The sequence below is a fragment of the Ictalurus furcatus genome, chromosome 18 (assembly GCF_023375685.1).
Source record: "Ictalurus furcatus strain D&B chromosome 18, Billie_1.0, whole genome shotgun sequence".
Classification (NCBI taxonomy): domain Eukaryota; kingdom Metazoa; phylum Chordata; class Actinopteri; order Siluriformes; family Ictaluridae; genus Ictalurus; species Ictalurus furcatus.
In genome coordinates, this window is record NC_071272.1 from 24545560 (window position 1) to 24617344 (window position 71785).

The 71785-nt window shown below is 40.3% G+C and overlaps 4 protein-coding genes across 4 annotated transcripts; 3 read left to right on the forward strand and 1 right to left on the reverse strand.

Moving 5' to 3' along the window:
* Positions 1-4082: 4082 nt before the first annotated feature.
* On the reverse strand, positions 4083-19269 carry rnf121 (ring finger protein 121). Its single transcript, XM_053649066.1, has 9 exons — positions 19141-19269; positions 16631-16668; positions 15582-15723; positions 13377-13531; positions 12947-13054; positions 11964-12084; positions 10562-10695; positions 6887-6988; positions 4083-5080 (listed from the first exon to the last, which is right to left on the reverse strand). The coding sequence occupies exons 1-9, from the start codon at positions 19222-19224 to the stop codon at positions 4960-4962; spliced, it is 1005 nt and encodes a 334-aa protein (XP_053505041.1). The 5' UTR covers positions 19225-19269; the 3' UTR covers positions 4083-4959.
* Positions 19270-22574: 3305 nt separating this feature from the next.
* On the forward strand, positions 22575-43805 carry lars1b (leucyl-tRNA synthetase 1b). The gene is made up of 32 exons (XM_053648827.1): positions 22575-22668; positions 23391-23506; positions 24091-24178; positions 24274-24354; positions 25114-25254; positions 25916-26077; positions 26959-27071; positions 27164-27227; positions 27332-27399; positions 27843-28068; positions 28929-29016; positions 30156-30232; positions 30346-30399; positions 30951-31091; positions 31193-31270; positions 32630-32715; positions 33074-33139; positions 33964-34046; positions 35096-35234; positions 35397-35609; positions 35917-35974; positions 36817-36880; positions 37558-37741; positions 37892-37982; positions 38403-38543; positions 39160-39300; positions 39565-39675; positions 39865-39975; positions 40872-40976; positions 41197-41292; positions 42281-42413; positions 42947-43805. The coding sequence occupies exons 1-32, from the start codon at positions 22663-22665 to the stop codon at positions 43150-43152; spliced, it is 3531 nt and encodes a 1176-aa protein (XP_053504802.1). The 5' UTR covers positions 22575-22662; the 3' UTR covers positions 43153-43805.
* An 898-nt stretch (positions 43806-44703) lies between these two features.
* plac8l1 (PLAC8 like 1) lies at positions 44704-49987 on the forward strand. Its single transcript, XM_053648829.1, has 3 exons — positions 44704-45043; positions 47465-47601; positions 48920-49987. Exons 1-3 carry the CDS (start codon positions 44809-44811, stop codon positions 49049-49051), a joined length of 504 nt encoding a protein of 167 aa, XP_053504804.1. The 5' UTR covers positions 44704-44808; the 3' UTR covers positions 49052-49987.
* Positions 49988-55029: 5042 nt separating this feature from the next.
* On the forward strand, positions 55030-59891 carry LOC128622886 (glutaredoxin domain-containing cysteine-rich protein 2). Its single transcript, XM_053649677.1, has 3 exons — positions 55030-56233; positions 57002-57214; positions 58853-59891. Exons 1-3 carry the CDS (start codon positions 55904-55906, stop codon positions 59021-59023), a joined length of 714 nt encoding a protein of 237 aa, XP_053505652.1. The 5' UTR covers positions 55030-55903; the 3' UTR covers positions 59024-59891.
* The last annotated feature ends 11894 nt before the right edge of the window (positions 59892-71785 follow it).

The window sequence follows — 71785 nt, forward strand, 5'->3', positions numbered from 1 at the left end:
GTCCCGTCATCTAACCTGCAGATATAACAGCATCATGTTCAGTTAGACATAAAGTTGTATTCATTTGTGAAGAGCTGTTACGTGAAAATAACCTACGCCGGGATGGCGTGATACGGTCTGACCCGAACTGGATTATTTTCCTAGAACATCATGACAGTCTGCAGTGTTTTATTCCTCTTATACGACAACGATGACAATTTCGCATTGATTAACGAATGACACCATGCTTTTTAACCATTTATAGCTACATTGAACAACGTGGAAAGTCCACGAGACGAGTCAGTTCCTGTTCTCATTTACGTTATAGCAGCTATAAACAGCTGCTTCCTCACCAGCTCTCTCTCTCTCTCTCTCTCTCTCAAGTGAATTAGAAAAAGAAATGACGCAGCTTGTCATGTTACCGAGAAACCGCAAAGAAGCGTAAACTCCTCTGTGGAAAATCTGAAGATGTTGGAAAACTTACTGGGACTGGAGACTCCTTCAATAAAATGTTACATAAGTCAGTCCGAACAGGAGTTCATAGAGGTTTTTGCGATCAGTGCGGCTTTTTCCAAAATTCGTAGCGTAAACTTGGAGTTGTTTTTTTTTTGAGGAAAACTACTGGAATTGGCAGGAAATAGTTCTGCGCGCGCGATCTCAGCGATGTTTGTCAGTAAACGAGACCTTTTAGCTGAACTCATGTTTGTAACACGTGAACCGAAGACGGATTCGGCTGAACGCACGTCCTGATGATGCCACACGGAGTGTCTCGGCCCAAATCTGCGGAAAGTTTGTAAAAACTTCACGCTCCTCCGAACGTTGTTGAGTTTCCTTGATTTTACGTTCATTTCTGCCATCGCGAAACCTTACAGAAAATTTCACCACGTACATTTTTACTTTATTAAAACAACAACAACAACATGTTTATTATTAGGGGTTGACGATGTGGAGCATTTGATGTACACGTCCCTGTGAACGAGCCGTTACTATAGAAACGATAACGCATTAGAACGAGCGCGTTAATATAAACAAAACTGTGATTTGTGTCACAGCCGGAACTGCTGTCGAGCTGCTGTTATAGAAAATGAATCAACACCTTCTGACTCACTGTGGTGTAGTAATAATAATAATAATAATAATAATAATAATAATAATAATAATAATAATACATTTGTTCTAAAGCTCAGCATGCAGGAAGAGTTCTTACCTTTTCTCTTTTTTTGTCACACGGATGTTTTTATGGACCGTCTCTAAAAAGTCTCCGTTGGCCAGCCAGTACACCATGGTCTCGTCTTTGAGTCCTCCAGGGTTCACTCTGCAGGTGAGCTTGTAGCGAATGCCTAAGAAGTAGTTCATCACAGACATGTTGCTTAGGAATATAATTTAGTGCCTTCTTGCCTACTGTAAATAATCAGAAATGACGCTGAACCAAAGAATGCACAGAGTCTGAATGTTATTAGGTTGATCTTGTCTGAAATTGAAGAACAGGACCTAAACACATCTTACCTAAAGACTTCTGCGCCATGTGGATAATCGTCGGCGCTTTCACTTCGGTATCTGCACAATAAAATTGCAGCATGTTAAAACATTTAGAACAATTGTTGATGAGTTATAAGAATAACCGAGTGCAATGGTTATAAAGGCATAATACGTAAAGAGAAAGGGAGAGACGGCTCTCGGGGGATTAAAACGATAACGAAAGGATTTATCAAGCATTTGGTTTTAGGACGCAGGTTTGGAAATGAACTCGAAGTGTACTGGAACGTACTGGAATGAGCTGCTGTGGGAGAACTCTGGAGCAGCATGACAGCACTGATACACACACACAGGGATCCTAAAAACACACAGAGAACACGGAACAGTTTACACACAGGTATCACAACTATACATAAACCTAACACCGAAAATATTACGATTTTAAATGTTCTTAACAGCAAATCTCTGGCCAGAAATGATCAGGTGATGTAGTTACACATTAACTCCGAAGTGTGAGTGTGGACTTCACTGAAATTTCTGGCTCAAAAACCCCCCAAACACTCGCACTAACATTTAAAAAGTGAAAGTAAATGACTGTGATTCTCTCTTGTGGCCATCCAAATAAATAAAAATGTGAGACATGTTAGAGAAGAGTACTGAGAAGTTATTTTCACATCAACATCAGCGCAGTAAAAGTGTTTAAAACAAAAAGCGGTGAATAAAAAGAGGAGAATAGTTAAGTCTAGTCAAATACAGAAGTGAATTAATTACTCCTCTCCGAACAAGACTCTCCACAAAGATAAAAAAAAAAATCACAAAAGCAACACAACAGTGACTAATCATTATGAAACTAATCATGATACTCCATGAGTCGAGGTGTTCTTAAAACATTTTGCACAGATCTTCTTTCTGTATTTACAAACTTGTATTTGTACGTACAGCTCGTAATAAACACCATCTTTAATATTCATTTCTTAGACTTGAATTGGAACCTAAATAACTCAAAAACAAGTTGATAAATAATGTTAACTTGAATCAAATAATTTTTAATACATGATATGCATTCAAGAATAAAAAAAAGCTCTATGGCTTTAATATATAGTCAAAATGTTCACATGTAAATAAATAATCTGGAGTGAAAAAATGTGTGTATAATATAGGCTAGAAAAAAAATGTAGGGTGATGTTTAAAATGTCTACAAAGTTTGGGAAATGTCAAATTTTATATAACGTGTCCAATAGTTAGATTATGTTTATAAAATGTTTTAAAGTCTGTGGAATTTATTTTAGATTTAAGAGATTCGGCTGTAAAAAGAATAAAAGGTAGCGTTAGACTGGAATACTGTGTGAAATGACGCCATCTAGAGTGAAGTGATCAGAGTGACATCTAGCGGACACAGGCGAAACTGCAGATGGGCATCAATAAAAGCCAGAGAACCACTTATAAATAAATAAATAAATAAATAAATAAACAAACATACAAGCAAACAAACAAACAAACAAATAAATCAGGAATTACTTTCACACTTTATTTCCCGCCTCAGTATTTTAATAACCATCCTGAGCTACACACAGCTTTATTTTTGAAAGACTTCATAGCGAAGACACGTCATTTATTTTTAATAGATTTCCGCAACAAACGACAATCCTCTCTTCTTTAAATCTAAAACTGATCAGCGCGCGCGCTGTGAGTCAAACAATAAAACTCAGAGAAAGAAACCATGAATGAATGACCGCGGTTTACCTGTGATGGAGAGAGTCTGATCCATGGTTCAGGCTTCAGAGCATCTACACGGAGAGGCGCCGAGGGTTTTAAACTCACGCCTCACCGCGTCACTTCCGCTTATTACGTTCGTTTCCATGGAAACCGTTTTCAGTGTTAAACATAGCCTACGCTTATACATATAAATATATGTCTCAGCATAATTTAAACCATATTTAATATAAATGATATATTAATACATTTTAATGTTTTACGGTGGTGGTGGTGTGGGGGGGGGGGGCATAGAAACTTTATACATTACATCTAAATATTTATATTATATAAAGCAGTGGTTCTCAAAGTGTGCTACAAGGGTCCATGTGTTTGTTTATATATATATATATATATGAGTTAGTTCTTAGGCTTTTTGAATGGTTACTTGAATTGAACAGAACGAGTACAGTAAAGTTTAATAATAATAATAATAATAAAAATAGAAACTTCAATACTGTACGTTTAAATAACATTCACTATTGAACTGATATTAACGCTGATGTTTATTCTGCAGAACCATGGAACATGCAGCACATTGCTGGAAGTGAGGAAATGTGAAAAAGTGTGTTCAGGAATTATGACCTGATCAGGATCTCTGGCGTGTTATGATATAGCGCTTGTGTAATACTCCAAACAAATTCCACATTAACACCTCAATCTGCGCTGGATTCATTTTACCTGAGAAGGTTCTGGAACGGACATGATGATGATGATGATGATGATGATGATGATGATTGTAGCTTATATACTGTATACACATGCATCATGTCAATCTGTAGTAATGTAAACTAGGCAGGAAGTCTACCTCATCGAACATCTAAATACCATCTAATCCTCCTCTGGTAAAAATGAATCTTCTGCTAACTCAAATCTTTAATAAACATTCTCCTTTAATCACTTTATTTGCCTCAGCAGTCAAGCTTCGAATAAATCTTATAAAGTTTCCAAAAATTTACTAGACCTTTTTTTTTTTAAACAGAGAATACTTTCAACACTAATTCCATCATCCAAATCTTATGACATCCGATTCATCCTAAATGATGACAAAAATAAAGAAGACGCTTCAACAAGATTATTCAGACACGTAATGTAATGTAATGTACCGTCTTTCAAAATCCCTCAGCAGCCGTCCACGTGGATACGGTGTGAAAGAGAAACTTGAAATGCTTCAGCATCCAGGGATGTCCCGAATCCGAGTTCCAGGAACGCCGCCGACCCACAGACGAGCGCGTCCGCTCACAAAAACAAAACATTTCCCGTAGTTTTACAGATTCTGGTCAGTTCGACTCATTTGAATGAAGAAAAAAAGGGGGGGGGGAAGAAAAAAAAAAAAACCCAAGATAATTAAACCAGTAATGATGAGAAGTGAAAGAAGGTTTTTGCAAAAGATGGAACAGAGAATTTGACTGTAACTGGAAGAGAGTTCACAAAAAGAAAGAAACAAAAAAAAGAAGTCTGAGGTCGTAACCTATGGTTAAAATTATTAAGTTTCATTAATAGTTTCTTTAAAAAACAAACAAACAAACAAACAAATCAAATAAGGTACACATTTCAAAAACAAATCCAGACCTCTAGTAGATTTCTCTTCCCCCACCTCCTTTAAATACACATATGCACAGTGTGTGTGCCAATATACAGTACATTACACACTTTTGGTGATTAAAAGTTCCAGTCCCAGTGTCCTTTTTAAACCTCACACAGACTGCGTATAGTCTCTCTCCCTCTCTCTTTCTGGGATGGGTGCCGCTGTCACTCCAGACCCAGGATGTAGTTGATGCCCTGCACTAGTCCGATTATGACGGGTTGCCAGGCTACGAGATAGCGAAGCCAGTCCAGTAGCTGTCCGTACATGACGTGAGGCCTCTCCCACCTTTCGGTCGCCGGTTAAGGACACAAACTCGCCAGGAATGACTTCATGACGAATCGACTTCGCAAATTCGCTAATTTGTGCAAATAAATCAGCTGTTTATTTATTTTTTATTTTTTTAATGCAGTGCAGTTACAGGTCTTGAGCTCCAGTTAACGTTCACATCAAACATCAACGTGACCCGGCACGGGTTCTGGTATTGGTCTGATCTTCCGTTCTCCTTTCTGACAGGAGCGGAACCCGACGTGGTCCTGGTGTGGAGATGCTTTTCTGCTTCGCACAGTTTTACAGAGTGGCTACTTGACCTGCCGTAGCCTTACCGTCCAATCTTCAGCACATAAAACTGGAATTTTTTTTTTTTGGCCACCATACTGTATAAACTCTAGTGTTATGTGTGAAAACCACCAGAGATCAGCTTCCTGAAACTTGCACCCACAGCACGCTGGAAGTCACCGAGATGTTTCCTTCATACTGATGTCCGATGTGAACATTCAGGTCTGAAGCTCGTGACCTGTATGACTGGCTGATTGGATAACTGCGCAGGTGTTCCTATTAAAGTTGCCAGATTGAGCTTTTTTTTTTTTTTTTTTTTTAAAGCAACATTTTTAGTTTGTCATTTCTATATTTACATTACATTTATAATTTGTAATAAATGTTTCTCTCCGTTTCTCGATCCCAGTTTTTGTTACATGTAAAACAACAAACTGTCGAAATTGGTCACTTTCACATTTTCAGGTGACGGACCACACAAAACTGTGACGCCATCACGAACGAGACACAACCACCTATAAATTACAGTCATAAAATAAATCTAATGAAAGAAGAAGTAATCAGTTTCTTACTTTTTATAATCATGAGATTCTACGAAATGTTAGACGTAACTAATATTTCTGTTTCAGTTCGAGTCACTTTCTAATGAAACCGGGGGATGACTCGACTCGAAGGGTCAACTGGAAAACTCCAACCATGATAACTGGAGAGGAAGTTTTCCAAGTTGGTGATTAATGATGGTTACCAGCTCATGTGGAATTTCTTATCAGATGGCAACCTCTCCAAACCATTGTTAGGGGGAACAATAAGTATTTAGAAAGCATCGTAGCATTTCCTATAAAATCATCTACATCGCTATAAAACCTTCCGAACACACAGTGCTGTGTACAGGGAAGGGAAAGCCCAGGGTTTACCCTTACAAGCCTTTCCACAAATAGTAAGAGGGTCAGTCGGGGTCATGACACAGCAGTAATAAACAGGGAAGTCAGTGTCAGAGAGACCGAGAGTCAAAAATAAAATAATAATATCTGCGTATCACTTATATTACACGAGGTAATAATAATACTAATAAACATTTAAACTTAAGCCTACACTCCCTCCTCTAAAATATTAACTTCCACTTCATGTCGAATCAGGATTGGCTACATGAGTTAAAATAAACACACTTCCCCGAAGCACGCCTTTTGGTGGTTGTTTTTTGTTGATGAAATAATACGCTCGCGTTATTCTACCATACTAGCAGCGCTAATACTGCTGCATCTGCACCAACCAGCTGGTACACTGGAGAACGCAGGGTTCGAAAAGATGTTCGAGCTACAGATAGCTATGCGACTGAAGCCACGCCCACCCTCGAGAGGTTGCTACGTTTGTAGTAGACTACGCCAAATTAGGAATCAAGTTAAAACAGAAAGAAAGTCTCACTGAACTCAACAGCCAACTGATTTCATTCTAGCGTTCAAGTCTGATTATTACACCAGAGACCTGTGTAGCCAACCACACACACACACACACACACACACACACACACACAAAGGATACGGATTACTGAACATTCTCTTCAGGTCCACCTTTTCTTTGCAGTATGGGCATGTCTGTTTCTTACCCACAATGCACCACCCTCGTATGCAGAACTCGTGGAATCTGGGAGAAAAAGTCAAGGAAAGAATACTGCTATGCTTGAGACATGAGCACATAAATATTTAGATCTGTGAAATTGTACAGTGAGCGATCTGGATTTATGTACAGGTGAGCAAAGAAATCTAAACAATCCAATGGATTTAAAAGAAAAAAGAAAAAAAGAAAAAAAAGGGACTGAAATGGATATTTCTGATATTTTCAGGCCACGTCAGACATCAAGGAAAAAGACATGAACGTCCAGCGACTCTAGTACAATCAGGAGAAATGTTTTTACCTTTAGAAATAAAATAGTCGATGCAATGTAATGTTATTTAATTGCGAATCTGTTTTTAGAGGATTTAAACCGAACATGGTGAACAAATTATATTATAGAATTCAGGCAATTTTACTGGGGTTCTCTCACACAGTGTAGCAAGTAATAATCTGGAAAGACCTTTGTAATATCACAGTCTAAAACTACATTTAAAGACAAGCAAATTAGTAAATGAATCACATGAAAATGTATCACTTGAATATGAATCTCATGAATATGAATCACATGTAAATGAATCACACGTAAATGAATAAATAAATTAAAGAGAAATAAAATAGTCTTGGAGGTATTCTCTTTTCAATTTTAAGCTTCATCACATCTTTGGATAATTCATATATTTGCTCAAACCTTCACAATCGTCCAATTAAACGCTCCCTACAACCTTATCTGCCCCGCCTTCTGGAGGCGTGTCTTGCTCTACTCTAGCAGCTCGTTAGCAGTAAACATGGTTCGTTGGTGTGGATTTAGCGGAGCATCTTTTCACACACACGCGTCCCGTTTTCCACCATCGCTCAGTTTGAAATAAACACTGATTGGAGTCTGTACGAGGTGGCTATTACGCGAGACGCTTTTCAGAGGTGTTTTACCAACATGGTGTGAAAATTCTTTATTCAATTCAATTCAATTTTATTTGTATAGCGCTTTTTATTCTTCGAGTGTCAGGGATTCTCCATCAGTAACGGTCAGTAAAGGTTCTCGCTAAGCTCTTCACTGTTCTCCAGATTTAGCTAGCTCTCAGTCAGATTTGCTCAGATTAGCCGGGGGAATGAATTCACAGCTAAAGAAAAAAAACAAAAAAAAAAAACAACCCATAACCACTAGCCTTAAATTTATACAAAATGCAGTTTAAGGACGACTTCTCTGAGAATTATTTACTGCATGAGGTGACAATCCGTTGTGCTGCCCTTATTTATAGTGGGAAAAAAAATCAGTACTGCTTTTACTGCTTTTCAAGTACTGCAATACTTTGCTTCAGTGAACGATGACATCATCAACACCCAAATGAAGAACCGCAGACACCAAACAAAAGCTTCGCCCACGAGGTAACGAGGTGGAACAACCTTCAGTGGACAATGGGTGTGTGTGCAAATATTAAAAGGTCAGCTAACGTCCATTGTAAAAATAAAACAAAATGTAATAAAGAACCGAAACGTCACAGAATGTAGAAATGTGGAAGTGAGTTAAAAACAGAAAAGCGTGCGTCATGGTTTCAAGAACAACAGAAGCATGACCACGAGGCATTCCGCCGGTCTGGACGGATTACACGGTCTTCACAAAGACCATATGAACACCTATGGAAGAATTTGGACCGCTATGTTAGTAAGAGTTCTTCACCACCACAATCATCATCATCACCACCAAAACACCTACTGAGGCTAAATCCTTTGAAATGATGGTGCTCCAGGGGAGTTCCAAGAATCTGCAAGACTCTGTTCTGGTGATCAGACTGACCCAGTACTTACTTTACAGTAAACTGCCCTTTGTGGGAAGGTGCGTAAATACACGCCTGAGGCTCAAAAGAGTAACCCACACTTATTTCCGTGTTTCCTTCCGTGGTAGAAGAATAAAAAGGTCAGGCACAGGACCGACACACATGTTCAAACCACTAATCAGTCACTAATCAACTTGTGATGATGAGGAAGTGGGAGAAGTTCCGCTTTCTCTCCATTTCGTTTTCCCTCTCACGATCAATATAGCATAGTATGCGACGCTGGTTTGGTTTCCATGTCACATGTACAGACATGTCCACAGTTTGCAGACTGCTGTACCGCCCTGTTTGAACCAGAACACTGGGGTAGATGTATCAGGCGCTGCAGTACTGAGCTGGATGCTGATGATAATATCGGTCTACGACAAAAATATGTTAAACTGGGAGTTTAATTATAATCATTATGTAATGCTGAAATGTGTTGAGCAGAATGCCTGATGGATTTTTTATTTTTATCTTCAGATCGACACATGCTGGCGTCCTTAAGGTCCCTGGTAATAATAAGTAGATCAGTGAAACTGCTTTTAGTGTCCATACTCCCAGGATGTGGAACTCGCTCACTCCCTTCCGCAAATCCATCACTCAATATACAACCCCCATTCCAAAAAAGTTGGGACACTGTGTAAAATGTAAATAAATGCGCAAAAAAAAGAAAAGAAAAAAAAAAAAGAATGATTTGCAAATCTCAAACCCGTATGTTATTAAAAAGTTGGGACGGTGCGACAAAGCATTAATTAATAAAGTATTATTTTATCTTATCTTAACAAAAAGCTGGAAAAGTAAGTGTTAGTAAAAAGAAACAGCTGGAGGTTATTTGGGAACAGGTCAGTAAGATGATCGGGTATAAAAAGAGTGTCTTAGAGAGGCATCCAGCTCCACCGTCCAGCGGTTTCTTTTTTAGTAACCTTTCCAGCTTTTTGTTGCCTCGTCCCAACTTTTCTGAGACGTGTCGCAGCCGTCGATTTCAAATTGACCTTATCATTTCCTCAGTTTAAACATTTGAGATGTTTTCCATGTCCTATTCTGAATAACATACAGGTTTATGAGATTCATAAATCATCGCATTCTGTTTTTATTTATATTTTACACAGCGTCCCAACTTTTTTAGCATTGGGGTTGTAATTAAAAAGCATTTACTTACCTTGGCTTTTAATTTGTCTTCTACTTCCTTGTTGTTGCCGGGTTTTGTGTGTGGGTGGGGGTAAGGTCATTAGTCCTGGAGTATCTCATATGTTTGACATGACGATTTTCCCACATGACTGGAAAGACTACGCTCTTCCTTGTGAAGGAAACAAGGTGTAGAAATACCACCAGGGAATACGTGGTACATCTGAAATTACATACTGGCAAAGACTGAGTTACTGTATATACCGTGTGTGTGCGTGGGAAAGTAGTATTTTGGTTCTTCTTCAAAATACAGATATTCCAGTAAGCCCTCACGCATCTCAAACCAAAACCAACATGAAACCAAACCAGAGTTCAAAAATAAATAAATAAAATCTCAGAACAATAATAAAAAAACCGCTGTGCCAGAGAAACGACACACGTGAGGTTTTTTGGGCAAGTTACTGAGTTCCTATTTGAGTGCACAGGTACAGCGTACACACGTTACAGTCACGCAGTCACGAGATGTATGATGCGTACGCATGGGACTTCTATTTAACATGATGAGTAAGCGTTCTTCTCTCCGAGCTGGCACTAATCATCAGATCGGTTAATGTTATTTATGTCATTTAACGATTAATGTTAAATGGTGATTAGTGTGAAAGGATACACATGGTTGCAGGAGAGCCTGTAGGTGTTCTCCATGATTCCCTCTTCGTCCACGCTCACCAGGATGGGCTGACCGCACACGGCGCAGATGCTGTCCGAGAGGTGTTTAGTGGGCATTCCGGATGCACTGTAATACTGAGAACACCGTCACAAAGGTTTAAAAGTAACAAGATGACGCATTTAGCTTCCTCCGAGACACGTGAAGCCAGACAAGAACATCTTGGACGAAAGCGCCATCTACCGTCTTCCCCGTACACGACCACTAGGGAGGTCACGAGAACCGATACTTCGGTACCAACATTCTTAAAATGTGACGGTACGTGTTTTTCTGCAGTAGCGCAGGATTGTAATGGAGGTACCGAGGTTGCAATTCTTCCGGACCTGAAGGGGGCAGCAAATACGCGCAAGTGTTTTAGGCGGTCCACAAGTGGTGAAGAAGAACACCTATAAGCACACGGGAAAAACTACAGAAGATTAGCTCTGCCCCGACTCGTGGAGAGGAAATGTGGTATGGAATATGGAAACTCGAGGCGGATGACAGCAAACATATAACTGATGCTTTGAAGCCGGTGTGCAACCGATGCTATCGTTCATTTCAAACAAAGCGAGGAAACACCTGGAATTTGGCGAAGCACCTGAAAGACGGTCCTATATTATGTTTGTTTGAGGCAGCTGCATTGTGGCCGTGAAACCAGCTAACGTTATGCTCCATGTAATGTTAGTGATAGCCAGTTATTTGACACTAACGCATTGCAGTGTTATAAACTACCTCCGAATGTTCCACCGTGCATCGCCATTCAGCCCGTGTCCTGTCCGCTAAATGTAGCCTAATGTCAATAATAATTATTCACATGTTCATGCTTTTAATAAATCGTTTTGGCCTGCCACTATATCAGTGAATTTAAACTAATGCTTGCATTCAGAGTATAAGGTGTGTGTGTGTGTGTGTGTGTGCTCGCGTTTAGGAGTGCACCTCCACTGTAGCCGCCACTCATTGTCAGACAGTGTTTACTAACTAAAATATCCCTCTCTCCTTCTCTCTCTCTTTCTTTTCCCAGGATCAGCCAGAGGAGGATGTCCTCCAGGAGAGTTTTGAATTGAATATTTTTTTTTTATACCACACCGCGGTATCGACTTTGGTATCGAGTATCGTGTACTTTTGGTGGTATCGGTACCGACTACTAGATTTTTGGTATCGTGACACCCCTAACGACCACACAGACAATCACAATTGGCTAGTAACTGAAACTGGAGAAAAAGAGTACGCCCGTCTCATCCATCCACACATCAGAGCAGATTTTCACTCTCTAGAGCACTATAGAAATCGCTGCGTCTTCATCGGGAATCGAACTCGCGATCTCCCGACTTTCACATTCGATGAAGGACCTACAGGAAATACTCACCCCTACTGTAGAAGCCATGAAGTCTGCACACATCTCTGCAAAATCCCTGCCTAGGACGCCGTAATAGAGTCCGTAAAACAGCATGGAGACGCCAAAATCCATGGAATCTTCCGGCTTTATTCTGAGCAAGAAACGCGTTTCAATTCGAAAAAAAAACAAAAACAAACAAAACTATAAACACTTTAAATTTAAAATAAATAAATAAATCCAACACAGTGATCAATATTTTCTTGGTGACACCGATGCATTTTTTTTTCTCTTCATACATTTACGCCTAATGATCCAGTATAAAGCGCTAACTTAAATATAACAAACCAGACTGTATTAACGTAACACACAATTAAATTAATAATATTTTTAAAAAATCCCAGCACATATGACCTTGTTCTTATACGATACCTATAAAACCTGACTCACAGGAATTGTTCTTGGTCACGAGGTGCACCACTTGTGCCAAATTAGGTTATTTCCATCAAAAGTAGGTGACATGGGAGTATTTTGAATTTGGGGGTTAACCACGTGTACACAAGATGGCCGCCGCACGCACGCACGGTATCCTGCAGGCGTTTGGCGCATTACTCGTGCAGATCCTCACACATTAATGCTACACGCATACGAACATTAACCGGATCAGCTATTACTGATATCGTTTGAATTTTAAAAAACCTCTCACGTAGCATTCAAAGGTCCGTCTCTGTCTTGGTACCGTTCTTCCGGATGTTCTAGATCAGTAAATACTTCTGAACGTAAGGTTCACGACAACAATCACGACGACAGAGGAGAAGTTTTAAACGGGAACGGAGCTCGTCTGTGTGTTTGACATGTCACAGCTCGACTCGGAAACCCGACGGACCCGGGCATTTGGGCTCGGACCGGAGCGGCCGTCTGGAGTGGATTTAATCCTCCGGAAAATGTGTGAACAATATGGCTGCCTTACTTTTAAAGTGAAGAGCTGCATCGATGTCACCGAGTGTACAACTCACCTAAATATCAAATTGAGTCCAAACAGTGTGAACATGACTACACTGTATCCCACAATGCCTGTCGTGTAGCTGATCTTGTACAAGAGGAGAAACCATTTGTAAACCAATCTACAGAGAGAGAGAGAGAGATATGAGCACATGGATATTTACAGAAGGATGAAAGGCGGATTATCATTTACAGAAATGTCAACAAGTAGTGTTTACAAACAGCTGACTAACAGTAACTACGAACTTCTGAGTCATAAGTCACATGTCACCAAGTCACTAATATCACATCACAGTGACAGGGCAGTTCACAGGAATAAAACATACAAAAGGCAAAAATACTCCCATAATAATCTTTTTATATGCCCTTTTGGAAGCTCCGCCCCTTTCCTTCCTCTCCCCTCCCCCATCCCTGGCGTTCTGGACCAGACTCTTGATAAATTACCTCGGCGTCGTGCATTCCAGAGGTTTGCGAGTGGCACGGAACGTGATGAAAGCGGTGACGATAGAGAAGATGGACCACGTCACCAAGAATCTCCACCAGTGCAGCTTCGTGGTGAAGTAAAGAGGCACCACCCACATCTGGAACAGGGTCACCAACTGCAGAACAGCCAGAATGTTAGCGTCTTTCTAAATGCTAAACGTTCGTAAAGGTTTGGAATGAGAAGTAACGTAATAAACAACCTTAATAACCTTCTATTTTATTGCAATATAATAACGTCATACTCGGGATGAGTCACTCACTTGCACATCACCAAATAACGTAATCATTTTAAGTTTATTTTAAGACCTCGACTAGGTGTGATACTTCTCTATTTAAGAGAAACACACATAAATTACAGACTATCTTAGTGAGTGTTCCTAATATCCATACCTTAGTGTCTATTTTTCTTTCAAAACCTATCCGTAACTGGAGCATTTTTACCGTCACAACTGTTTAAGTTTGGTTTTATTATGGAATTCCAGACACCTTGGTGCTCTGAATATTTGTGAAACCAAAGTTTATCCTGTAGAACTGATAAGATTTGCTGTAATAAAAGTTGAGCAACTGATGTAACCATAGATCATAGGAGTTACACAACATCTGAGAATGACGCTATGTTAAGAGAGATCCATCAGAGACACACGAGCAGTCCAGTTTGCAAAGGTAATGTCTCCACCTAGTGGTAAAGCACAGTATACACTCATCAGCCGCAACATTGAAACCAGCGACAGGTGGATAACGTTGATTATCTCGTTACAGCGGCACCTGTCGAGGGGTGGGATATATTAGGGATATATTAGGGATATATTAAGTGAACAGTCGGGTCTGGAAGTTGATGTGTTGGAAGCAGGAAAAATGGGCAAGCGTAAGGATCTGAGTGCCTTTGACAAGGGCGGGCTTGTGATGTCTAGACGTCTGGGTCAGAGCGTCTCCAAAACAGCAGGTGTTGTGGGGTGTTCCCGGTATGCAGGGGTTAAAACCTACCAAAAGTGCTCCAAGGAAGGAGAACCGGTGACCCGGAGACAGGGTCATGGGCTCCCAGGTCTCAATGATACGCATGTGGAGCGAATGCTAACCCGTCTGGTCCGATCCCACAGAAGATCTACTGCAGCACAAACTGCTGAAAAAGTTCATGCTGGATCTGATGGAAAGGAGTCAGAACACACAGAGCATCACAGCTTGCTGCGTATGGAGCTGCGTAGCTGCAGAGCGGTCAGAGTGCTCATGCTGACCCCCTGTGCACCACCGAAATCTCCTACGACGGGACCATGAGCATCAGACCTGGACCATGGAGCAGTGACAGAAGGTCCAATGGCCTGGTCTGATGGATCACATTTTGTTTTATGGGAAGAAGGCAAGTATGACACTCTGGGCAATGTTCTGCTGGGAAACCTTGAGTCCTGGCATTCATGTGGATGTTATTTTGACACGTACCACCTACCTAAACACTGCTGCAGACCGAGTACACCCCTTTCTAGTAACGGTGTTCCCTAATGGTGGCTAATGGTCTCTTTCAGCAGGATAATGCTCCCTGACACATTACAAAGCCTGTTCAGGAACGCTTTGAGGAACATGACAAAGAGTTTAAGGTGTTGACTCGGCCTCCGAATTCCCCAGATCTCAATCCGATCGAGTGTCTGTAGGATGTGCCGGACAAACAAGTCTGATCCACAGAGGCCCCGCCTTGTAAATGACAGGACTTAAAGGATCTGCTGCTGACGTCTCGGTGCCAGAAACCACAGCACACCTTCAGAGGTCTTGTGGAGTCCGTGCCTCGACGGGTCCGAGCTGTTCTGGAGGCACAAGGAGAGAGGGACCTACACAATATTGGGCAGGTGGTTTTAATGTTTTGGCTGAGCGGGGTATGTCGGAGTCTGGCGTCATTTCTGTTCACACTTCACCAAACTCAGAGCCCGAGCGCTCACGAGGTTCCGGAAAAAAACCCACAAGTGTGAGAACGAGCTTATAAAACTCTCTGGTTTGTGTCAGGCTGAACTGCAAATCAGGTTACTGAGCTAAAATTGTCAAAAACGTTCTCAAAGACACTGATTGAATCCTTACGTGACAGGTTTGGTGGTGTTCCTAAGGCGAGGCGAGGCAAGAGAACGCCACGTGATGGACGTTTGTGCCCTGGGATCGTTATCAGACTGTGCAGCGCGTACTCACGTTGTAGGACTTGGCGTGCCGCTGTTTCCACTGCACCAGGACAAGCTGAGCTACGACGAGCGTGACGATGAGGATGAGCACCATCTCGGCGTGCATGGCTTCGTGCCCTTTGTGTTTGGCGTGCATTCTCGCATGTTCCAGTCTGTCGAACAAACACAAAAAGAGCCGTTCAGGACCCAACCTTGCCTTTACTACGTTCCAGAATCACAGAATTCGCCGATTTGACGTTCGTCGTCAAAACTTTAGCGATCATTTCAAGCTCTGAAGACAGGAACGGAGTTGATTCTTATTAAAATCGAGTCCAGATTAATCTTCATCACAGGCTGTGCTGTATCTGAACATCTACACATGTATGCACAGCTGCGGGAGCCGGAAAACCTACGAGTGCGTCTGCAGACGAGACGGAAATATCAAGACCAGAATTAATTCACAACGGCTTTGATAGAAATGAAGTTATCAAGCGGAGGAGAGAAACAGCAAATAAAATTATTGATGAATAATATTAGTGATGGATAAGGAGTTAGATCTGTTCTTTCAACCTAACGCTATTTGCTAAACAACATATTTGGTTCATAAAGCGTATACATGTACTGAAAAGCAAATATTTACCCAGCATTCCAGTTCTACATGTTTCCTAGCCCATGTTTACCATATGTAAACAAACGCATACGTAAATAACGAGTCACGCCGTAGTCCTGTGTATATTTTGGAATCAACAAGCCGCCATTTTAACCTGTGCACCTGCAAGATCCTCAAATATCGCTTTTTAAAAATTCCTAATCAAAAGTGACGTAAAATTCGGTGATGGATTATTATTAGCAGGTGTTATTATTATTATTATTATTATTATTATTAACAACAGGTGTTATAACTACACGATCGTAATCAGCATTAGTAACGTGCTCGCGATACAAAGCCGTGTCTGATCGGACTTTATAAGAGCATCAGATCGGATAAGAGACGGAATCATACGCCAAATTTGTCTATATTTATTAAGAAATTATTATATTTTATTACAAAAAAAAAAAGAAGAAAAGAAAAAAACAAACCTCCACTTCTCCTCCGCTGAAAGGTGCGAGAGGTCGACCTGGAGAAGGAAATTACATTCTGGTCAAGAAATAAAACAGAGAATTTACAGTCACGCATTTATGCAGTATTTATTTATTATTTATTTATAAATGTCCCATGTCGGAACAGTATTAGTGGTAACCTTCTTCGAAATTTTATTTAAATTTTTTTTTAAATAAATAAAAAAAAAGTGTTAAATTAAAAAAAATAAATAAATAAAATAACAGGAACTTACTTTATATAGCTCTGCTTTATTTAACTATGTCAAACGTTTTTCCCACATTCTTGCTTTTATTTTTTAAAAGCTGAGATATTCCATGGAACATCACATGACCACTCTTTAAACATAATTCACACAATTTTTACACCAACATCACCGTCTGAGCACGTGAAAAATCTTCAACTAATCTCATCAGTTAGTCAATATCTTGAACTCTAATTGTTTATTCGGAGCTCGGATTGAGTCAAAATCAGTAAATATAGTAGTTTAAGCACTTTTAAGTTTATGAAAGTGGGGTCTATAAGCCACTATCATCAGTCTGTATGTTTCTCCCATTTGTGTTGTCTTCTGTGGTGACGTGTGAACCTTTAGACGGAGAGAAAACACGCCTGTCTTCATGTCTGATAAATTTCCAGTGGCTGGGAATAATAAATATTTCAGGGGAAAAAAAAAAACCATGTGCCTCATCCCATATAACACATTTTTTAAATTACAAAACATTATATCTCTTCAGTGGAGTGAAAGAACAAAAACTGATGATGAGGCCAGAATTAAATTAGTTAAATTAACAAATAATTAAAATAAATGAACAAAATCTGCAGCAACAACGCTGCGTGATCCGACATGGAACAATCCAGCCGTGTTGGAATTACACTTCCAGTTATAAACGTGATATAAATATTCTATAATAAAATCATATGCCCGTAATCCCCAGAAAAACTTCCGGATCCTCCGTGCTGTAATATTTTACGTATTTTCGTGACATCTCTGTTAGAGTTTTGTTCTACGCTGCTTTCTTCATGTTACGTATCGTTGTAGGACGCGGCCACACGTGGCATCACACTTCCCTTTATGAATGCAATAAATAAATTAATTATTCTGTAATATTATCTTATACGCCCATAATTTTCCATTATTACGACTTTTAACCTCGTGTGACACGATTCCAAACTGTCTCATGTTAATTATTATAGATTTATTACGACTGGGATTGATTAAAAACCCTGGACCACTTCCTACGGAGGACTATGATTAGACAGGATGATCAGAAAAATAAGATAACAATTGTCCTATTTTTGCCCGACTAACGTAGCAATCACTCAATAAACAAATATTATATATATATATATATATATATATATATATATATATATATATATATATATAATATGTGTGTGTGTGTGTGTGTGTATATATATATATATATATATATATATATATATATATACACACACACACATACACACACACACACACACACACACATATACATATATAGAGAGAGATTTGCTCAAACTGTCAGCAATTAAAAATTAATTAAAAGCAAAAAAAAATAAATAAAAGAATTGTTTTAAAAAACAGTTCAATGATTTATATAAGGTTTACAAATTTTTGTATTTTATACTTTGAACGTTTCATTTTATTTATAGAAAAATTTAAACCAATGTACCACTGAAAAGGAGAAAACTTTAAACAAAAATATCAATTCTCAAAGATGTTTAGATAAGATATAAAGATTTGTTCACAATAGAGTAAGTTAATTTTTTTAAAAACTTAATTTTAGAAGATCTATTTTAAAAATATAAAAGATATTTAAAATAGATATTTTAAAAGTATATTTTAAATTAAATATATATAAATAAAAATTACACATCTGTAACTTATTATTATTTTACAATTTCTAAAGATTAAGCATCACCAAATCAGTCTAGTCAGTTTGTAAATATTTTTTTTACCACGATATTAAAAAAGAAAGGTATTGTGATATCATTTTTCACGATATCGATATTATATCCTCATATCGCCCAGCTCTACAATAATCCAAATCTCAATAGTAACGAATATTCGGCATTGTTTGCATATTTGCTTTAGCTTTAATATCAGTATTTTAATATGGTAAATAAGGTTAAATCTTACAGTGAAATAAATAAATTATTTGCTTAAATACTTAAATCAGAGCGCTGAGCTAATCACAGGGAGCCATCTGGCTGAACACCATTTCACACAGCGAGTCCCAAATCCCTTCCTGCTCCCTACCTCGGTGCCCTACAGACACTGTGCAAAATATGGCTTCCGCACTCTAGTGCGCTACGTGTCTGATAGAGAGCAATTTGGGACACAGCCTCTCGCCTGTCGAATCGCCAATCAGAGCTGTTAGCATTTAGCTCTGTTAGCGCTGCTCCTTCAAGAACTCGGAGCTCGGTACACATCTAGCGTCTCACTCCGAGAAACACGGAGAGTCCGAAAGTAAAACCGCGGAGCTGTCGTTACCTGAGCGGCTTCGTTGTCGTGTCCGTGTCCGTGATCGTGGTCGTGTTCGACGCCGTCAACCTCCACCTCAAACACCCCCGCCATCTTAGGGAGCGCTGACACAATCCGACTGTTCCGGCAACTTCCGGGTGATGCGAGCCACAAGCCAATCAGAATGCAGCATCCGGGTTCTTTTTCCGTTTTTAAGCAAATCGAGCGAGCCGTGTGGACATTTTTAGGGGTCCAAGCACCGACGCTGTTCAAATGCTATTGCTTTGTTAGCATTCATTCATTCATTCATTCAATCAGACAAGCCTGATAATAAAACCTACTTTTGTGAACTACTCCTAGGATCTTTGGTCTGGCTTCACAAATCTGGTGTCAAATGCGTGAGAGCAGAGTGTGAACCTTAATAGTTATCAAAAATGTTGGATTTGAAAACAATATGACTGCCACATGTCAATCAATTTAGCGCTTTGGGAATTAAGCCTTTTATTCTGATCACAATCAGACAGTTATATTGTTTCTGAGTTTAGTCTTTGTTTAGACTTTGTTGATGCTGAAGAAGCAAAAGTCTAAGGATCCCTTAACCTTCAGACTAATGATTTGCAATTTCTGCACACAATGCTCGAAAAGAAACACGTATAACGAAGTTGAAAAGGTAGAAAGCGGGTCTATGAATTAGTTAATGGGCTATTAATCGCTATTAAAGTAGTGCTTAAACAGATACATAGCAGACAAATATACATATACAGTTTTATTTTGTACATGCATACCAACTTAATCTTCACCTATCATCGTTCCCTGTTAACCAAATCTGTCACCACCTAATAAAACAGTTTAAGACACTAACCAAAGTAAGTATACAAACTGAAGCAATGATAAAAGAACAAAAACAATGAACCTTTCTTTAAAAAAATTCCTAAATCCTCTGACCAAGTATACGGCTGTGCCATCTGTCTATTAAATAAATGCCAGTCCTTCACGCTGAAAAAGAAGGATCAAAATATTCTGCCAGTAGTTTGGCACTGTGACTCAAAAAGTTGTCTTTCATCTGACATCTGAAAGCTAACTATTGTCCCAACTGCCGTACAATACTGATAATGCTCTTACACTTAAGAGGGCTGAATGGAAGACCTTGTTAAATAATATTATTATGTTTTTCATTATAATGTCTTATATTTGATCAAATATATTCTTATACATCCCATGTTACTTTTTGCCTTTTCTTATATGTTGACATGGTAGAAGACGTGCAATGGGCAATGCTGGTGTGAAGGTGATATTGCACAAGGATACGTCTTTGTAACTGTCAGTGACGAGTCAACTTAATCCTTCACACGGTATTCATGAGGTGCCATAAGTTTCTGCTACACTATGGATCACACTGAAGTTTGAACAAAATGGTTTGCCTTAATATCCGCAGCAGTAGTGTACAAGTCATTTCTTCCTCATTTGTTCATTAACTTTTATTGCATGCCTAAATGGAATAAAAGTTATTTGCCAGATTAAGATGCTCCTAAACAAATTGTTATAAAGTATGAGTTTGTAACTTATCAACAAAGACTGTACTATCGTTTCTAATATGATGCCTTTAAAATGGAAAGATATTTTCACCGAAATATTTCAGAGAATTTTTTTTTTGCACTAGTTTACACTAAATGTCTAATATTCTGTTCCGGTGGAAATATGCCTCAACTAGTAAAATATTTTGGAACCTTTACAAATAACTCTCCTGCTTCTATAACTTTGGCTTATAGTGTACATGACTGCTCACTGTCATAAACCCATACAAGGAAATAAACAGTAATCATTTTGACTCCAGATCAGGAGAGGGTAAAGACAGACTGGTGATCTGATCTATATTATACATACGTAGCTTAGATAATGCCTATCTGAGGGCCATGTTGGAATGTTCCCAAGTCAAAGTACTGTAGAACTCCTCAGCGTTAGATCACCTCATCATACCCTTTCCATACCACCGTGCTCTTTGCCTGACAAAGCAATTCACATTCTATGTCAAAACATATTTGACAGTTGGGGTCTAACTCTAAAATCACCAGATCCCAAATGTACAACAGTTTTGTCTTTCTGCCATCACAAAATAAAATGTTTTAAACCTTAAGTAACGGTAGTCACAGAGGGTGTGTACATTTGTCGCTCTACATTAATGGTGGGGATCCTTATAGACTGTGGAACAGAAATGTACTCAGTGTGTCTCCACCAATTTATTTCACATTGCAGTACAACCATTTTTCTTTTTTACCATTATGGACGAAACACCCCCTTTCTTTTAAAACATCATCTTTAAATGTTTTTCTACCTCCTAAAAAAACCCACTCGGCCTTATGACACGATCTTTGGAGTTGTTGACGCCCTGCTCAGGGTTAAACAACAACGTCTTTACTATATCTTCATGAATAAATTGTCAAACTAACATCTTGGGTTTTTTTTTTTTGGAGCAGAAGTCAGGTCCTCTCTCATTTCGACAGGTCCTCTTGTTGGTGAATACACAGCATTCCTCTAGGGGTATTAGGATTTCTCGGAGCAGACATTGTGACAGATAGTTACAGAGTTTCTTCTGTGTTTTAACTACAACTTCTTAACCATTATTTAAGCACTGAGACGCACGACTCTCTCCTTAATTTGTTAACATAAACACATTTGTAAGCATTCTGGTCAGCAAAGCCCCCAGAATCACACTTCTCTGTGTCACACAGACAGACAACTGCCAGGGAAGATCACACATTCAGATCAAACAGTGTTACAGAGGTCATAAATGTACACGACTTGACTGTCAGCCAGTGGGGACATGGGATGTCCCCCCCCCACCCACACACACACACACACCCCCTCTCCACCACTGCCCAGACACAAAGGAGCCAGATTGACCCCCTGATACTGTCGATAGGGTTACCCCCACCTCTGGTCATAAATTAAGGCTACCTAGAGACACGTCCGTCAGGGAAACACATGGGTCATAAATTATCAACACACTACTTTGATTGATAGTTTGACAGAAAGTGTATGATATAACTACTTAGGTGTGATACGTTCTAATCACATAGCAGTATATATATATATATATATATATATATATATATATATATATATATATATATATATATATATATATAAATATATATATATATTTGGAAATAATATTCCAGGGCCAGACAAAATTATCTTAATGAATTATTAAATGTATAAATGTACTATAAATGGGTTGAGTAAAACACGATGCCGGTTGTCGTGGTGCCTGCTCTTCATTAACACAAATAAAAACTCCTACGTACTGCCTCCAGATTGTAAAACGTTTTCAGTTTCCAAAACACCACTTAAACAGTAATTTTATGTCAATAAAATAAAAGCTTGCAAAGGTTTTCTAATTGAGGCTTCAGTAAATAATACTACGTTTCCCAGAATGCCCAGCGAAGGCTACGCTTCCTGCTGAACCTGTCGTCAGACAAAGTGCCGAGGAACCGGCGGCGTGTCTCTTCTGTCTTCACCCATCCCTTTAAAGTTGTTCGTTACTACAGAGGAATGACGGTATGCTTCCAGTTTGATGTAAATGTGTGATGTTTTGGGATAATATTGATTACTGGATGCGTTTCGTGTACTCGTGTGTAGTTAAAAGTAGAAGCAGTTAGCATACGAAACAGTGCTATGCTAATGGAGAGCGTTTCAAACAGCAAACCGTTCCTTATGTAGTGCACTAGGTAGTGTACACAATGACCGCTCTTACTCCCTAGCTAGTGCACTATAATGTCTACAAGGCGGGCGTTTGGGTTTCATCCCAGTTTGAAGTCTGCCATGATAGTCTATATACTATAATTATACTATTAGATATGTACTTTAGCGTGTTCGCTTTATTGTTTATTTTAATTTGATAAACTAAACTATGAAATGATTTTAATACAACGTGATTGTATTAATATGATGCTAGTGTAGGTTAAATACCTGGATGAGACTTTTAAGAAGACCAGGAGAAGACTAGTAACAGCTGTCGAGTTTGCAAATGGAGCGATATTACACAAAATATCACATCACGGTTCTCGGTACACGATATGTATCACGATATATTGGTTTTGCAACACATTTTTACAATTAAAGCATCACTAAAAAGATATCATGATATCTCAGAAAAGTGTATTGTGGCATAACTTATCATGATATATACTATATTATAATATTATATTGTTACACAAGATTACAATATATATTAAGAAGCGTAAAGGAATTGATCTGAAGTGTTTTTTTGTTTTCGTTAGGAACGAAAAGGAACAGCAAAGCTCGACTTCTTGAGGAAGATCGAGACGGACATCCAGAAGAAATGGGAAGAGGAGAACGCTTTCGAGAGCGACGCGCCGGTGGTGGAGGCTGAAACGTGAGTTTGTGTTGACATCACAAAAATGACACTAAGGCCAAAAGTTTGTGCACCCCATGACCATCATTCCAATATGTGGTTCTTACCAAAACTGTTACCACAAAGTTTAAAGCACACGGTTGTATAGAACGTCTCTGTACGCTGTAGCGTTACAATTTCCATAAGAACTAAGAATCCCAAACACTGTTCCACCACGACACAAAGCGCACAAAAAGTGCGAGCTTCATGAAGACACGGTGTGTGAAGGTTGGAAGAAGGTAGAAGAACTCGAGTGTCCTGCACAGAACCCTGACCTCAATCCCACTGACTGGAACTGGAACTGGAGTCTCCTCACATCAACATCAGCTCCTGACCTCAACCTCACTAACGGTCTTGTAGCTGAACGAACACAAATCCCCACAGCCACGCCCCAAAATCTAGTGCAAAGCCTTCACAGAACAGTGGAGCGCATTATAACAGCAAACACAGAGGGAATAAATCTGGAACGAGACGTTCAACAGGAACATTTCGGCTGTATGGTGTATATTGTTCTAATGCTCTAATCCGTATCCGTTGTTTTTTTTTCTTCTTCTTCTTCTTTCCAGTAAGAACAAGTACTTGGTTACCTTTCCTTATCCGTACATGAACGGGAAACTGCATCTCGGTCACACGTTCTGTCTGTCAAAGTGTGAGGTACGTGTATCTCATCGTATCCGGTGTTTATGGATGATTTCTGATGCATCAGCGTATAAGTACGTGGTGGTTGTTGATTAAAACATCTCTTGTAGTTTGCAGTGGGTTTTCAGCGCTTAAAAGGACGCCACTGCCTTTTCCCCTTCGGATTACACTGTACTGGAATGCCTATTAAAGTAAGTAAAGGTGTAGAAATATCACATATATATAAAATGTGTGTATATGTGCTTATATCACCACTCTGTTGAATTCTCAGATCAGAATGTGTTGATTAGTTTCCTGTAACGGCGGCTCCGGCGGTCGTTCCCGGCTGTGACACCAATCACAGGTTTATATTAACGCGCTCGTTCCAATACGTTGTTGTTTCTATAGCAACAGCTCGTTCGCAGGGACTATATACAAAGAGCACTCTGTGTAAACGGATTACAAAACGCATGGGATCTGTAAGGAGATGTTTATTTAACATTTTACGGAAGGAGTCTCCAGTGTCTGTGATTTTTTAAATTTTTTTTTATAGCATGCTGTAACAAGCGTGCATTTTTTTTTTTGTCTCGTTGAATTCAAGCGAGAGAGAATAACCAGAGGGAACGACTGTTTATAGCTGCTATAACGTAAGCAAGAACAGGAACTAGCTTGTCTCGTGGACGCAGCTTAATGTTAAACGTAGCTATAAATGGTTAAAAAGGGCATTTTGTCACTCGTTAATAAGTGAAAATGTGTAATCGCCGTGGTGTAAGAGGAATAAAACACTTAGGGACGTGCTGTTCTAGGAAAATAATCCATTTTTGGGGTGGGAACAGTAACTGGGGCCGTATCGCACCTCCCTGGCGTTGATTATTTTCCTGTAACAGCACTGTGTGAAGTGTGTTACGCTGTTCAGCGTGCTCTCTCCACCCTGCGTTTTGTGTACACGGAGTATTTTCTCGTCTCTGTAGGCCTGTGCGGATAAGTTGAAGCGAGAGATTGAGCTCTACGGAAATCCCCCGCGGTTTCCCGATGAAGACGAGGAGGAAGCAGAAGAGAAGACGAAGACCGCGGATGAGATTATCATCAGAGACAAGGCGAAGGGGAAGAAGGTGTTAATCACACCAGCGTTTCTCATAAGTCACTATTTTAAAATATATATATATTTTAATTTCAAAACAAAGGAAATGTTTTTACATTTTTGCTCAGGTGAAGTTCCACACCGTAAGAAAAGCAGTTTTAGTGGATTATTTATTTATTATTTTTATTTTTATTTTCTTGCCTTAGGAAAGCATCTCCGGGTGTAAAAATAACAGAAATAAAAATCACATCAAGCAGAATAAATCTTATGTTCAATAAAAGCAGTTTGTACTAATTAGATATGAAGGTAGAAGTAGGGCCGGGTGATGTGGCGATACGATCATATACGATCGGTTATACCCACAGTACCTGTGTATGATGTTAAAATTTATCTTGCGATAAATTTTTCAAGTTGTTAGAGGAAAACCCCCGTTGTGTTATATCTTTATTTATTGTTTTATAAACAAAATGTTTTTTATATAAAAAAGTGTAGTAAACTTTTGTGTACGAATAATAAATTGTCTATTACGCATGAAATGCTGAGTCTGACGCTCCTTTACGTTAAAACCCACCGATGAGTATTCAATCTTTCAAATATAGCAGCAGAGTTGAACTTCTTGTAATATGAAACTTATTATTACTATTATTAGTATTAGTATTAATATCGCATTCTCGTATTCATTTTTTCATCAGAGCAAAGCAGCTGCTAAAGCCGGCTCCTCCAAGTTCCAGTGGGACATCATGAAGTCTCTGGGCCTGAAGGACGAGGAGATCGTGAAGTTTTCTAACGCTGAGCACTGGCTGGATTATTTTCCTCCACTGGCATTGGAAGATCTGAAAAGGATGGGTGTGAAGGTAGACATCGAATAAATACATATATACACATACACCCATCAGACGTAACATTAAAACCACTGACAGATGACGTGAGGGACGTTGATTATCTCGTTACAGCGGCACCTGTCGAGGGGTGGGATATATTAGGGATATATTAGGGATATATTAAGTGAACAGTCGGGTCTGGAAGTTGACGTGTTGGAAGCAGGAAAAATGGGCAAGCGTAAGGATCTGAGCGACTTCGACACGGGCCAGATTGTGATGTCTAGACGTCTGGGTCAGAGCGTCTCCAAAAGAGCAGGTGTTGTGGGGTGTTCCCGGTATGCAGGGGTTAAAACCTACCAAAAGTGCTCCAAGGAAGGAGAACCGGAGACAGGGTCATGGGCTCCCAAGGCTCGATGATAAGCGTGTGGAGTGAAGTTTTAACGTTATGGCTGATATAAAGCTTTTAAACCGTGTAATCATTAGTACTAGGGCTGGGGGGATGTGACGATACAACATCAATACAGTATATTATAAATGACTAATAATAATATGATCATTACACTTTTCTGAGCTCATGCATGTGGTGATATTTTAATAATAATAATAATAAAAATGGAAGCGCTAGGTGTGATGTTGGTACTTAAGCTTTAAAATGAAATCTTAAATATTCGTAATATTCTTAAAATAAATATTTCCGCCATCCTGCTCTCAGTCTCCGATATGGTGCACCATCGAAACGCCTCGTGAGTCATGATATGATATTGTTTGATGTATCGCTCTCCCCAGAGATCTCAGAGATTTTGTCTTTCAAACATTGGGGGGGGGGAGAGCTGATCTTCAGATAAAATGCATCAATCTACAACGACGACAACAACAACAACAAAGGCACAGCGTACAATGCTGTTGTGTTTCAGGTGGACTGGCGTCGCTCCTTCATCACCACCGACGTCAACCCTTTCTACGATTCCTTTGTGCGCTGGCAGTTTGTCACTCTGAGAGAGAGGAAGAAGATCAAGTTTGGGAAGCGGTGCGTCTCGTTTTTATCCCGTTTAAAGGTTGAGCTGAAATACAAATAAATTATTAAAAAAAAACGTTTAAACGTGTCTTCTGATTTCGCAGGTACACGATTTACTCTCCGAAGGACGGACAGCCGTGCATGGACCACGACAGACAGACGGGAGAAGTGGGTTACTTCGACATAACTAAAAATCGTTACGCTAACGATTAGCCGCAGGGACTCGTGTTTTTTCCTTTGTCTTTTTATTAATTTATTTTTATTAATTCCAGGGAGTCGGACCTCAGGAGTACACTCTTATTAAAATGAAGATGGTGGAACCCTATCCAGCACAACTGAGGTACCTCAGATAACCCTGTGGAACTCTTCACACTTTTAACTCCTCCTTCCTTAAATCTTCAACCCAACTTCTGACAACTGTTAATATTATTTTATTCTTTTAGAACATTACAAAATTGTCTTAAGCGGTCAGTTATGGGTTTAGGTGTTTACAAAAAAGCTAAATTGTATAAAGTACAGTACGGAGGTATGAATCAGCAGGGATAATTAGATGGTTGTGAAATTTTTGTCTATTTTCATGTCTTTTTTTTTTTCTTCTTTAATTTGCCCGTTGAGCAGTTGTATAAAATTGCGCGGTGATGCTAATTTTCCGTCAGTGCTGCTAAAGTTTGATCAAAGACAGGAAATCCTCCTTTAACGCGACCCCTGGGTGGGTGGGCGGACGCTCGCCCGTGTCACGTGACCTTCGTAAATGTTGCGCTCTGTCTTCGTTTTCCGCTTCAGCACTCTGAAAGGGAAGAAGGTGTTCCTGGTGGCAGCCACGCTGAGGCCGGAGACCATGTTCGGACAGACGAACTGCTGGATCAGACCTGACATGAAGTACGTGGCGTTTGAGACGGTCGGCGGAGACGTGTTCATCAGCACGCAGAGAGCAGCCAGGAACATGGCCTACCAGGGCTTCACTAAGGAGAACGGAGTGGTGCCTGTAGTCACGCAACTCCTCGGCCAGGTTTCTACACGCTCTCTCACACACACACACACACACACACACACACACACACACACACACGCTTTTGTATGTGCTTCTGTCTATCTGATTGTGTGAACAATTTCTCTCTCTCTATCGATCTGTCTGGCTCTATGAGAAGATAGAAAAGCACGTTAGCTAGGTGTGTACATCAGTAAAGAAGGTAACATGTTTTATGTAATAAACCACGATTCAGACGGAAAATGAATTCTGTCTGAAGATCAGAAGCGAGTGTGACCGAGTCTCCAGAACAACTCTTGCAGGTTGTCGAAGACGCTCGGGGAAATCCCGATACCGTTTTAATGATCAAACCTTTTCTCTCCAGATATTGACATTGTTTACTGTTGTTTACGACACTGTCAGTATTTTTGCCTTACAGTATTTCTTTAGGGCTTGAAGAATTTCGCATAGTGCTGTATACCTTTATAGAGATAGAAGAAGAAGAAGAAGAATTGGCACTGAATTATCTCTGCTAAGATCATACATCTCGTACATCTCATACATCTCCCTCTTCGTCTCGCTCTGTCAGTCTTTTCTTTGTTCCACGTATCTGTAGATCTGCATTTCGAGTAGATCTCTTCACGTTGTGATGTATTTCGAGATTTGGAGTTAATCACAGAATGACACGAAAGACAACGGCTGCTATAAATCACTAAAAATCAATACGATTGGCTCGTTCCAACTTCAAAACACAACCCCTGCCGTGCAGCGTTGTGCGGCTACAGAACGCCTTGTGTTAGTTTGTGTGTTTCATTTGGTTGATGTAAGCGCTTGCGCTTGACGATAATATTCTCATGCTGTGCACCCTGATAAAAACGTTCTGCGCTATATTTCCTCCCCAGGACATCCTCGGCTGCGCCCTGAACGCTCCTCTCACCACGTATAAGACCATCTACGCCCTGCCCATGCTCACCATAAAGGAGGATAAAGGTACTCGCCTCGTCTCTGCGTTAGTTTTCACTCACATAGGAAAGTCCGCTAGCATGACCAGTTTTCATTTTAGCAGTTATGACGTCGTTATTCATTTTAAAAAAATGTTCTTAGAAACCGACAGCAACCGTAAGTCAGAAAAATACACCGTGCAACATGCAAGTTCTACCAACTTTTTAAAATTAGTTTTAAAGTAGTAGTAGTTTTTAAAATTGATTAACTTTAATGCAAAAGAAAACGGTACCGACTGTACCATGATTAACGTACGAATATTAATATATATTAACTGTTAATAAATATTAAAGTAAGTAAAAGGTATATACATCCAGACTGAACCAAAAAGTAGCGCTCCAAATAACAAATAAAAATAGAGCTGTCCAAAACGAATAATAATTAAAAAGACAACACTTCAAATAACACAACAAAATTAGTCAGTAATGGTTTTTATTTCGCCTCTAGAGGCCGCTCCCGTACCGTATAACAACGGCAATTAAATCAGTGAGACAGAAATGTGAGAAAATGGCTGAAAAGTAGTTTTAGGATGAGTAGAATGTAGCGATGAGTCGTTCAGGAAAGAGTCGGTTCTTTAACGTGAACTAGGAGACCCGAGTACGTGTGTCGGTGTAGTTAATGTCGAATGAATCTTCTCGATGAAGCTCAGACACAATAAGCTTAGCGCAGGGGTTCTTACACATTCGCAGTACCTTGTCGATTTGGCAGTTATTTAAATGGTTTTTATGAAATGCTACACATGGTAACGTTCATTTGCACCGTTTCCGTCCCATGTGCTCAAGAGAACAAAATCGTCACTTCCTGGAAAAAAACGTCGTGTCTCGTTCTCCGCCATTTTTACTTTTCTGAGACGATTATCCGATCACGTGATTTGTTGAAGCGAAGTCATATGACTTTTTTTTTTTTTTGGATGCACTTCGAGCAGTTTATTCCATCGTAGTTTTACGCGTGTCTTTTGATCAAATAAAAAATAAAAAAATTCAATTGAGCACATAAGATTTTTATGCGCATTTTGGAGATTTTATTCCCATCTGACGTTTCCAGAAAACCGATATCTCAAAACTCACGTCAAAAATATGTGTACGGAATCGTAGTTAACGTAACACGGTCTTGTTTTTCGACCGTAGGAACGGGAGTAGTGACCAGCGTGCCGTCGGACGCTCCTGATGACATCGCAGCGCTCAGAGACCTCAAAAAGAAAGCGGTGATTTTTATCTCTTGATTTCTTGCTTCTTAAGGATCTTTATTTTGTGAGGAAACCCTCTGTTTGTTGGAGGATGACGTTATGTACCAAATGGCTGCTTGTTTGTTCTCCAGGCTCTGAGAGAGAAGTTTGGGATTAAAGATCACATGGTCCTTCCTTTTGAACCGGTAAGTGGCGTCACGCAGCCCGGGTGTGAACCTCGCTGTGCTTTTCCACAGGTGTGGTGTTCGTTCCTGGCGTGGAGTGAATGATTTGACTCTGAATCGACTCCCTGCGGGAAGCGAATCGCTGCGTGCCGTGCGTTTTGTGTTGCGGGTGTGTGTTTTGTAGACGTTGAGCTGCTAAACTGAACCAGAGCGACGTGTTCTGGAGATTTGCTCAGATGAACTAAAAAGAGATTATAAATCCTGGATGTGATGCACAAAATGTTTTAAACTAGTTCTTTATAATATAATCGTTATATATGTGTAATGTTTTGTGCATCAGCTTACTGATTTGTTCACTCGTTCTCCATCGTTGTGTTTCTGACCGTCGGCCCTACACACCCTTCAGACCTTTTTGGTTCGTTTATTTATGTGCAGTGAGAAAGCAAACCAAAGAGCGAGCAAGAACCATTACATTTGAGCTCTGGCTTGGACTCGAGAACCAGATTAATCGTTCTAAAAAGCACGTTTAGGTTCTGAGTAGTGCTGGAGAATGATGTCCTTTGCCGTTCCAGGTTCCCATCATTGAGATCCCTGGCTACGGAAACCTTTCGGCTCCTCTGGTGTGTGACGAGCTGAAGATCCAGAGCCAGAATGATCGAGAGAAGCTGGCTGAAGCCAAAGAGAGAGTCTACCTCAAAGGCTTCTATGAAGGGGTGAGACTGGAACATTTTGGGATTTTGGGGACGTGTGTAAAATTAAAAACGAGTCATTTAGTGCTGACTGTATCATGTTTTCGTTGTTGTTGTTGTTGCAGGTTATGTTGGTTGATGGTTTTAAAGGGCAGAAAGTTCAGGATGTGAAGAAGCCGATTCAGAAGATGATGATTGACAAGGTTTTTTTTTTTCCTCTTTTCATGCTCTGTAGTTTTGAGTGCATCACTGCGCTGTTTCTGTGCACCACACCCCACTGCGGTCCTCACGTTTAGCATCGTAATAGTCTTCAGGTACTATTTCTTGAAATAGTTTGATTTATTTTAAGTGTGAAGGACATGGCTTATTAATTCGAGACAAAACTAATGCAGACATTTTCCTTCCCACTTTGTACTCCTCCAGAACTGTGCATTGCCTTGTAATAAAATGACTTTCTTGAAATCGGCGTGTCGACAGGACTAGCACTCACACGTGCTTCGAGAGAAAGGCGTTGGTTTTGTGACGTTGTCACGGCGCACATTCGGCCAAATCTCTCTCCGATTCACGTCGAACATGAGTAAAGGGTAAAGTTGTGTGTCAGTGTTTGCGTAAGACAAACCGAACAAAAGATTCTGACGGATTTACGGATAAGAGTTTCAGAAACGCTGATTTTCTTCGTACTTGCGTATGTGTCATCACCGTAAAGTACGAAGCACTTTCCCGACGCCGCTCATTTGCATGTAGCGACGCCCACAAAACTGACAGACAGCTGGGAGCACGAAATGAGCGATCAGGGTAAAGACTGAAAAACAGAAGTGGAAGTGATTTTGACTCACTTCTACACCCGGAAAAATATTCAATAATATAATCATAGTAATAATGGAAATCCTCCATCAGCTGAGGCGTTTGCTTACGGCTTGTGGCTCCGCGCGGACAGACAGACAGATGGACGGACAGACCTGACCTCCGTTTATACGCCGCCGTTTCTTTTATCATATCCGAAAGATTCGTTTTATTTGTCTTAATTTATAGATGTGTGTCCGCTCGCTTTTTATATATTTTTATATTCTTTAATTAATGCCAATAAAATAAAAGGACTGGTTTTCACTGAATGTTCCGGATGGAGCTCGGAGTCCCGGAGCGAGTGAACTAGCACGAGGACGTGTTTCTGATCGAGACGCCGAAGCTCTTCTCTGGATAAGGACGTCTGCTAAACGCCGTGAACGTCATGAACATAAACAGTTTAAACCGCACACTATATTCCAGATATAAAAGTGCAGTAATCCATGCGGATGATATGATCTGAAGTCGATCAGGTCCTCTAGTCGAGTTGATCTGTGCCGAAGTCCCGTTAAAAGTCTTGTTTTCTTTCTAGAAGGACACATTTGCCGAAACATACGACTCTAATTAGTAAATAAATAGCACGTGAAAGTCGGTCTTGTGAGTGTTTTATGTTGTGTTTTCTTGGTCATGTATACGGTACGTTCTTTGAGGAGCCGTTTTTATAAAAAATTTGACGCGGTTGTTTGCAGTAAACATCTTTTTCTTCATTCTGTGCTCAGGGCGAGGCTTTGATTTACATGGAGCCTGAAAAGCAGGTGATGTCTCGCTCGGCTGACGAGTGCGTGGTGGCTCTTTGTGATCAGTGGTGAGCGGATTTTAAACCCTGATGTTTTATCGAAAACAGTAAAAGCTTGTTTAGCGAGCAGAGGCTAATATTACTTTTCTGAAACACGGTCACAGAAAGGTGTAATGTGGAAAAGACTCATTGTAATGATTAAAAATAGTCCTGATAACCGAGCGCTGTTCCACTTTCTCCTTGTTGGTGTTAATACTGTGGTTTTTTTTTTTTCCTCCCCCCCCCCCCCCTTCGCTGCTCTTGTCTAGACGATCGGCCCACGTTAGAACTTTCAGCGGCGCTCTTCTGAGATTTTAGTCTGGCTAGAATCACCGTACCTCTTCATGTTTCTTTTGTTCCTCACACGTTCCTGTTTTACCTGCGACAGGTATCTGGATTACGGAGACAAGGAGTGGAAGCAGCAAGCCGTCACTGCTCTGGAGTCTCTGGAGACGTGAGTTCATTTCAGAGGACAAAAATCCCGACTTTATTTAATTTTATAGCACTTGGAGTTGAAATGCCAACATGCTTTACAGAAAAAGTATGAGTAAGACACTTTATCATGGTGTTCAATACAACAAGGTTGAGCGTGACCACTCTCAGAAAGCAGCAAATGACACTTAAAATGAACGAGTTTAAAAATATTGAATTAAGAAGTAAAAAGAAATGCTTTGAAACATATAGAAATATTGCACACGAGTTTATCGCGCTTGATTATCGACATGTATATATTGCACATTGATGAGTGAAGGAATAAAAATAAGACGATAAACAGTATCTATAAGGCTAGAAGAAATAAAAATAAATAAATGAATGTTACAAAGTGGGGGACAAAATTCTATTTATATATAAAACGCAAAATAAAAGAAAAATGCTGATTCGACACCCCGGATCAGTACCGGATCAGTACCAGCCAAAAAAAAAAGATTCTGATATTGAAGGAAAAAAAGACTGAATTAGAGTTGATCCTGTAATATGTGGAAAAGATTGGAACTGGAAATGATTTTCATTTTTAACTGCAAACGTTTCAAGTATATTTAAAAATCTTTAACTGATTTATTTATTTATTTATTTATTTATTTTTAAAGCTACGGTTTTGTGTAAACCCCTGTATTTATAAGTGCGTCAGTTCAAAGCAGTCATTTTAAAGATTTATTAAAGCATAAGTCACTTTGTTTCACAGTATACTGATACGCAATCATAATTACAATCATATCACACCTCTGTTATTCATTTATAACGGTTTTAAACACACACTCTGCTCTGTATGTTTTGCAGATTTTGTGATGAAACCAGGAAGAACTTCGAGGCCACGCTAGCTTGGCTTCAAGAACACGCCTGCTCCAGAACATACGGTCTAGGTAAACCCGGTCTCTCTGCACGTCCGTGTCTGGAACAGCGATCCAGTAACGATGTAGTCAGTCTGATTAATCGGAGTTTACTCTGGAGTTGATGTTGAGTTTTTTATAACCGATACCGATTCTCTGCATGTTTATGCGCCCGATGACCGATACACAGAAACAATGGTTATTTATTTATTTATTTATTTATTGCTTTGCTTCTGTTTTGACACAGTGATAACACCACTGAACTGAACAAACTGTTTTATTTATAACAATTTTGTCAATTTCGATTCCTCCTCGCATATAAAACCATACATAACCACTCCTATTTATACACCAATAAATAGAGGGGTCTGAAAGAGTGCAAAAAATAAAGTGCACTGTTACTAAACTGTCTGTCTTTTTTTTTTTTTAAATAAATACATTTTATTAAATTTTTTTAATAAATAAAAACTTTGATGAGGTAAACAAACAAAGCACAAAAATAATTCTAACAGATGCAAAAAACCCAGTTGCAGTGCTGCGATAGTCGTACTGCGCTCAATTCTCAAAATGCCCCCAAGATGGCGTGATTTATCCACGGATCCGATATTACAAAAACCGATATCTAATCATCATCAATCAAAACTCTTAAATATATCAGTAAAACTGATTATCGGCCCATCTCTATTCGTGTACAAGTCTGAGGTTTACACTCCTGTTTGTGAGGAACGTTAGCCTTGTCGTTCCTGTACTGAACTGACCTGAACTAAAGAACCCTCCTCACACACGTCAAGTCTTACTGAAGTACATTTGGAGTAACTAAAAAAAATATAAAAATCTGTTTTTGGGCAAAACTAAAAATCTCATTTCATCAGTCCATTTTGTTGTTGTTGTTGTTGTTGTTGTTGTTGTTGTTGCTCTTCACTTCCTCATCATGTCGAGTTCTTTTTACAAACTTTAAAAAAAAAAAAAATGTTCATCTTAATTCTGCTCCTGCGCCGCTCCTCTCTGTGGTTCACCTGCAGATTTCCCCAGACAGGTGTTGATGTCTTTTTGTTTTTTTATTTTTATTCTCCCGCCCGTAGGTACACGCTTGCCGTGGGACGAACAGTGGCTCATCGAGTCTCTGTCAGACTCCACCATCTACATGGCTTACTACACCGTAGCCCACTTACTGCAGGGAGGAGTCCTCAATGGACAGGGACCCTCACCTCTGGGAATCCGGTACTGTTATTTCTGTCCGTTCTCTGTTTCTGTTTGTCCGTCTGCGTGTGATGTGATTTATTTTCGTTTTTTAAATTTAAAGCCGACGTGCGTGAGAAACATATTTGCACCGCTAGATTATGTTAAGGTTCTCCCAAATTAAATCTGCGTCTCTTTTTCCAGACCAGAACAGATGACCAGAGAGGTGTGGGACTTCATCTTCTTCAAAACAGCTGCCTTTCCCAAGACGGACATCCCTAAGGAGCATCTGCAGAGGCTGAGGAGAGAGTTTGAGTACTGGTACCCTGTGGATGCCCGTGTCTCTGGGAAAGACCTAGTACCAAACCATCTCTCCTACTACCTGTACAACCATGTGGCCATGTGGCCCGAGGACAGGTGTGTACCGATTTATTATTAGAACATCTGAATCATGGAGATTGAGCTTCTTCTAGTGGATCTGGTACTGGAGATTGATCGTAGGAGTCTTTTAGGGTTTAAGTACGGCTGTATAACTGGGTTATGGTTCATGATGATATCTCTTGAGGTTCTTGAACATTTACAGAAAGTCTCGTGGTTTCTCTTCAGGTTCTGTTGTACGATTCTTAAAGCATCTTTATTTTAGCTCAAGATTCTCGTTATATCTCGCGTCATGTCTCTGAGCTGTTGAAGCAAACGTTTTAAAAGGAGTGTTTTATTCTCGCAGCGGAAAGTGGCCCAGAGCGGTTCGCGCCAACGGACACCTTCTGTTAAATTCTGAGAAGGTTGGTCAATCCTTTTTTTTCCTTTCTTTTTTTTTTCCCTCTTCACAATATCGTTAATCTCGGCTCTTGGAGTGTTGAGTCAAATGTAATTCTAACATCTGGATATATAGTAAGAACATGCTGTAGCGAGATGATCGTACGTCCCTACTGTGCTGAGTTCCTTCCTGCTCTCACTTACATCATAGCAGCTATAAACATTCTCTCTCTCTCTCTCTCTCTCTCGCTCTCTCTCTCAAAAAAAAAAAAAACCCACAGCATGTCATTTTTCAGAGAAACCAGAAAGTGTAAACTCCTCTGTCCTGAGCACTTTCCCGTGTTGGGAAACTTTACAAAGCACTGGAACTGGAGACTCCTTCCATAAACATTAAATAAACACCTCCTAACAACAACAACAAAAAATAGAACATCGCCACATCTAAGATTTCACGTTTTTTCTTTGTTAAACGACACGCCTTTTTCAATCTGTTTATAATTAGTTTTCGGTTAAGTGGAGCGTCCGACGTGTACGCCCCTGTGAACGGGCTGTTACTATAGAAACCATAATGCATTAGAACGAGCGTGTTGATATAAACCTGCCATTTATGATGCAGCCGGAACGAGTGTCTGAGCCGTGCTGTTATACAGAATAATAATAATAATAATAATAATAATAATACACACCTTCTGACCAATCAGATTTAAGAATTCAGCCATGCTGTGGTATAATGAATAGTAAATGAACTGAATAACGAATGTACATATATGAATAAACATCTGAGGTAAAGTGTTTTAGTTACGATATTAGTATGTGGTGTAAAGTTCCTTAAAAATATAATCGACTGATCTGTTTTTGTCTTCGCTAGATGTCCAAATCCACGGGCAACTTTCTCACCCTGTCTCAAGCGATTGAGAAGTTCTCTGCAGACGGTACGTGCTCCGAAACATCGCCCATCACTTCCCTCTTCCCGATGACGGCCTCGTTTTTGTCTTAGCTCCTCCGGAAAGACGGGAAGGCGCGTCAGCAGTTTACTTTTCAGATCTAAAATCTGTTCCTCTTCATAAAACGGGAAGACAGAAGGGAAGCTTTTTTAAAAAAAATTATTTATTTATTTATTTATTTTTAAATTTTGGTTTGTTTTTGAAGTTTGGAGGCCGACTGAACAGAAAACGCTTTCCCAAAGGAGTGAGTGTTGAAATCGGTCCATCTGGAGAGGAGTACAGACGTCTGCCGAGTCCTCATTAGTGTGTGTGTGTGTGTGTGTGTGTGTGTGTGTGTGTGTGTGTGTGTGTGTGTGTGTGTGTGTGTGTGTGTGTGTGTGTGTGTGTGAGAGCTCGTCTCTGTTATTTATGGAAAATACGACTAGTATTGTGAGCCTGCTTTTCTTGCCTCCTTTCCATCTTCTTTAACATATTAGGATGGTATTTTTATCGTTTATGCTTTACAGGGATTTTACTTTATAGAAAATGAATCTTAAAATAAAAAACACCACTGGATTTAAGAATCCAACCTCACTGTGCTGTGACTCCTCTAACGTGATAAAGGAAATAAGAACGATGTAAAATAACTCTTTATGGCTGTTCATATTCATCGCTTTCCTCCTCAGGTATGCGCTTGGCTCTTGCTGATGCCGGAGACACCGTAGAAGACGCGAACTTTGTAGAGGCCATGGCCGACGCTGGCATTCTGCGTCTCTACACCTGGGTGGAATGGGTCAAAGAGATCATCTCCAACCAGAACAATCTGAGAACCGGGCCTGCCGACACGTTCAACGACCGAGTGTTCGCCAGGTAATCATCACTGCGCCGTCCTGTGGAACATGGGTCCGGGTGTTTTCTTGCTGTTATGAGGGGTGTTGTATCCGTACAGAGGCTGCGGGTCGTTTGGAGGTCATTTGGTGAAAAATATTCTTTTTTTATGGTTTCATTCCGTGTTCACAGTGAAATGAACTCGGGGATTATTAAAACTGAGCAGCATTATGAGAGGATGATGTACAAGGAGGCACTGAAGACTGGATTCTTTGAGTTTCAGGTCGCACACACACACACACACACACACACACGAGATTTATTCCATTCATTCCAGCATCTGATCAATTATTTATTATTAAAACACACATTCATCTGTATTTTAAAGCTCTGTTATTATGTTTTTGCCTCTGTATATTCACACATATAGACAGGTGACTTTTTATTGTATATATTTTTTAGATACTTTTTTTTTCTCTTTCAATTCTGTTCCTATTTAATGTGTATTCTTTCCTGTCTGTTTTTTGTGTAATTGAGCTGCTGTAACGAGGGAATTTCCCCAGTGTGGGATCAGTAAAGTTTCTTATCTTATCTTACAATCAAGGTAGACTTTCTCCTTAAATTTATATATATATATAAATATATATATATATATATATATATATATATATTTAAATTTGTACTCTATTATTTCTCCTCCTAGGCAGCTAAGGATAAATACCGGGAGCTGGCCATCGAGGGAATGCACAGAGACCTGGTGTTCCAGTTTATTGAGAACCAGACCCTGCTGCTGGCTCCGATCTGCCCTCACCTGTGCGAGTACACCTGGGCCCTGCTCGGAAAGGTGAGTGACAGTACGCTTAACTTGAAAATGTTCTGGTTTTAATTGTGGAATCATCAACATTAGCCGTCAAGTTTAAGTTCATCGAAATCAAAACAGCCCGAGACTGACCAAAGTGCTGTACGGTAAACACAATAAAACAGTGCTAGAATACGATCAATTAAAATAAATAACTAAATAAATCAGTGAAAAGCCAAAGGAAAAAGCTTTAAGAAGTGGTTTAAAAATCAGTATGGACACCACGTCCCTTGTAGTAGGTTTGGTGTGAGTTGGTGTTTGGGTTAGGGTTAGCGGTCCATCATTTTTTATGAATATTTTTGAGAAAGTAATAAAAACACCAGAACAGTTATTTTTCTTCAGACAGTAGTACTGCCCCCACTGCTTCCAGAAAGAGAACAGGGTTGGGGCCCAAACTTCCATTTAACTCTGCTGAAAACACATCAGCGCACGTTAGAAATGAATCATTTTGGATCGGTGCTGAATCGTATCGGGTCGGATCAATAGCGAATCGTTCTGTATCGTGTCGCCTGAAAGACGCCCCTGAGACGAGACGTGCTGGTTTTAAAAACGTATAAAACCGATGCTCTGTTTATTTCCTGGTCTGACCTCTTTTTTGCAGACGGAATCGTTGATGAAGGCCAGCTGGCCAGCGGCCGGTCCGGTGGACGAGGTTCTGATCCGATCCTCACAATACCTGATGGAGACGGCCCATGACCTGCGCCTCCGCCTCAAAGCCTACATGCAGCCTGCCAAGAGCAAGGTGTGTGTGTGTGTGTGTGTGTGTGTGTGTGTTTCTGATTACATTACCCAGGGCCGCTACAGAATCTTTCTCTGATGATTTCTAATCCATTTAGTGATGTATGTTTTTTTTTTTTTTAAATATATATATATATATTACCACAAACTTACCTTTCACCTTCTGAATATTTACCTCATACTTGCCTTTTAATTACTGTACTGTGAGGTAAAGTGCTGCTGATGAAGTTGTACCGATTCATTTCAGTTTTGCACTTTGTCCTCATAGAAAGGAGACAACAAACCAGCAGCCAAGCCTTCTCACTGCACGGTGTACGTGGCAAAGAGTTATCCGCCCTGGCAGCATAGCGCCCTCTCTCTCCTGGCCAAACACTACAAGGTAAAGCTGTTCTAATGTCAGCTTTGTTCTGTAGACGGTGTATGTGAACGAGCTCGTGCTCAGAACTCTAAACGTTCTGTTTTTAATAGTCCGGGACGTGTTTAGCGTTCAGAAAGTGCTCGGAGATGTGCGACGTAAGACGGTTTTGATCTCGCTGCAAGGATGTCGTGTTTACTTTTTGGTTCTTAGGACAACAGTGGAACTCTTCCTGACAATAAGGTGATTGCGGTGGAGCTGGGCGCCATGCCGGAGCTGAAGAAGTACATGAAGCGCGTCATGCCGTTTGTGGCCATGATCAAGGTACTGATGTGCAAACGACCCCATGCTTCTGTGGAAAAAGGAGAATAAATCCAACATAATCTAAAGTATCGAAGGAGTCGATTTCGTGCCGTCGAATGACCTCACTGTTCATCGCTGTTGAATTCTGGATTCTGATTGGTCTGAAGGTGTCGATTAATTTTCACAGGTTTAGGTATGCGCTCGTTCTTATACGTTTTTATCTGTATAGATGTCGATATGATCACATTTTCTGCGAAGAGATAGCATTTTAACATTTGTGGAAGGAGTCTCCAGTGCCAGCGCTTTGTAACACTCTGTGAGTTTGTGTTTTCCGACGTCTTCAGGACAGAGAGAGAGAGGAAAAAGAGATGCTGCTGAGGGAAGGAGTGTTTCTAGCTGCTGTAACATAAGTGAGGACAGGAACGTAAAAAAACGTGTTCATTAATCAGTGAAAAATTGTAATCGTTGAAATTTACCGTCATATAAAAAGAACACACCATTAGGGGGCGTGCGGTTATAAGGAAACGATCATTTACAGGGTGGTAACAACGACTCTGCGTCATCACACCGTCTGGCGCTGATTGTTTTCCTATAACCGCACACACCAAAGTGTTCTATTCCTTACACAGTATTAGAAATGCAGCTGAAAGGGAACTTGTGCTGCTCAGTGTACATTTATATAGTTCTTTGTATCGTGACTTGAGGTTTTGTATGATTGGGTTAGTTTAATATCATGAGATAGGATTAATTAATTAGTAACAGTAATTAAGAAGCCTTCTGATTAGTAATCTAGAGCGTACACAGAGAGGAGCATGTTTACACCGGGTGTATAATACTGTGTAAACAGAACGCTGTGTTGAGACAGCTCTGTTGACTGTGTGTGTGTGTGTGTGTGTGTGTGTGTGTGCGTGTGTCAGGACAACCTGGAGAAGAGCGGGCCAAGGGTGCTGGAGCTGCAGCTGGAGTTTGATGAGCGAGCAGTCCTGCTGGAGAACATTGTTTACCTCACCAACTCTCTGGAGGTAGGAAGCCGAACAGCTGTGCATAAAATATGATGAGTTGGTGTGTACTAGCCGAGTGGCTACTAAATAAAGAAAAAGATTGTAGGTATTACTCTCAAACCTCTTCATAAGTCTTAGTTATATTACGCTCGCTCGTACCGCGCTGCCGAATCAGATCGGTAGAATTAGGCGTGTGTTAAGTCGTTAGTTTTACGTTAACTCTTTGTTTTTCTCTCCGTAGCTGGAACAGATCGATGTCCTGTTTGCCTCCGAAGGGGACGATAAAGTGAAGGAGGACTGCTGTCCAGGAAAACCCTTCAGCGTGTTCAGATCAGAGGTAACGCCGATCGTTTCACCCACACGCCCCGCGGTGTTGATGCGGCCCGGACGCCGGGTGTCTGACTTCACTCAGGGACATGGAGTCGCGTTTAATACCGAGAAGGGAAGGAAAAGAACAGAATTACTGTCTGATTTATATTTCAGCATTCTTCAGTATGAAGTGAAAAGCTGTCGTCGAGTTCTGAAAGTAGCAGTGATGAAACAGTAGTGATGAGAAGCAAGCCTAGATCTGTGGGGTCCAAGCACTCCTCACAAATAGTGCCTCCAGTGGCCAAGTTTCATAGCGCAATAAAGAGATCATACATGAGCAAACGTTTGAACATTTTTGTGACGATGGTAGCTGTGTGAAATGCCTAGTGAAAGGCTGATTGATTGGCTGACAGCAACCAAGTGTTCGAAATAACAATCACCGTTAAAAATCAATCAATCATTCAAAAGGGCTCCACCTTGTTCGATTTGATTGACATTTTGCAGCCATATTGTTTAACATAATTACTGAGGTTCTAGTCTGGACTCGTCTGCAAAAGTACGTCTCGCATATTATGCAAATTAGCAAAATAAAATCCATCATGGTGGAAGTTAGTGGGCGGGGCCTAGATCTATTTGGCTGTTCGGGGGGGTGGGGATGGGGGTTAAGTGTAGGGTTTATGGCTGTTGAGATAAGGGCCATAATGTAAATGCTTGCACTATTTATGCTGATTGAGGCTCAAATCGATTGCTTGTGTAGGGGCTACTACCTCTAACGACTACTGCGACTTACAGTTTGGTCTGCTTCTGCTACATGCTCGGACCCCTAGTAGTAGTAATGATAATAATAATAATAATAATAATAATAATAATAATAATAATGGGAACATACCTATTGTCTTTTATACAGCAATTGTTAACACTTCAATTGTGAGACGCTGATTTTTATTGAAAATGGTTGTGGATTAACGATTTAACCTGTTGGCTCTTTTTTCCACCCCCTGGTTCCCTCCCCGTAGCCTGGAGTGTCGGTGTGTCTGCTGAACCCTCAGCCGTTCAACGGACTTTTCTCCTCTCAGATCCACATCCGTCAGGGAGACACCAAGGACAGCATCACTCGCAGACTGCACAAAGCCAACAGAGGCATCAAAGGTAAATCTGTGAGAACTGAAACCACCTGCACTCGAGCTGTACTGAGTTTAATTACACATTTAAAGAGTTCATCGTTTTAAAATGGGTTTAAATAGTCATATGTTTGAAATAACTAAATGAAAGGAATAATCACTAATCAAATGAGGCAGAAATTCTAGGCAAAAAGCACGTCTACTTTGAAGATGCTAAAATACTAAATTATTTTGATTTATTTAGGATTTTTTTTATCACAATGTGATTCCCATAGTTCCATTTGTGTTACTCCAGAGTTTTGATGACTTTTATTATTATTATTATTCTAAAATGCGGGGAAATAATAATAAAGAACGAGTGTGTGTAAAACGGTAGTGTATCGGTAATAACGATGTGTTGAAAGTCGTGATTATGGACACAGCTCTACTTGGAGCAGCAGAAACTGCCGATTATGAACGCAGTGAAATAAAAGTCAACTTTTTGCACGACGTTTAATTCCGAAACAGAAACGGGCCTCTCTCAGAAAACTTTCTAAACCTCTTAACGCTTTTCTCTCTCAGATTTAACCAAAGTGAAGCTGATGCGTTTTGAAGACCCGCTGCTCGGCCCTCGCAGAGTTCCCGTGTTGGGGAAAGAAGAACACGGCAAACTGGCCATCTCGGACCAGTGCGTGTTCCACGTCGACCTGGAGGAGAAGAAGGTGCGTCTGATTGACAACGGCCTCACGGTGGACGTCGGAGATACTCTCGTTTACTTGATCGAGTGAGATCTGCGAGGGAAAAGCCGCCAGCGCCGTTTTCTACAGATTCTAAAATGGCTGTTGCAGCTTCAGCCGGTGATGGTGTAAAATGCTAATGCTAAAACAGACCAACTACACTGCAAAAATAATGTCTTAGCAAGTAAAAATATCCTGAGTACAAGATGATTAAACCTATTTGACTGAATTCAGACCGAATGTCTGCAGGTAATTTCACTTCCTTCTAGAAATAAATGCATAAAATTAGCAGAAGGATCTGCCAGTGGAACAACATAAGGTCAAGCTTGAAATGAGTAGAAACAGGTTTAATAATCTTGTATTTGGTTTATTGTACTCTTATAAAAGGAGATTCTAGATCAATTGGACTGACCATATTGAAGATGTTTGCACTCGTTAAGACGTCATTTTTACTTCCTGGTTAAATGTTTAGAGGAATAATTACGGAGAACGTCAGGAGGCGTCAAACCGAGACGTTTTACAGGTCTGCAGTGACGCATCAAGTCAGCATTTTTATTTTTGGGCACGTAAGTTCTGTATCTTGTGTCCGTTTTGTAAATCTACTCCGTAAGAAGCATTTTCACCTTCTACTGTTATCAAAGTCCAGTTTTCTTTCTCTCGAATAAATTCTGTGAATGAAAAATGATTCAAATAAACTTCTCCTTGGTAAATGTGGTGCGTTTGTGCTAATGATTTAACCCCTGTGACGTGTTCTCGTTATTGAATCGGGGAGGCGGTGTTTGAGTCACCAGCTGGTCTACAGCGAGAGAGATGAGCGCAGATTAACGTGCGTTAGACGTTCTGAAGGAGGAAATGACGCGACCTCTGCACGTTTGCTGTAGGTGTGTGTTGGAGTAAACTAATAACTCGGTAGCTGATGTTCGCTAGTGGAACACTAGTTTCTCTGTTGAATGAAAGTGTTTCTCAGAAGGCTTTCGTGTGATATTTGGTGTTTATCGCACGACTGTTTTGTGTTTACGTGGAGGTTTGTTTGTGTGAGTTGTCTGGGTTTTTGCGTCGTTTCCATCGATTTTGTGTACCGCGTATTCTACGCTGGGTAGCCGGGAGCCTGGAGCCTGTCTCGGGGGTCTCGGGTACACGGTGACGGACACGCTGGACGGGGTACCGATCCATCGCGGGGCGCGCATTCACTCACCAATCAGCCGACAGCGCATGTCTTTGGACTGGGGAATGAAACCGGAGTACCTGGAGGGAACCCCTGAAGCACGGGGAGAACATGCAAACTCCATGCGCTCGGGGCAGGGACGGGATTCGAACCCCAACCCGGGAGGTGTGTGCTGCAAACGTGCTAACCGCTAAGCTCCTCTTGCTTCATTTGTGTGTCTTGATTTGTTTAGCAATTGTGAGATGAATGAGTGGTGCATTCATATGTTTCTTTAGTGTGTGTGTGTGTGTGTGTGTGTGTGAGAGAGAGAGAGAGAAAGCGAGCTATTCTGAGGATTTCTTATCTTTACAGTACAGCTTGTTTGTGCCTCCCAGCCAGGCCGCTATCTGTATTAACACAGTCCTGTCACTAAAGTGAAAAACTCGCCCTGCTCTCGAGTCAGGAACTGTTCAACACCATCCACGTTTGTGTTTGGCCAGATCAGGACCATCTCTCGTGTCAAAAGAGACAATTTTCTCCAGTTTTCTCCGTTTATTCGAATCATGCAGCAGCTGCCTCTGCTGAAGTCCGGGGACAAAATGGAGGATTTTGGTGAACGATGTAGGGAACTTCCTGCTACACAAGCTGAAGGATGGGCATCATGGAGCGACAGGGCGGGACTTCCTGTACTGACTCAGCCCGGTCTCGGAGTAACGACCACGACGGTGACCACTCTCACACAGACGGGCGGAGACTGGAGTACGGGTCTGTTTGATGTGTGTGACGACGCCAGCACCTGTAAGAGGAAATGAGCTTCTTGTTGTGAAAAACATTACAGCGTTAACGTTCCCAATGTACAGAAAAAGATGAGAAAAGAAGCAGCGTGTGTGTGTGTGAAGTGTGAAGTGTGAAGCTGTTTAATGGAGATGTGAATGTACTCGTAACTCATTTCAGCCTGTGAGGAAATACTCGTGAAAGACAACTGTGAAGATTTGAGAAGGTTATTACGATATTATAATCTCTGAGGGTTTCTATTCACACCCAGACCTTCAATAATAATGAGTTCAGTAATAAATGTAATAAAACTATTTTAAACCATGAGAATATATGTTCAAGTATAAAGTATTGTTGATCTTATCAGCAGCCTTTAAATACAACATTGTAGTTTTTTGAAGGGCTGTGAGAGGAATCTCTATTCTATCTAATCTATTTTAAACACTTCACTTGGGATACCAAACACTAGGTGGCAGTATACATGTAAAACCGTCGACCAGAATATTGTTGAATTTGAAAAAGAAGAAGAGGAGGAGCTTATTATTATGATTATGATTATTAATAATAATACCATCATCGTTATTATTATTAATAAATATTTTTATTGGTGTAGAAGTGAGTCAAAATAACTTCCACTTTGTGGGCGTCACTATGCAAATGAACTTTGCACGTCACACCTGATCAACATGCACATGCTAGTACGAAGGACAGAAAACGTTACGGTGGTTTGGCCTTACGCTTACATTTACACTCGAATGTAATAAAAGATCGATAAATGAGGTAATATATGAAGTTGTTTGTACTTTAAACATAATATACAAAATTCATGCTCTTCTTTTATTTAAAAAAAGAGCCCCATAAATCGAACAGCCCCACATAGCAAGATGCTACTCGATCAGAATCATAACACCTTAGTCCCAAATACAGAAAACAACGCAGGAACTCGTACAGCAGGTTTGAGTGACGCTGCTGGCGAGACTCTGATGGATTTCAGTTTCAGGGAACAGCGTGAGATCAGGCTCATTTAACAGAAGCTGCTGTAACACTCAGCTCTATTTTCACTCCTGACACAGTTTAGAAATCACAAAGAAGTTTCTGCCTTCTGCTGACTGAGAGAGGGAGGGAGGGAGGGAGGGAGGGAGAGAAAGATGGAGGGAGGGAGGGGGAGAGAGAGATAGAGGGAGGGAGGGAGAGAGAGAGGGAGGGAGAGAGAGGGAGGGAGAGGGAGGGGGAGGGAGGGAGGGGGAGAGAGAGATAGAGGGAGGGAGAGAGAGATGGAGGGAGAGGGAGAGAGGGAGGGAGGGAGAGAGAGAGATAGAGGGAGGGAGGGAGAGAGAGAGGGAGGGAGAGAGAGGGAGGGAGAGAGAGGGGGAGGGAGGGAGGGAGGGGGAGAGAGAGATAGAGGGAGGGAGAGAGAGATGGAGGGAGAGGGAGAGAGGGAGGGAGGGAGGGAGGGAGGGAGAGAGAGAGAGAGAGAGAGAGAGGGAGGGAGAGAGATGGAGGGAGAGAGAGAGAGAGGGAGGGAGAGAGAGAGAGATGGAGGGAGGGAGGGAGGGAGGGAGAGAAAATGAAGCTGCAAGGTTTCCTCAAATTGACCAAAATTTTCAAAAATAATGTTGATAAAACATTTATGACTGAATTTTTTTTTGTGCTTCTCTCTTTCTCTCTGTCTCTCTCTCTGTCTCTCTTTCTCTCTGTCTCTCCCTCTCTCTCTCTGTCTCTCTCTGTCTCTCTCTCTCTCTCTTTCTCTCTGTCTCTCTTTCTCTCTGTCTCTCTCTCTCTGGATTTGGATTTATAACATGTTGGTTTATGCAATTTTTTATTTATTTACCTATTTGTTTATTTAAGTAGGTATATAAAAATGCCGTTTATTTGCTGCAGAATGTTACGGCGGTGTTGGCACATCACAAATGATTAGAATAAAGGACTGTCAAAAGTCAAAGTCTCTCTCTCTCTCTCTCTGTCTGTCTGTCTCTCTCTCCCTCTCTCTCTCCCTCTCTCTCTCTCCCTCTCTCTCTCTCTCCCTCTCTCCCTCTCTCCCTCTCTCTCTCTCTCTCTTTCTCTCTGTCTCTCTCTCTCTCTGTCTCTCTCTCTCTGGATTTGGATTTATAACATGTTGGTTTATGCAATTTTTTATTTATTTACCTATTTGTTTATTTAAGTAGGTATATAAAAATGCCGTTTATTTGCTGCAGAATGTTACGGCGGTGTTGGCACATCACAAATGATTAGAATAAAGGACTGTCAAAAGTCAAAGTCTCTCTCTCTCTCTCTCTGTCTGTCTGTCTCTCTCTCCCTCTCTCTCTCCCTCTCTCTCTCTCTCTCTCTCTCTCTCTCTCTCTCCCTCTCTCCCTCTCTCTCTCTCTCTCTCCCTCTCTCCCTCTCTCTCTCCCTCTCTCTCTCTCTCTCTCTCTCTCTCTCTCTCTCTCCCTCTCTCTCTCTCAGGTATAGCGGGTGTGTTTATGCCGTGTTGTCTGGATGTGATTTTGGCTCATCAGTATGGAGAGTGTTTGTGTCTGCCTCTGCTACCTGCCTCCACTCTGGCGATGCGGGTCGCCTTCAGAGAACGTTTCAAAATCAGGGTGAGTGTTTAACGGTGAAGAGCTAGACGTCGCTCTACTGTGTGTTGAATCATAATACCGTGATTCGGAGAGAATGCACAGGGAAGCTTGGAGCATTAAAACAGCCCACGAATGGAGATGTTTGAGTTAAACTCCACTACAGAAGCAGTGATGCATTAAACCACCAAATAAAACCTTTTAAATCTCCGTCGCACTCAACAGCAATGAAAGCTCTGCTCTCAGAGTCACGTGTCGGTTTAGAGTCTGGAGAAAGGTTTTGAGGTGATTTCATTAAGAGAATTTAAATGTGAGACTAGTCAAACGTTACGAATGATATTTTCCCTGTGAGCTACAGTAAATGGACATATTTACAGATATATCCACATATATATTTAAATAATTCAATGCAGAAATGATCTGAATCTGAAATAAGTCGCCACAGCCTGCTTCTGTTCATGGTTATATTTTCTTTTCTCTTTTCATTTGTGCATGTTTGTGATCTCCTGCTGTTCTCTTGATTACATATAATCAGCTGAACCTTTAAAATAATTTTGGATAAGTAGCATTTTTCCCAAACAGTGAAATTATACTGATCGGGCGTTATGGAAAGTGATTTTATACTCTTAATTAAAATCTGGGTATTAAATGTGGGGTTTGGATTGTGTTATAGTGTAAAGTGTGTTATAAGAAGTGGCAGCTCATCCGTGGACAACCCCCCCTCCCCTCCGTTCCCCCTCCCCCCACCACCATATACAATATTTCATCTTCATAAAGTTCTCATTTAACTCCATACGTTTTAAATGATCTCTTTTGCGTAATCAGAGATTTTTTAAAAATGTCACTATTTGACAGATATGAGCCGACGTCCCGTTGATTCTCTCGCCTTTCTACATGTTGCGTGCTCACTGCCCCATTTAGCTCCTTCGAGTTATTAGCGCACCTAGTGGTCAAACATGGGAACTGCAACAAGCTCTAACGATTACGGGCCCATTGGGACAGGAATCACGGTGCCCCATGCTCACTCTATATAAACATAGGGTCGTGGTTTTTATGCAAGTTTTTGAGCTAGTTTAAAACAAAATAAAAAACACTCAGAGGCCTCCAAGATCTGGAAGAAACCTGGCTAATGATATCAGGAAACACACCTGCTGTATGAAATGCAGGTGAACATAGGTACTAGCAGACAAATGAAACTTACTATATTAAATATTAAATATTGAATTATTTATACATATCCTTCTTTAAAAGAAGATATCATAGGCATGATTTGTTTTGCTTCTGTATCTCTGTGTGTGATCTGAACAGTGTGTGTGTGTGTGTGTGTGTTGTGTATCTGTAGGGCAGTGTGTGTGAGGACTGGGTGACGGTTTTCTGCTGCTATCCTCTCGCTGTGTGTCAGATGATGCGGGAGATGAAGAGGAGACTGAAGAGACAGATGTACACTGTTACCACTACACTAGAGTGCTCCTGAGAGACTGTGTGTGTGTGTGTGTGTGTGTGTGTGTGTGCGCGTGTGTGTTAAACCTGACGCACTCAATTACCAGTTTTTGGACAATTAATTGCATTCAATTCAATATAATTGTATTCCTTTAGCTCTTTTAAGACTAGACAATGTCCCAAAGCAGCTTTACAGGAATCCAGATGTAGATTTAGATCCATGATGAAGAAGCGAAAGGAAACAGATGTGAAGGAAAACTCCCTGAGACGACATGAGGAAGAAACCGGAATGCAGATGGAAGCCGTCCCCTCCTGAGCGATCTGTCTGGATTATCGGTGTGATTATTATAAAGACTCGGTATCCAGGTGTAGATATAAGAATAAGAACAAACAGAACTGAGTGTGTGTTCACGACTATAAGTGTGAGGTTTAGATGTGAATAAGAGTGTGTATGATCACATTCAGATCGTTCAGCACTGGTGCACAAGTCCACGAGCTCGGTGCGCGTTTCCTGACGTTTCCACCACATTCTTCCCCGTTTCTGAATCCTTTTGAAGATGGAAGTGTGTGAAACCTGTACGAGAGAAAGACACGGATTCAACACGCTGTATTTCTCCCTCGGAGCGTGGCTCCGTGAGGAGGGGTGTGTGATGTAGATGAGCTCAGGAATAAATGGTTTAATGACTGAAATCAAATTCTTGTTTTACAAAACAGCTCAGTTTGAAATGTGTCAAAGTTGGCAAACGAGTCATTTAAGGAATTATAAAATATGACCTTTCGTTTTTGAGAAATCGTCCCATCAATATGTTTTATCTTTAGTGTACACGTCTGATTATAATATATTATAAATGCATAATTTAATCAAAAGGTGAGCGGTTATTCAGTAGTTCAGTATTCACGAGATGAAAGCAGGATTTCATTTGAATTATTTTCCACAATATGAATGAGTTCACAGTTTTGCGAGCACTGCTCTCTCTCGCTCTCTTTTTTGCTTATTTTTTTCCTCTCCATTTTTTTTTGCTTCTTTTTTGCTCTCTCTCGCTCTTTTCTTGCTCTCTCTCGCTCTTTTCTTGCTCTCTCTCGCTCTTTTCTTGCTCTCTCTTGCTCTCTTTTTTGTGCTTATTTTTTTCCTCTCTATTTTTTTTTTGCTTCTTTTTTGCTCTCTCTCGCTCTCTTTCTTTGCTGCTGAATCTAGTCAGAGCGTAAACTACAGAGGAAACTTCCTAGTCAGAGGAAAGTACAAACTCATTTGTTCAGCATGCACTCTGCTGGATTCCTGTGTTGCTGAAGCACAAACTCTAGAAGAAGCATGTAGTGGTGCAGTCATGACCTTGTTTTCTCCCTCGACATCTTCATGTATAGAGGACTTGGTGGTTTGTTTGTTTTTTTCTATCATGTGTTTTGTAGCCAGAATTTTTTGGATGGGGTTACCAGATCAGACCTTACTGTGGTAGCGATCAAGGGGCGGGGCAAAATACTAATCCACATCCATAGAAAAATGACTTATTTTAGCGCCCCCTATCCGTGTATGGTCTGAGTGCGATTGGACATAAAACACACACATTGTACACATCTAATCAGCATTTATTTGCCATCTAGTGAGCTGCCAAAACACAACGCCAGTAATCTTATCCGGTGCTACGAATACAATAACATTAGCTAACAGCAAAATGATAAAATCTAGATAATCCTTAACGGTTAGCTAAATTTGCTTGTATGTAGAAAATGATTATATGAACGGTCACATTTTTCAATAATAATAATAAGAAGAAGAAGAAGAAGAAGAAGAAGAGAAAGAAGTAAATAATATGTCTGCCTCATGAGGGTAAAAGTTTGAATAGCTCTGCTCTATTTCCTGTCACAGAAACACGGTTCGGAATCTATTTGCGTTTCTTTTTCTTCTGCAGAGATGCAGATTGCGCTGGTATTTCAGTTTATGTAATGCGGCTATCAGGAAGCTCACAGTGCTCATTTATAAAGTTTACAGAGGAACAGGAGCTTGAGATAAAGCGAGTACAGCAGGAACATGAGCGAGGATCTAAAAGCCTATGGAGAAAAAAACAAGAGAAACAGAAAATTCCTCAAAGTCAGCAGGTATGAGCTCTTCACAGAGAAACTGTCAGAGAGGGAGGCATGAGGGGATCAATTATAGTGTGGGTGTGCGTGTGTGTGCGAGTGTGTGTGTGTGTGTGTGTGCACTTGCATGTGTCAGAGCTCATCAGTCACTCACTGAGGAAGAACTTCACACACACACAGAGCTGTGTTCTCTCCCCCTCAGGTGTGTACAGTAAGCCGTAGGTCTGGGGTCAGTTTATTCAGGAAGTTCGAATCCACATCTTTTCACACAACATCAGAATCCAGCCTCAGCGCTCCAGTCTGTTCGAATGTACTCCATCAGACCTTTTCATGCAGTTTCATGTGTGTGAATTCCTACAATTTTGCGGTCTTGTGAGCATTCAGAGCGAGCCGTGTACAAAGACATTAAACATATGATCAGTTTAAAGAATCGCTCAGGAAATCTCTTCATGGCTGCTGTTTTAGAAAAACCGAGGAAGACAGATGTTGCTTTTCCTTCAGTGTGATGGAGTAATAGGTTGCGTGACTCCTTACCCCTTAAATTCTATTTATATTTCAGGTTATGAATGAATAGATTCAGCACCGAACAGGAACTCTGTAAGAAACCTCACAGATTTAAAGCAATATTCCAACACACACACACTCACACACACACACACACACACACACACGCACACACACACACACACACACACACAGACATTATGAGTCAGAAAATAGCTCAATTACTCAAATAGCAAGTAATATACACAATGCTGCATATTGTAAATGTTCATCAGTCACACAGTTACAGTTACAGGTGTGGTTACAGTTACAGTTGCAGTTACAGGTGTGGTTACAGTTACAGTTACAGTTGCAGTTACAGTTGCAGTTACAGGTGTGGTTACAGTTACAGTTACAGTTGCAGTTACAGGTGCAGTTACAGGTGCAGTTACAGTTGCAGTTGCAGTTACAGGTGCAGTTACAGGTGTGGTTACAGTTGCAGTTACAGGTGCAGTTACAGGTGCAGTTACAGGTGCAGTTACAGGTGCGATTGCAGTTACAGGTGCAGTTACAGGTGCGATTACAGTTACAGTTACAGGTGCGATTACAGTTACGGTTTTGGTTACAGGTGCTGTTACAGTTAGAGCTCTGTATAGTTATTGAACCAAAAGCCCAGGCATGGAGCTGCTCTTAAACCTCATTATATGTTTTGTAATATTAAATATCCTCACACACGTGACACAATAAACTAGAACAGTTTAACAAAGTCTTAGCACCTCCTAATGGAAGCATCTGACAAGCTCGGCCCGAGCTTACACCCTGTTCACAAGGATTTCTGAATTATTCAGAGCACGATGTGTAAAAACGAGGCCTTTCTGCTCTGTTCATCTCTTCAGCTTTCTGAGCCCTGGCTCTGCTGGAGCGCTCAGCAACTCTGATTAATCCCAACACAGCTCACAGTGTGAAGCTTCATATTAAAAAAAAACCTACAGCATTATTCCAATCCCTTCACACTTAGGTGTAATCATCAGGGGCAGAAAGTGAACTCTGGGTCAACTGGGGCTTTCGAAAAAAATAAAAAATAAAAGCATTAAAACACTATAAAGCATTATAGCATTCTTCCTAAACTCTGGACAGAGCCGATAACAGTGAAGGTTTTCAGCAGCTTGTTAAGCATCTCACCTTACAATCAGGTGAGAATTCTAAAAAAAATAAAAAAATACAGACCCTGGACTTTCCTTTCAGACCCATGGGAATATCCTTCTGGATTCATTTGCTGTTATGATTGTTCCATCCATGCAGATTGCTGCTATTTTAGTATTTCCCCTGAGCAACGGTGACACACTCTCATAATTAATGACTCCAAGTGCTTTGCCTCAGCAGCATTACACCCTAAAGGTCCTGCCATATCCGGTAAGTAAAGCAGAAACGACACGACAGCGCGAGCAGTGCAGAGTGAATACGCTCCTTTCGACTAATGGCATGCTACGAAACCGAGAACTTAACTTAGCAGACGAATGAAGCAGAAGGACAGGAATTTAACTCCCAAACTGAGCTTCTTATATTATAGATTAGCTACTGATAACCTGATGCTAATCGATAAGCAATTAACCTCAACATCATAAAATCTTCTCAATTGATTCTGAATCATTTTTTTTTACTTCTAGATTGGATGCAGTAGGTTTTGTGTTGGTTATGTCTTTATCATTTGGACGTGCATGTATTTTAAATAATCCATATTCCATAAAGCATCTGATATTTTCATAAACGATAAAGAAATAATTCCCTGTGGAACTACAGCACTGACTATCGATGACTGTATTCTGGTAATGATAAACGAAGGGAAGATGTTTCTCTAACACCAGTCAAGATGTAGGAGCTCAAAAACACTGGATAAAAGCAAGGCCAGATTCATTCGGTGTAGTGTGATTTTTGGAGCTGACTCCCAGCCTGAGTTTGTGTTCAGTTCACTGATCCAGCTCTCTCCACATGCCACTCTGTTGAAATGTTCTGCAGAAAACCGCCAAAGCCTTTTTAGGTTACTGCATGGCATGAAGAAAGTAGAAAGAACAGAAAGTAAACAGAGTTTAAGTGTCACACACTGTGAACTGATCCACACTGTCATTTCTGTGGGTTAGCAGCAGGGCACACGTTCTGGATACGCACGTTAGTGCCAGAAATGACAACTTATCATTTAGCTGTCAGCAAATCTGCCAGAGTAGATACAGAAAACGTCAGTGTTGAATTACTTACTGTTCATTCGAGTCTGCAGAGTTCAGCTAAACTCAAGTGAACTCTAGAAGTGCTAGATTTTTGTGTGTGTGTGCGTGTGTGTGTGTGGAAATTTTGTTTGCGCATCCACGATCTGACACGCCAGATCGGTTCTGTTCGTTTTTTATTAAAGTATCTTGATATCTTCAACATGAACTCTGCAAAGAAATATATTATTTTCATATTTCCCATCCTGAATTATGGAATTATGATCGTGTGCAGTCTTTGTTCACCTATTAAAGGGGCGTCAGACGTACGGCTCATGGGCCTGGACCGGCCAGATAGAGGTTCTACGGTGGCGGAGTGGTTAGCGTGTTCGCCGCACACCTCCAGGGTCGAGGCTTCGATTCCTGCCGTGGCCCTGTGTGCGAGGAGCTTGCATGTCCTCCCCATGCTTCAGGGGTTTCCTCCGGGTACTCCGGTTTCCTCCCCCAGTCCAAAGGCCTGCACTGTAGGCTGATTGGCGTGTCCAAAAGTGTCTGTCGTGTGTGTGATTGTGCGATGGTGCGATGGACTGGCGCCCCGTCCAAGGTGTCCCCTGCCTTGTGCTCCAGGTTCAACGTGACACAGTAAGGATAAGCAGTACAGAAAATGGATGGATGGATTTTAAAAAAGATAGTCTGTTACTCCACTAGGGGGCGAAATAGAGCGATAATAATAATAATTAAGCAATAAAAACAACAATGATTCTTCATTAGCAAGCAGAAAAAATGCTACGCTTTAACCACGTCTGGAATACTTACGAGATCACAATCGCTTTTTTAATTTGTAAATTGTTTTGCAAACTATATAGATTTCAGACGCCACTTCAATAGTATAACCTTTAAATAAATGTTGATGAATGAACACTTTGAAAGAAGTTGTTGAAGCCTCCTAAACGGGTTTATTTTGGAGTGTTATGTGACCTGTTAACTAAAATGAGTTTGATGTCGTTGACCTGTAATGTACGACGCACACGAATATTGCATTATCCTTTTTGGTGGCTGCTCTCTTTTGTCAGTGATGCTCCACAGGAATAAAAATAAGAGGCCTATTAGGCATAATAATAATAATAATAATAATAATAATAATAATAATAATAATAATAATAATAATAATAATAATAATAATAATAATAATAATAATAATAATAATAATAATAATAATAATCATCCTGAGAGGGGATTAGTACCAAGTAGCATTAGTACTCGTTCTTACAGAGGATGCTGTCAGATTGAGTTATTGTTAGACCTTCAGGACCTGCAAAAGGAAATACATTCTATGAATTTACTCTGAATAACTCCAGCAAATAATTATTTATATTTACCAGCACCTCCTGACAATTAGCCTTACGACATTACATCTTTAAATCAGGTAGGACACGTGAAGCAGAGGAAGTCTCTCTTGTCCTGATGAAACCTGTTTGTCCTGAGGGTCAGTAACGTGTGGAGCACGTGTGTAGTTTAATAATCATTTAGCCTGGCGTATCTGGAGGCTTGACGTGTCAAATGATCCTTTAATCGGGAAGCAAGAAAAACAATTTCACACACGACTGACTTGACAATAAAACAGCACACACCAAACAGTCAAAATAAGGTAGGAGTTAGAATGCAGTAACAGTCATCTGCGGAGATAATGACCAGATTGTTGTCGGAATACACGCAGACTGGTGCGCTATTTGTTAGATTACTGCCTCCTCGTCGAATGTTGGAACAGTATATAAACATAAAATGGCTCAAAGAAAAATGAAAGGCTATAATTGCTGAATAATGCCAAAGTGCTGAACTTCACAGCTCCGCTTCCTAACTGTCTAAAACATATGTTGAATAAGAAAAATGTGCTTCAATGCACAGTGTTGAAACCTTCCTGCTGCGATACTTCAACCATGATTATTTGATGAAAGCGCAAGGTCTCAGTTTCGGTCTCTGCTGTTCTGCACCTGACCTGACGTGCTCAATAATTCAGCAGGCCGGGGAAGAATGGATGAAGTCTCTACACCGTACTGCGAGCGCCGACGGCAGGGTGTTCGTACTTCTCAAGCCAGGCGTATATCATCAAAAACAACCTCTGAGGAAACATGGAGGAGTGCTCGAAGAAGACAGGGCCGAGACACGAGGGTAAGCCGAGGAAGGTGAGGTTCAAACTGGCGTCGTCGTACAGCGGCCGCGTGCTGAAGCACGTCTACGAGGACGGCCAGGAACTGGATAGTCCTGAGGAGAAGTACCCTCACAGCTTCATCCACACAAAGATCCCTCAGCACCTGGACGTAGAGCAGCTTTGCAGCTTTGAGGAGGTCCAGGGTGAGGATGTAGGTCCTCCTACGGGACTTATAGCCCAGCGCATCAACGTGTACCGAGCAGTGAGTGGCTTCAGACCGTTAACATCTAGCGATCAACAAGGTGAAAAAGTGAGTCGTGATAACACAGAGGATCCATTGTAGACGTTATAGTATTTGATTAGTCGCTTGAACATTCGTGTGTGTGTGTGTGTGTGTGTGTGTGTGTGTGTGTGATACTACAATCTCAGCAACATAATCCTCAGCACTTTCTTCCTCTCTACCTGTAGTGTTACATAATTTATATTTCTCATGGATATAAAAAAATTTTCCCCTCTCAAAGCTATTTATACACAACATCTCCAGCACAGCCTACAACCTTTTAAACAGCTTTGCTTGTGAGGTTTGCTTTTCTTTTTCCACTTATTGTGTGCGCACAATGCTGATCAAAACTTCTAATCACATTTATTATCATGAACCTGCAGATAAAGATAAAAGATATAAGATTGTCCTTTGGGGCTTTTCTTCTCTTTGACGTCCCAGATTGTTCAAGACAAGTCAAATATATATAAATATCCAGGAATAGTTAGGGATGACTGCTGAGAAAATGGCTTTTGTGTGTAATTGTGCTTGGGATTATTACAGTGTCAGTCATGAAGTTCTTCTCCGGCGGTTCTGTGGTGCGTCTGCAGCAGAGCAAATCAAACTCATCATGACACACGTTCTTTGTCTGGTTTCTCTCTAAGGAGCTTTGTGCCTTATTCATCACATTCAGTATTCATAGCAACAGATTAAAACAGACTCAACGACCCTTTTGTGTAGTTGTGGGGTTTTTTTTTTTTTTAAATACAATTTATTAATAATATGCTTTGTGCCCGTGTGTTTTCTGGATTCCTTCAGGCGCCAGTTTTAGACTTCGAAAAGATCATCATCTATACCAGCAACCTGAAGATCATCCGATCTCCTAGTAAAAAAGCTGAGAGTGGTGTAAGCTACCATCACGGTCGGGGAGAAGGACGAGAGGTTTCTCCAGGCCGTGAGCCCAGATCCAAAGGGCGACACAGAACAAAAAGTGTCCGTAAGGAGGAACGATGTCCTGCTCCTGAGGAAGAGGTGATTACTTTTCCATCCATTTTATCCTTGAGTCAGTCTTGCTAACATTTCTTCCTCCCCATCAGCCAGCTGTCCCCTATCACATGACAGCTATCAGCTACAATCTTCTGCTCATGCTGCGTGACAGGGAAGCGTAACACATTCAGAGGAAAGCGATATCTACCTGCATATCTGCATGCATGAGTTCACAGACCATACACGATTGGCTAGCGTCCCTCAGACAGCACGACCAATCATGTTCTCTGTCAGGATTTGAACTCACCATAGGCACCCTTCATGAAAATAACAAAAAATAAAAATATAAAACATCACATACTCTATAAATAAGTGACATTTTGAGCATATGGGAGTGCTGTAGTTTTACTTTACGACAAAGGTATTTTATTTGTATTTTTTTTTTTAAACATTCCGCAATGGTTTGAAAATGATCAGGACCAGTACACTTCATATTGCCCTGAAGCGTCTCCTGGTGAGAATACCAGCACTGAACCTCTTCCTGGAATGTCTCCAACGACAGGAGACTCTTGCACACAGATTTTGTTCCACAGATCTCTTTGGATATGTTTTAGTTTTGTGCACGTGTTGAAATAACACCACATATTTTATTTCAAATCCTTACAGAGGTATAAGACATATTTCCCAAAGCCTTAACCACTGAGATACTTTTCTGGCCAAGTCAACCAGGTGAAAGATCCAGGTACTGAGCAAAATTCATTCATCTGTAAATCTTTACAACAGTCCCTGGACGTCCAGCTGCAAAATGTGCTGAAGCGCCAAAGATCCACAACCACGCTGGATATAATCGATTTTATTTGCATTCAAAAATTCTACATTTTTCAACAAACGTGTCCAGACACACAATATAAACTGTAGTTATAATGTTCAGGTGCTGAGTTTTGTACCTGTTCATGTAACCATGGATACATGGATACATGTCTAATAGCTCTATTATTTTTACATCATTTTTGGGGGTCTTTGTTTCCACCACAGTCATTTTTGTCCATTCTCTTAAAAGGTAAATAATTCTATACATTAGTAAACTGATTACTTGAGCCACCCATTTCCCTTCTTAACTGAAAATTAAAAACTTAGCAGTTTTTATTCTGATCTCTTCTTTAATCCTCTAACAAAACTTAGAGCTTAAGTCTCATTACACTGAATAATAACACTGAACCGAACTCAGGGAAAATTATTAGTCACTTATTTCCTACTTTTCTCAAATGAAGCACTGTAACTGAACCGGTTTTTGTTTTGTTTTTGTTTTAATCTGGAGAGGTTTCCTGATGTAAGTTAAGTTTAAGAAGCATGCAGACGTATGAGACGGAAGGATGGGATCAAATCTGTCCGTCCTGAATTATTGGATTTCAAAGTGATTTTCTAAATTGTTCAGGTCATTCCAACTGGGCTCTATAAACAGCCCTTTTATGATCATACAGAATTCATGTTCCTGTGAGTGTCTGCTCTTAATCTGCTCCGATATCACTAACGAGCTCTTCTTCCCAAAGTCAGGAGCCTAATCAATAAAATACTGCGCTGTTATGGAAACGTGGAAGTGTATAGATCCCACTGCCTTTCCGTCACGTAGATATCCGGTAACTGTTCCCCGTGTGCTTGCTTTTTGTTTCCTTTACCCTGCAGGAAACAGGCGGCTGTGAGCAGTGTGGAGGTTCGGGTACCGCTCCGTGTTCCCTGTGCCATGGTAGTAAGCTTTCCATGTTGGCCAACCGCTTCAACGAGTCTATCCGAGAGTTACGCTGCCCGGCCTGCGATCCCCACGGCTTAGAGCCATGTCAGTCGTGCGTCCAGTAGACTTTTACATACTGTGCAGTTCTAACGAAGGCCCTGGACTGTTATTATGGACAGTATGACGAGGTCTGGCATTACAAGATGGAACCTGAGTGTGGAGTTCTGACCAGGAATCATATTTAATAATGATGATAAGAGAGAAATGTTTTAAGAATCCATTACTGTGATGAAGAAAACATTGAGGAGAGAAACTGACCTGAATCAGACCTGAACTTATCGTCAGCACGAGGTTCTGTGTGTCAGGGATTCATATATATTAAGTCTTAAATGATATTTACCTTAGAATACCTTTACCTAAAATATTTGCTTTGTTGTTCCGAAAGTGTCACCTGTCCCAGGAGGTGATTTTGTTACGTATCGGGATGGAAGGACAGTTTTGGTTTTCTCATGAGAGATGGACGTGATCGCATATTTGGCCAATAAATAAATAAAACGCAATCTATTGTTATCTTCTTTTAATATGACCGTAGGGATGTTGTGTACTAATAAAGATTTTCACCCTGAGAGAATTCCTACTGAGATTTACTTTAGGATCTGATCTCTCGCAGCGTTTATTTGTGTTCATTCACGTCTGTGGGTTTTCATTAAACTATTAGATTAATTCTTTACGAAGACGAGCTGCAACTGTCCCGTCAAGCAGTAAGGCGTTATATGGTTTGTAAGCTTGGTTTAGCTGTCAAAAAACCACAAATCATCTGAAGAGTAGAAGATGAATCACTGGATTATATTCCTTTATTCCAACGTCAGATCTAGAGCAGTCGATCACAAGGACTCTGTTTTATCTGGTTTTATAGTTTGCTAACATTTGCAACAATCCCAGCAACGCCCCGACCAACCTGTGCACCTGAGAAGGTGATCCGCTGCTCTGTGTTTTCCTTATTTACTTCATTCTTAATTTATATTCATTATTTTTGGTTGAATGTTGGCATTCCAATGTCCAAACCGAGCGTAGAAGTCTTTCAGCATCTATTTTAATCTGCAGTTCAGAGATCTTTTCCTCTCATCTTTCCATTAAAAGCTTTTCCTTGTTCAGTATATCCAGTCACATTATCTCTTAACACCTTCAGCTTCTCCTGTAGTTTCTCCTCAAATATTTATCACAATCAACTGTAATGCTGACTCACAGTCTCAAAAATGTGTACATTAAAAAAAAAAAAACTTTAAGAGGAAATGTTTCGTATTAGCACTGACATTCACAGGAAATTCAGATTTAAAGAGAAACCTTTCCATGTGCTGTTTAAAAATTTTTTTTAAAAATCACTATTGTATACTGTATATTACATAAAGTTGAACTCCTTCAGCTGTTTCTGAAACTCTGAAATAATGAATCTGTTTATAATATATTTTTCTTATGTTTTCTTGTAAACAAGGACTCTAAAGCTAATCTATGTTTATTAGCCATGACAGATATTATTGTTCTTCTAATTATCAGACGCTGAAAATGATTTAAAAAATCTAGAAGAAACACAGCAAAATCAAACATTTTTGGACTCAACAATCACAAAAAGCTCCTGTACGGACCGACACTCTGAGGACTTTTTTCTTTTCTTATTTTTCTGACCCTGCGCTTTTTTCATCGGCTGAGCCGTATTAGGGTGTGGCCTGGCCCATATGGTTGTTGGGAAAGGGATAGTGGGAGGAGTCAGTTTTTGGAGGGAAAAAACAACACTAGCTAGTTTCCACTTAATAAGGAGGAAAGTAGCTACGCAGTTAGTTTGTTCTTCTACACGTGTACATGTTCTGAACCGAAGAAGCAGAAAAGCTGCGGATCTCTGGATGCACCGAGAAGCTCCTGGAACCGAAAAGAAGACGTTTGCATTCAGGTGATCTTCTGATTACAAGGAGCAGGGAGATTAATCCTTTTTGCTCCTGTTTTTCATGTTTAAATGTATATTTTAAGCGACTTACTTTGAATTTTGGTGTCGAGAGCTGCATATTTGTGACACCTGGGACTTAGTGAAGATTTGAAGTTAGGTTGGAATGAATTTGTTGTTGTTCTGCATTTATAGAGTGGCTTTAGTTTGTTTAAGCTTTGTCCTTTCAGCTATAATAAGAGGGAAAATATCTATCAAACAATATTATAGAAAGTGTGTTAAATAGACCCCGCCCATTATTTTCTACAGGCTGCTTCATTAGAAACATTTCACGTGTTCATAGTTTAAATCCTTGAATTTTAGTTTCTCCTAATAACATGCATTTAAAAAAAAAACAAAAACAGATGGATGATGGAGTATGATATAAATGATAAAAATACTAACCTCATTCTAACACAATCCATTTGTTCTGAAACAAGACTTGGAATGCAGATGAGCAACGCTGCATTTATTCATTTCTCATTCAAGTACATTATTGATGTGAAACGCTCTCACCAATCTATTGGGGCAGTGGTGGCTTAGCGGTTAAGGCTCGGTTAACGTTACTGATCAGAAAGTCGGGGGTTCAAGCTGCCACTGTTGGGCCCTTGAGCAGGGCCCTTAACCCTCTCTGCTCCAGGGGGCGCTGTATCATAGCTGACCCTGCGCTCTGACCCCAACCTCCTGACATGCTGGGGTATGCGAAGAAAACAATTTCACTGTGCTGTAATGTACATGTGATCAATAAAGACTCGTTATCATCATTCCTCCTGTCACTTCAACTTCATCAGCATTTGTTTATTGACCTGTCTGGACTGATTACAATCACTTAATCCTTATAATCAAAATAGTATCTAATAGCACATAAATCTATGTCTTTGTCTTCAGTTAAGCTGTCTAGATTAACATTAACACATCCAACGTGTAATTTGAGATTGGTCTTCGCTGCAGTTCGTGTCTAATAGCAGGAGTTAATTAGATGCTTCTCGCAGGCAGCAGTGAAAATGTTGAAGACAGAAAAATCACAAGAACAATTAGCTGTGTGATGACATGCAGGACACATAAATAATTCAACACATGTTATAAATGACTGTTGGGGACTAAACACACACACACACTCTCTCTCTCTCTCTCTCTCTCTCTCTCTCTCTCTCTCTCTCTCTCTCAGTGAGTTAAAATTAAATTTATTTTCTCCCCCACAGATCTGACAATAGGTTACTAACACAAACATTTCTGCTTTACACGTATTCACCATGGTTCCTGCGTTTCCGCTTCATTCACTGCACTCGTAATTGTGTGTTGTTTGTTTGTTTGTTTGTTTGTTTATTTATTTATTTATCACAGTCAGTGTCTGCACGTCGGACATAAATAGACTCGGTGCTGTCCAGTTCCACCATTTTGAAGCAAAGTAAAAGAGATGAAAAACGGGGAAATCTGTTCTGCTTCAGCGCTGAAACGGAGAAATTGTGCCTCTCCTGGATTTCTGCAGGTGTCCTTGCTTTGTCTCTGCTGATTGCTGCATAGCTTCATGCTGATCTGGAAATCAAGCTGAACATGTGTGTTCGTCTGAAATCGAACACTTTTCATCCTGTTACTAAACTAGAGATCAGTAAATCTGTAGCTGGATCTGCTTAGTGCTTCAAATCGTGCTGTGTATTTGTATTTAAACCAGAAGTAGTCGTGGTGTGAAGTCAGCTCTGACCTCTATGCCCTGGAAATACTGAAGGAAATAATAATAATAATAATAATAATAATAATAATAATAATAATAATAGTGCTGTTGTGAAAAATAAGTCATTTTCATAGTCACGTCATTCACTAATTCTAACAACGAATAGAAATTTGCAGAACATAACTTTTATTCAGCTCCTCCATACACTGCAGAACTTTCTGGAAAGCGTTCTATTTAGTGATTTAGTGTGACTGACTGAGGTAGGAAACTCTTTCAAAACAGAAAAGTCTTTCACAAATGCTGTTCGTAGTTAACGACAATATAAAGCTAATAATAGTTGATCGGATTTACTTCAGTTTTTTTTTTTAGGTTTGCAACATTCCGGAGAGATCAGACATGAGAATCTAATCGACTACAAACCTGGACATGGTGTTGCTGTGAATCCAAATGGAGTCCTTTAAGTGACATTTCATTATAAGAAGTTATACGTTTTAAAATGAATTAAATGATTATTATTGGTAAACCCCAGCAGGGATACACAGGGCATCGTCTGCATAGACTATGTGGAGCGGTGGCTCTGTAAATGAATCGGAAATGAATTTCTTTAGACTAGTATAAAGTCTTTGTGTGTATTTATGGAGTTGCAGTTGTGGTGGGAATTTTGCTGAGACCTGGCAACCTTCTTCTTCAACCTTCACATGAAGGTCTATATTATATTATATTATATTATATATTTATTATATAATATCTCTGAATAATGCATTTGTATTGGGTTGTACATCACTACAGAACGTATAGCTGATGCATCTATATAAAGCAGCCTCTCATCTTCCGTTCCAGAAAGAAAATCGCAAGAAAGATTTCTGATGAACAAACTTAAAGATATCTTGGATCGAACACACTCAGAACCCAGTCGAAAGAAAATGGGTTCCTATGCAGTAATAAATGAAAAGTATCAAAAACCTAGTTGGCCAGAATTCACCAAGTCAACACACAACTCCGCAGAAGATTAATTACCTCTCGGGAGAATCGGCCCGGGTGTAATACTGAGGAAGATTGCTTTGGCAAACGGTTGTATACTAACTAAGCCGAGACAGTCAGGCTGAAATGAAGTGCATTATTAGGTGTTACAGAGAAATCATATCTGCTTTAGGGCAGTTCATTAATTTTTAGGTTTTGAGACCTACAGTGTCCTCCATTAATATTGGCGCCCTGGGTAAATATGAGCAAAGAAGGCTGTGGAAAAAGTCTCTTTATTGTTTAACCTTTTGATATTTTGTTAAAAACATTTGCAAAAATTCTCTGCTCTCATGGATATCAAACAATTACAAACACAACACAGGTTTAACAAACCTCCCCCCCCCCCCCCCAAACTTTAAATATAGGTGTGCAACAATTATTGGCACCTCTATTAATTCATAAATCTATTTGAAGTATATTACATTGATATTTTCATTTATTTTTAGTACTCCTGGGAGACTAGGAACAGGAAATTGTTCAACCATGATTTCCTGTTTCACAGGGGTATAAATATGAGGTAGCACACAGGCCAAATTCCCTTAGTCATTCATAAGAATGTTTAAGAGCGAGGAATATAGCTGTGATGTGCAGTAAAAGGTTGTTGAGCTTCACACAGTGGGGCGTGTCTATAAGAAAATAACACAAGCATTGAAAATGCCCATTTCCACCATCAGGGCAATAATTAAGAAGTTCCAGTCCACTGGAAATGTTATGAATCGACCTGGAATTGGACGTGTGTCTATATCGTCTCAACGCACTGTGAAGAGGACGGTTCGAGTGGATAAAACATCTCCAAGGATCACAGCTGGAGAACTGCAGAAGTTAGTTGTGTCTTGGGGTCAGAAAGTCTCCAAAACTACAATCCGAAGTCACCAACATCACCACAAGCTGTTTGGAAGGGGTTCAAGAAAGAAGCCTCTACTCTCATCCAAAAACACACTCGAGCGTCTTCAAAATTTATTTTTTTTTTATCAAACACATTTAGGTGTGCAGACACACCCCAACACTGCCTGCCACACCCCATCACCCCCTCACTACTTCAGTGATGATAAGGGCTGGTTTGTAGGTTTTGAGGGGCTGGTTGTAGCTTTGAATGAAAGAAGTGAGCAGACGGTAAGTTATGATGTTCTTTATACAGGTCTTGATGGAGGGAATAAATCAGAGGAATTGTCAGTGATTACAGTGAAGTGCAGTTGGTAGAATGGAGATAAATTGGACTCATTACCTGCACTTGTTCAGCATGTTCTTTCTTCCTGACCCAAATTAAGTCACATATTTATACATTTCTCCTCCAAGAGGACTGAACAGATTCTGTTCCATGATTTTAGGCAATTTATTTGAGGTGACTTCTTTTAATAAGCTCATACCAGCAGCAGTGTGTCGTTTACGGTAAGATTCACTTTTGGGAAATTTGTCAGAAAGATTGGTAGGTAATTATTTGATTCCCAGGAGTTTTATGTGTGTGATGAAACTGAAATAATCTTTACAAGAATAAACCCACATCTAGTGTATGAAAAAGGGTGTAGTTTTGATTGAAAAAAGACCTGATATCTTTTTTTTTAATTGGATAAAATTGTTGTTGTTGTTGTTGTTGTTGTTGTTATAGAGACACATAAACAGGGTATAACATTTTCTGGAATGATGTTGCACAACATCTATGTGGGACGTTTATAGATTACAGCAGATCAACGGAGCTGGAAGTATTTTCAAAAAAACTTTTAACTGTAAAATAAACGTATAATCGTTGACGTTGCTCTAATATTTATGGAAGGAGTCTCCGGTGTCAGGGCTTTGTAACGGTCAGCAGGTTTTCCAACATCTTCAGGACAGGAGGCTACGTTTTTGTGGTTTCTTTGTAACATGACAAGCTGCGTTGTGTGTTTTTTTTTTTTTTTGTCTTATTGTCTTCAAGAGAGAGAAAAAAAGTCTGCTGAGGGAACGAGTGTTTATAGCTGCTATAACGTAAGCGAGAACAGGAACTAACTTGTCTCTTGGGCAGTCCATAACATTTCAATGTAATTATAAACGGATTAAAAGTGTGATGTGTTGTTCATTAATAAATAAAACTGTTGGCAAATTGCTATATGATGAGAGGAATTAAACACTTTTTGGCATGCTGTTATATGCAATCAACTTCGTCTCACGCCGTATGACACCAGTCCGCTGTGGATTATTTTCGTATTACAGCACAGTCCGTTGTGTGTTATTCCTTACATATACAGGTACTGTGTAAATAAATTGTGCCACAAATACTGATCACACAACACTGACTAAAATAGCAGCAGTGATGGTAATCTCTTCACTACGCTCAGCCGCCAGGTGTCAGTATAGCGCACTTTCAGCACCATTATACTGGCTGTTTCATTAATCTAAGAGGAAAATCACTTACACTGGCTTTAAATGCTTGAGTCTGTCTTCCAGTTAGAGTGCATCCATTTGCCCCAGCACAGACAGTTCCACCTCATACTATTCTGTGCCAGATTCATTCCTTGTTTCTCAATCTTTGATGCAACACAAGCAGACGAATTAATGCGTAACCTCCAGTGAAAAGCTTCCCATTTATTTTTAATCAGCTTCTCTCTCTCTCTCCAGTACAGTAATCACGAGCCACTGTGGCTTCTCTCTCTCTCTCTCTCTCTCTCTCTCTCTCTCTCTCTCTCTCTCTCTAAATGATCCTGCCTTGCTGGTATGAATTGGAGTTCAGCCCAGTGGTCTGTTAATTGCCGTTTCCTCCATCTCAGGCTTCCTGATGTGTGTTAAAGATAAGTGCCTCCTGTGCACGGTGGATCCGAGTGGACCAGCTGGCTATCTTAGTGCAGTATCATCGATGTAAAATGAATGTCATCTGGCTGCTGGGGTGATGAAAGGATTTTGTATGCTTTGTAATGCATAGAGCAAATTATAACGACGAGTGAAGGAAATAAAAATGATGGTCGCTCCTAACATGGGCAAGCTAAAGAATCACACAGTAACTCTTAACTGTTCCGATTTTAGACTATAATGAATTATTCAATTAGACAGTGGAGAGATTTATGCATTAATGGTTTGGTATAGGGATGATCCACTAGCAGACAGGTTTTTAGTACCAGTTGAACACTGTGAACACACCTCTCTTTACAATAACTTATCTTCAATCAGATCTAGGAGGATTAGGATCTCTGCACAGATCGAATCCATCGAGGCCTGATGTATACCCCATCGAGGTCTGACTGCTACTCTATCTGTAGCCTCCAGCAGGCTACACAATACACAACACGGCATTCAAGAGTAACACACACACACACACATGCACACACAGCTTCCTGTATGTTTGTTGTTTATTATGGTTAGGTTGACAGGTATACTGTACCTTAAAATATTTCTTCATAAAATCATGCAGGTGCAGGTCAAGAGCGTCAGTTAATGTTCACATCAAACATGATTAGGGACGAAGGGGGTGATCTCTGTGACTTTAAGCGTGGCATGGTTGTATGGTTGTTGGTACCAGATGGACGGGTTTGAGTATTTCAGAAGCTGAAAGACCGTCCTGTGAGAGGAGACTCTGCAGGCTAGAACACCTGGTTGATGAGAGAGATCAGAGGAGAATGACCAGAGCTGACAGGAAGTCTATAGTAACTCAAATAATCACTCTTTATGACCGTGGTGAGCAGAAAAGCATCTCAGAACACACAACACATCAAACCTTGAGGTGGATGAGCGACAACAGCAGAAGACCATACAGTAAAATATGTGACGGTGAATGTATATTTCCTCATCGGCGAAGATTAATAACATTTAGAATAACTTATTCTGCTTTGCAAATGAGTAAAAAAATACATTAAAAAGTTTAATTATAGGACAGCTGTCTATTAAATATCCTCACAGTTCAGTGTCATCACCAAGTTCATCAGTATTCGATTAGAGGAGTTCTTTAACCAGGATTCCGTATTCATTCAATTCTGTATGTCCTGTTCATGATGCATGATGATTTCCAGTGTAATCGTTGTGCATTAATAATAATAATAAATTCTGTAATAATTATTTATATGATATAAAATTGCCATAGAAACTGTGTCTGTAAGTGTGAGTAATCCACAGCTGCCATGTGATGCGTTATCAGTTCAGCGTTTAGCATTTTAAGTTATGCATCCATGAGCCTGACTCCATCTCCGTCGTCTAAATTAGACGAGCAGAAAGAACAGCCATCGCCTGGACAGAACTGATTCTCTCCGTCATCACCAGCAGTCCCTGCCCTCCTAGGACTATTTTCTATTTCTGTAATCTGAGCAGAGGAGCGATAAGAGTGTTTGAGAGATGCTCCCGGCCATACGGGACTCCAGACGATCCAGCCAGTGGGAAAACTGCATCCCTCTCGAGGTCCTCGAGTTCAGCCTGAAAAGTTCAGTACAACCAGATCAGGGCATTTATTCCATCCCCCTTCCTGTAGCACTACATACGCCAGTCCACAGAAAGAGACAAAACTTCCACAGTAGCAGTGCTGCAGCACAGGCCAGAAGAGAAAAGCAACCGGAAATGCTTTAACTCTCTGAATAAGGTGCACGTTGGTCCATAATGTGGTTTGCAAACAATCCTTTTTTAATGCTGAAAGCACAGATTTCAAACATGTACGTGTTTGTGTTTACATTGTGATGAAGTTGCATCACTGATGATACATCTTTCTAACTTCAGTGTGGATTTTATCTAGTTCAGTGTAGTTTATTTAGTTATAAAGCACATTTTAAAAACAAGTTGAAACCAAAGCGCTGTATAAGTACAAAACAGATTTATACAAACATTTAATAGTATTAAATACCAATGGACAAATAAATTCTACACCCTCAGACCGAAGTAAAAGATAACGATTCAAATTTTTTGTTGATAGACCACATAGAATTGGAGATTATATAATAAGATAAAATTAGTATAGAAATTCTACAGTGTTCGTTTTGGTTGTCAAACTGTGCACAGGGCAGTTTATATGTGTTTATTGGAATATCTTTGTTTTGTTTTTTTGTTTTTGTTTTTTTTGTCGTATTAACAAACATGGGGAAAAATATTCGGCTCGGGTTAGATGGGTTGCGCTGAAGAAAAACAAACAAACAAACAAAAACATACCAGTCACATGAATTTTTAAAGTCAAAATAGCCGCAGACCCCCAAAGGGTTAACGCTGTAATGTCTGCAGTTCTGTCAGCTGAAGGGTTTAACCTGGGTAGGATGAACAGTGGCATCAGGAACCTTCTTCTAGGAGACATCTCCAGAATGGTGGCGCTACACCGTGATGCTTGCTCTCTCTACCAGACTCGTCAAATCCAAGGAAGAGCGTCGGCCACTGGGGGTTTTATTCTCTCTACGCAGAAAACGAGTTTCAGGCCAAAGCTGAGGAACATTTATGATGGTGCACACCAGAGGTTATTAAGCACCATCAGTAGCAGCCATTTTGAAAGGAAAAAACAGTCAGTGATCGCTGCAAAAACAGTAACAGATATTTATATGGCTTCTTTTATTTGCCTAATTATAAACGATCCTATTATATATTATAGCGATCCCTGACCTCAGATCTCTGTTATCTCTGTGATAAAGGCTTTAGATGATCATTTCTTCTTCCGCCTCTCAGATGATTTTTATTGTTGTGGTTCATGACACATTTTGGATTGTGCAAGTGACAGTGAAAATGTGCTCATGTTGGTCATTTCAAAGGAAAATCGGGATCGAACAGGTCATCTTCTGATGTTTCCAAGAGCAAAGCAAACATCTTCATTACAGCAGACTGAATCCTGCTCACTGATTGAGATATCTTGACGTTTGGCAGTAAAATAATGATATAAGCCTCAGATGTTGCTACTCGGGGTCTTTAGGCTGTTAAAGTTCTCCCATACTCTCACAGCGCTGAATAAACTGCTGCCCTGGTGAAAGAGTGCTGAATTAATCCATCTATCTCCAAGGTCCTTTTTACTCACTGCTGAATTAATCTTGTGACATGAAATCTAACACCGGAAACCAAAAAGCAATTATTTGTTCCCCTGCTGTGGAGTCGGGATGTCAGTCGACTTAAGTGGAGATTTATTTGGCTTATTCAGCTGTTGGAGCGAGAGAACTGCTTCATTTCTCTTCAGACGTGTTAAAAGGATGTTGGATTCCTTCAGCTGAACAGGACTGCAGATCTGATGCGACAATACAGTCGCAAGGTGTTCGAATACTAAAAGGCAAATGTAAATTTGGGCTGTTGGCTCTCTGAAGTTTTCGGCCTTTTTTGAAATGGTAATGTGGGGGGAAACGTGCCTTTTAGGCTTGAGGCACTTTTTATTTTTTTTTCTAAATGTTTTTGTGGATATGACAGCAGGTGGGTAACATGCTAAATAGTTTTGCCAGCAATAATTGATCTGCTGTATATAAGTTTCCCTGACAGATATTTCATGATGAAAGGTAACTTTTATTTAAGGTCTAAATATTTAATTAGTGCTAAATTCAAAAATGTTTCAACATTCAACCCTGAGTTTCCATTTCTGTTTGAGGTCTGTGTGTGTGTGTGTGTGTGTGTGTGTGTGTGTGTGTGTGTGTCACTTCTGACTGGAGCGTTTTCTTTCTTTTTTTCAACTTTACAAGCAATCAGTGCAAATGCGATGCGTTCCAGTTGCTGATGTTTTTGCTCCGAAGTCTCATTAACAATTTAGCTAGTTATGTAGGCTAGTTAGCTAGCTAGCCATGTAAAGTAGAGTAACTTGCTAACTGGTTAATCCCATTCTGAACGAATTCACCTGTTCGATACGGCAGGTGTGTTTCCCGTCTCTGATGTCAGTGTGCAATACGAACATAGGACAGCTAATACCATTAACTTTATTAGCTAATTAATCTTCCATTATTTCTAGATGCAGTTCACATTTTGACCACTAGGTGCAATAATAACTATGAATCTAAATGGTACAGTGGGCACGCTGCACCACGATCTCGAAAGGCGAACAATCAGTGGAACATTGCTTCTGACTTAACGTCTGACTCCGAACTTAATTCCTTTTTTATTATTATAGCATACCTTATCTGTGGTATTACACAATTTATAATTCTACATTTTACTGCTGGAATTCTGGTCCTGATCACATGTTGTATCACTTGTTATCTATGGCCTGAGACTTGTAAGAGCACATGTGGCAGGTTTGGGAGTTGTTGATATTGGTGTGGTCTTCAGCACATTGAGGAGAATGTTTACTGTACTGTAGTGTCTCTGATGTGACCAGCATTTGAAGATCCTCTTCCAGCCAGTTTGAACTACCCTTTGTCCAGAAAGCGTGAGCTGACTCTCGAGATTGGAGATGATGATGTGCACATTTGGGATTCTGAGAGATTATATCAAATGATCTGAATTGACAGTAAAAAAAAAAAAAGAAGTAATTTCATCTTCATCAGATGTAGTTTGTCATTTATCTTTGTACTTGCATATATTTTTTTTCCTTTTGATTACAAAAAGCTTTTTGAGAAAAACCTGTTTTATTTTATTCACTACTCTTCAAAACTGTCATGATAGTCAGACATCAGCCGTCTCTGGGGATTTATGCAACAGACAGATAAGATGCTTTTCCCATCTGCATGGTTTGGAAACGGAGCCTCGCCAATCTTCCGATTCCTCCGTAAGGAGAAGCAGCATCGAGCATCCTGCTAAAAAAAAATAAAATAAAAAAGCTGCATGTTGGTGTTCTTATCGCTTTAATCCTGAGAGCAGCATGTTCACTCCCGGAGAGATGGTGTGAGGAAGAGATAGCACACCCCAAAGAGCAATCACTCGTAGATTACTGAGTCCAGCTCCTGCTCCGATCATGCCTCAGAAATCCGATCTGGAAAAGCATCAAAACCGTCTTTCTCTTCAGCTTTCCTTTGACATGAATACTTCATCCTTTTTTTTGAAATCTAAATGCTGTAGATGTGGACATGCATACACCTCTATATGTAGCAAAATGATCTTCCCAGATTCAAGGTCATACAAGGTCATCACTGAAACCTCATCTCAAGGTCATAGGTGTGGGATCACGCCTTGAGGACTTCATGGCGTTTAAACATAAACGAATCCGTTAGAAAGATGAAATTACCAACCACAACATCACCAGATATTAGATATCTTTTCCTCTGATTTTAATGCACAAGATTCACTCTGAACTACGCCACAACCCATTTAAATAACAACCACGTTCTCATATCCAAATCCCGACTGCCAAAGTGTGTTTATTCAGTACTTTATTTTTATACATGA

Excerpts from the sequence above, each read along its gene's own strand:
- rnf121 (XM_053649066.1), bottom strand. The coding sequence starts at position 19,224 with ATGGCGGGGGTGTTTGAGGTGGAGGTTGACGGCGTCGAACACGACCAC. Across the intron at positions 13,532-15,581 it reads GGCACGCCAAGTCCTACAAC|TTGGTGACCCTGTTCCAGAT; the intron begins GTGAGTACGCGC and ends GCTGTTCTGCAG. Across the intron at positions 12,085-12,946 it reads GGACTCAATTTGATATTTAG|AATAAAGCCGGAAGATTCCA; the intron begins GTGAGTTGTACA and ends TTTCTTGCTCAG.
- lars1b (XM_053648827.1), top strand. Across the intron at positions 29,017-30,155 it reads CACCATAAAGGAGGATAAAG|GAACGGGAGTAGTGACCAGC; the intron begins GTACTCGCCTCG and ends TTTCGACCGTAG. Across the intron at positions 31,092-31,192 it reads TCAAAGGCTTCTATGAAGGG|GTTATGTTGGTTGATGGTTT; the intron begins GTGAGACTGGAA and ends TTGTTGTTGCAG.
- plac8l1 (XM_053648829.1), top strand. The coding sequence starts at position 44,809 with ATGCAGCAGCTGCCTCTGCTGAAGTCCGGGGACAAAATGGAGGATTTT. Across the intron at positions 45,044-47,464 it reads GTGTGACGACGCCAGCACCT|GTATAGCGGGTGTGTTTATG; the intron begins GTAAGAGGAAAT and ends TCTCTCTCTCAG. Across the intron at positions 47,602-48,919 it reads GAGAACGTTTCAAAATCAGG|GGCAGTGTGTGTGAGGACTG; the intron begins GTGAGTGTTTAA and ends GTGTATCTGTAG.
- LOC128622886 (XM_053649677.1), top strand. The coding sequence starts at position 55,904 with ATGGAGGAGTGCTCGAAGAAGACAGGGCCGAGACACGAGGGTAAGCCG. Across the intron at positions 56,234-57,001 it reads GCGATCAACAAGGTGAAAAA|GCGCCAGTTTTAGACTTCGA; the intron begins GTGAGTCGTGAT and ends GGATTCCTTCAG. Across the intron at positions 57,215-58,852 it reads GTCCTGCTCCTGAGGAAGAG|GAAACAGGCGGCTGTGAGCA; the intron begins GTGATTACTTTT and ends TTTACCCTGCAG.